The sequence below is a fragment of the Borostomias antarcticus genome (assembly GCF_949987555.1).
Source record: "Borostomias antarcticus genome assembly, chromosome: 24".
Classification (NCBI taxonomy): Eukaryota; Metazoa; Chordata; class Actinopteri; order Stomiiformes; family Stomiidae; genus Borostomias; species Borostomias antarcticus.
Window position 1 is genome coordinate 12,148,853 of NC_140257.1, and position 72,089 is coordinate 12,220,941.

General features: G+C 46.3%; 1 protein-coding gene across 1 annotated transcript; it reads right to left on the bottom strand.

Moving 5' to 3' along the window:
* Positions 1–28,459: 28,459 nt before the first annotated feature.
* Positions 28,460–49,706, bottom strand: LOC311325143 (V-type proton ATPase subunit d 1-like; the record flags this gene model as incomplete). The annotated part of the gene is made up of 8 exons (XM_084457804.1): positions 28,460–28,621; positions 37,065–37,136; positions 44,662–44,838; positions 45,168–45,245; positions 45,581–45,660; positions 46,322–46,500; positions 48,078–48,249; positions 49,577–49,706. 8 exons carry the CDS (start codon positions 49,704–49,706, stop codon positions 28,460–28,462), a joined length of 1,050 nt encoding a protein of 349 aa, XP_084313930.1.
* Positions 49,707–72,089: the final 22,383 nt, after the last annotated feature.

Consider the following 72,089-nt stretch of genomic DNA (forward strand, 5'->3'; position numbering starts at 1 on the left):
CAAGGACAGGGAGGCCCGTCTGCACCTCTACACACCGACCGTCACCTACCTCAAAGTAAGGGACAATCGTTAATAACTACAGGACCGTGAGGGGTCTTTAGTCACCACACGGGTAGTGACACGCACAGTTGCACTCGTGATCAGCGACACGTCGCGCAACACATGTGCGGTCGGGGGGTCGCCGGTGGAATTTGTCCTCTGTGATTTCCCAGGCTGTCCTCCTCTAGCCTGGGGCAGGGGCAGCGTTGTCAGAGGCGCCCAGGGACCAAGTCCAAGTGCTCAGTCCAAGTCCTAGTCAGGGACCGGACCGGAGAGCATCTGTTCTTCTGCATTTTTTTCTTATTGGGTTCTTTGGGAGGACTCTTGTGAACACAGGGGAGAATGTGCAAATTCTGCACAGAAAGGCCCAGAAGACCTTCTTGCTGTGGGGTGACAGTACTAAGTACTGCGCCACTGTGTCACACCGGAGCGATTTTGGGGTTCGGTGTCTTTCTCAAGGACACTTCAGCACACTCCCGGGAGCTGGGATCGAACCGGGGATTGAGCCGGCCGGGGACCTTGCGACCCGCTCAACCCTCCCTTGCTCCTAAGGCTATGGAAAGGCCGTGCACCAGCCTACCCACAAGGCCGTGCAGCGGCCTACCCACAAGGCCGTGCACCGGCCGTCACTCACAGCAGGAAGGTGCATTGCACTGAGCCACAGCTAGGGCACGTACACTAAGACAGTAAATTGGTGGTCTCACCGTGGGCAATTTTATACTGTGGACATTTACCAACAAACAAACAATAAAGAAGCACAATCAAATGTCCCTGCAGCTGTGGTGTCTTGGTTGTCCTCTTGCAGGCCGGGGGCTGGGGCATGGTGGGGAAGCAGGGTCTGAAGGCCTCCTGTTCCCTGAGCTCGCTGTGGAGCCCTCCCCTGCGGGGGGATCTCTCCCTGGAGACCACCAAGCACAGCCAGACCCTGCAGCTGGCCTCCAGCTACGGCAAACACAACCTCAGCCTCGCCGCAGCCCTCAACACCCTGGACGAGGTAGGTCCTGGGGGTGGCCAGACCATCCATATGATAGTAGAATATCTTCTTCACCGAGGTAATGTGTGGCATTTCCAGAATCTGAGAAAGAGGCTGGTGATGGTGAAGATAGTCTTATCGGAGCCCAAGAGCCAATCTATGGAGCTGGAGTTGGAAGGTGGAGTGGAGGAGCTGAGGAAGGATAAGAAGATGTATCAGAAGAGAGCAATACTTCTTCTGAGGTACACTTTTCTAGGTTAAGACATTTGGTCAGTGATATAAGCAGAAATGATAAAATGAGGATGAGGACGAGGAGGAGGATGATGATGATGATGATGTCTATCACAGACAGCCGTTCCAGAACTTTCTCCAGAGCCTGCTCCTCCAGGAAACCTTCACCGTGGATCTCCAAAAGGGCCTCTACATCCTGGAGTCCAAAGCAGGCCTCCCTGGCAACAGAGAGATCGTCCACACCCTCACCCTGGGATACCGGCCACCCAGCCATTCTGTGAGCCAGCGTTGCTACAGCCATAGCTACTCCCATTTGTCTCCGTTTCCTTCGAGGAATCGCCCTCACCTCAGCCGTTGCCTGTTCGTGTTGTGTGTGTTGTAGGTTTGCTCCTCTCTGATCCACCCTTTCACCTCGGACACCGTTCCCCCAGACTCCGAGGTCTGCGTCACGCTCTCCAGCAACCAGGTAGGACGCTACTCACAGCAGATAATGAACCAGCTGATACGCGTGGAGAAGTGACTGAGAGGTATCCCCTGGTATTTCCCTCTTCGATGCCGTCCTCTCCTCACAGACGCAGAGGGAGGTTCTGGGGAGGGTTCGGGTGGGAACGAAGGACAGACTGACGTTCCTGGGACAGGTTCAGGTGAACCCCGCGGACTCACCTCAGCGGGTCGGCGGGGGAGTTAAAGTCAGAGCCAACCTCACCCAACATCTCCAGGTAAACCCAACATCTCCAGGTAAACCCAACATCTCCAGGTAACCCATCATCTACAGGTAAACCCAACATCTCCAGGTAAACCCCGGCTCTTCAAGGGAAACCCGCCAGTTTCCGCCAGTGGAAAAAGGAGATTAGATAACGTCGCTTTCTATGCATTTTCAGCTGCAACTCCCTTCATCTGCCATATTGGAAGGAGATGTGTCCTGGAATGAAGACAAGAGTGTGTTTGATTACCTAGCTAGCGGCAGAGTGGGACTAGACCGTCAGTCCTGCCAAGTAAGATTATTCTGTTTGAACCACAAGGTGCATCTAGAACACATTGTTTACCTACGATTCAGGGTGAATAAGAGTTTGTTTTTGTCTCTCCCTCAGTTCTCTGTGCGTCTAAATGGCACGTCGGAGAGGGTGGGTCTGTATTCTTATCTCAGTCACCCTTACAAATCCAAGATCCCCAAATCTTTAGAGGTGGGTTGCCGCTGTTCTTGGCCACTTGCTGCTGCACACAGTTGCTTATGCTCATATTTCGCATGCTGATGAAATAATGAAAGCGATTGTTTTATCCAGCCCGTTTCAGTGACGGGCAGTGCTTGATCGTGACTGACCGGATGTTATCTCCAGGCTCAGGCCTCTGCAGCCCTTTCTCAGGTGGACGGCAGGGCCAGCGGCAATCTGCTCGTGAGGGCTGATGGGAAGGAACGCGCCTCGCTGGAGGCGCGGCTGTCCCGCTCCCTCCGGAGTGGAACCACAACCCTGGGAGCGCACGTGAGCCTGACCCAGAGTCTGCTGCCTACTGCCACTGACCTGCATCTAAACATGGCCGCCAACGTGTCCTCACATAGGTGAGTGTATCATCCGCACCCATTGAGCGCCATGCCCAAGTCTGTCTTAAAGACTCTTTGTAAATAATTTCAATTCCTCTATGCCTTCTTGGCCCCTGCTCTCCCTCCAGCCTCTCTGTACAGGGGACCTACAGGCAGGCCGGGGAGGCCCTGTTGGCCCAGGTGAGAGGCTCCCTGGAGCACACCCCTAGTCTCCAGGTGGCTGTGTCCGGGGACCTGAGGCACGCCCTGCCCAGCCTCACCGCTCTGCCCCCTGCCCTGGGGCTGGACGGGGCCCTGGCTCACTCATCCACGCTCACTGAAGGTACCCGTCCATTAGAAAGTACCTCCACTGACATTGAAGTCGTTGATACTCAGCTGAACGTCACCCTACCCTATAATTGCGATTAATATTTGACATTTTACATATATTTTCGGTGGTGTCCCACACCCCACCTTTATGTATAAAAAAGAAACAGAACAAAATCGGAGAAATCTATGCTGCCTGTCTGCTATCTGTCCATTGCTATCTGGAATACATTGGATTCGTCAGAGAGCATAAAGGCCCATGATTCTTCCATACTCAATGCATTATTAATTGCCTTATGCGATTAGTTAATTGCAGAGGTCAATTGCAATTATGATGAATGCACTACTACAGTAGTTGTGCAACCCTACCTACACACACACCCACACACACACACAGGGACGTGCTGGGATGGAAAAAACGGCCCTGCAGTCTGAGCCAGCCCTTTGAGTATATATAACAATGTTTTCATTTTCTTGACGGTGGGGGGGGGGGGGGGGGGGGTGCTGAGTGATTTGTTGGGGGTAGGGGGTGCTGAGCGAATTGTCGATGGGGGGGGTGCTGAGCGATTTGTCGAGGGGGGGGGGTTGGTGAGGGATTTGTTGACCGGGGGGTGCTGAGCGATTTGTTGCTGAGCGATTTGTTGACAGGGGGTGGGGGGGGGGGGTGGGGGCGGTAGTGGGTGCTGAGGGATTTGTCGACGGGGGGGTGCTGAGGGGTTATCCTAGCGGCCGTTCTGATTCTCCAGAACCTACAGATGGCCAGCAGATGGCCCTGCACACACACACACACTCTCTTCAGAATACAGGATGTACTATATGTGCGTGTGTGTGTATGTGTGTTGCAGGACAGTTGAGAGTGAGAGTGGGCGAGGATGTGTACAGCGTGGAGCTGTCTCACCAGGAGGACCCAGGAGACTCCTGGGAGGCTGAGGAGGGCATGCTGGGAAAAGAGCCCGACAGAGCCCGTGATTGGCTGTGTGCTTGGGCACGGGAGGAGTCACTGTGTTTGAATGTGAGCCGCAGGCTGAGGTATCACGGGAGGGGCGGGGTCGACGGCCAGCTCTCTCACTCCTCCACCTGGCTTCATGCTACAGGTGACCCCTCCATCTCTCTCTCTCTCTCACTCTCTCCATCTCTCCACTCACAAGGTCAGGAGGGTGTTGTCTCCTTTCCTCCTACAATTCTTTCCGACAATGCTTTAAATCTACTCGTCACTGAAAATGAGGGCAACCTCAGTGGCCTTCGAGTATAAATAAAGGCTATTGAATTTAATTGAATTGAATTGAAATATCCTTTTCACACTACCTACCTACTACTATCTTGTCAGATATTTTAAGAGAACTCAGAAAATGATAAAATCCCAAGCCTCCTAAGTAGGCCCTTCTAAATAACAGCTCATTCTTACAGTATCCCCTTGTTTATCTCAGGTATCCCAGGTAACAGCAGTGTCCAGGTGAGTTGGACACAGGAAGAGGGCAGACTGGCAGCTTTGGCCGAGCTACGGGCCGGGGCTCAGGCCATGAAGGCTGAGTTCGAGGGGGGCAGGAGAGGCCAGGCTACCCCACGGTGGGAGCTCTACACCAGGCTAGAGCACCAAATTGAGACCCTGGCTTCGAGAGGCCTGCCCAGCTCCGTGCAGGCCAAAGCACACTACCAGGTGAAGTGCCATTCTCCTAATCCTCTTCATCAGCTATATCCAGCCTCTTCTCCTAACAGTGGTTATACTGTACAACGATATACACATAATATACAGATACAGTAATTATATTGTACAATATAAACATTGTCTATATATGTTTGTCTTTTTTCCCCCAGATGGAGACAGAATATCTGAATGCAGGGCTGGCCATTCAAATGGAAGAACAGAGAAAGTTTGACTTTCTTGTGACAGGTGGCAAAAGTAACAACACTGCCCACCTGGTCCTGTCTGTAGAGCACCAGCTGAGGGAGCTCAGCGGTGTGGTACCCTCATCTTTACAGGTTAGAGCTTAACATTTCTAGAATTACTTTAAATGAGTAACAGTAGCCAGACACATTTGAGTTCCAGCTGTAGTGTAGCTCAGTGTGGGCGAATTCCTCCATGTTCGTTCCTCCGCTCCCCCCTTTTAAATAAACAAATATAGGGGGGGGGGGGTTGTTTTCACAGATGAACTGCACAGGAGACGCAGCAGCGGACCGTCTCTCAGCCCGGTGTTCTGGAAGCGTGACGGGCCGACCCGTGGAGGTACGAGCCTTTCGCTCCCGCAGACCACACAGCAGGCTCTGCTACGGTCTGGTGCTGGCCTTCTCGGACCTCGCCGCGCAGGCCAAAGGCTGCTACAGCTCCGCGGGCCAGGCCGAGCTCAGGGCTAGCCTGACCCACGACTCCGGCCGTCCGCTGCTCACCCTGGGCCTGCCCTCCAACTCTAGTCTCAGGCTTCTGCTCCGGCCCGGGCCTAAGAGGTGGGCCCTGGGGCTCGGGGTGTCTGTCGGCCCCTGGTGGGCGGACCTGAGCGGGGGACTGAGGCTGGAGGCGGCCGGGCTGTACGGCTGGCGTTGGCTGGCGGAGTACGGGGGTCCCGGCATCTCGCACAAGGCCGAGATCAGGGGCCGGGTGAGGGCGCAGCGCTGGTGTAACCTCTGGGCCGATGTCAGCGGGGCGTGGGACTCCGTCAGCTCCAGTCTGGCCGTGTCGGTCAGGTGCGGGGGGTTGGCCAGGGTGGCCTGGCTGCAGGTCAGGGATGAGGGTGGTGCCGGACCCAGCAGGACCTCTCTGACCGTACTGGGCAGGGCTAGCCAAGATGGGCTCAGGGGCTCTCTGGCTCTAGAACGCAACCGGGACTCCCTGCACTGCCTGCTGTCGCTGTTGCTGGCGGACCAAAAGGCCGAGCTTGGCTGGACCCTCCAGCACCGATGGGCCTCTCTCTCCCCCTCCATCCCGGAGAAAGTGGACCTGCACGGATCCGCCTGGCTCCACAACGCCTCGCTCTCGGGGAATGTCCGGATCTCCCTGGACGCCAGCTCGGCCCAGCTGGACGTTACCGCGGCCTGGGCGCCGCACGTCTCCCTCAGGGCCGCCGTCCGGCACAGCCTGGCTATACTGGAGGGTGCCGGGATACCTGCGGACGCGACCGTGAGCGTGTTAGTAGGGCTTGCTCAGGCCCAGGTGGAGTTGGAAAGTGCTGCCTGCGCTGTGTTGGCTATCGGGACATTCCGTAGAGGAGGAGGAGGAGGAGGAGGAGGAGGAGGAGGAGGAGGAGGAGGAGGAGGAGACAGGAGGAGCTGGAATCTGTCTGTCCATCAGCGTTGCATTTCACTTAAGGTTAGACAGGAAACATGTGGGCAAAGGTCAACTTTGAACATGTTTCCCAGGCAGTGGAAGGGAGACATCTAACCTGCAGATGACCCTCCGCTTTCCTAAACAAAACAGTCCACCATGATCACACTGTTCCCACGATGCAGCACAATCAAGCTCCTTCTCAATAACAACTGTCATTGTCTGTACTGTTTGATTCAACTGCTTCCCTCCAACCTTTCTCTAATTCTTTGAAGCAGCCACAGCTCTCACACTACTATCTGTGTCAAAACAGCAATTTCTTCAACGAAAGCGAAAAGAGGAATGTGTTATTGGTTTTTGCATAGTATTTGAAGCAGATCCGTTACCTCACCTCAGTTTGTGAGAGCACGTATCTCTTTTTGTCACGTATCTCTCCACAGACTATCCTTCCTCCTCAGTTCTCGCTGAACGGCTCGCTGGTCAGTTCCAGCTGCTACACGCATTTGGACGGCCACCTCCAGGCCGGGGGCGAGGAGAGGGGGGCACTGAGCCTAGCCGTGTCCTGCCAGCCCCAGCTCAGCCTCAGGGGCTCCGTCGTCCACTCCCTGACGGGGCTACAGGCCTTGGGAGTCCCCCATCGGGGTGCCCTGGTCCTGGCTCTCTCAGCTGGGGACCTCCCTGGGGTGGAGCTGGGCCTGGAACTGGGACAGTGCGACACCAGAGCCAACGCGGGGAAGAGTGGTGGCTCAGCGAGAGAGAGAGAGCGGTCTACCTGGTCTGTGAATGTGACCCACTACTGCCCTCCCTTGCAGGTAAGGCCGGAGCACTGCTATCGTTATTATAACTGCTGTAGCAATTTAGAACTAATCCCTTCCAGTAATCCTGGATCTGTTTATGAGCCCAGGGTTCTACTAGCTGGACCTCTCCATCTGCAACCACAAACTCGACACCTTTGAAAAGAGGAAGCAAAGCCGGCCACGCAAAAGCTGAGGCTCATTTTTTGACGGCGACAATCGAAAACATGCCAGGTGTAGAAAATGCAACGGTTGATTTTGATTTTGAAGAAGGCCTGAGGGCTGAAACGTCAAGCTAATAAACGGAAACGTACATGGAGCATGAGCGTGTGACATTTTTTCTTTTTTCCTACCCTCAAAACTAAAACATCCCACCGCCAGCCATGTGTGAATCCGTCAGCCATGTGTGTCCTGTCACACAGGCTGGACTGACTGACTCAAGTGTTGCCAGCAGGAGCTCCCAGTCTCTGATTGAAACCAGGGTGTGTGATTGACAGGTCTTTGTGGACACAGCTGGAGCCAATGCTCTATTTTGTACCATCTGAGGATGGGTGGGGGGGGGGGGGTTGAGTAGTGATTGTTAATCGAGTGACTTTTCTGTTTTTCTCATACTGTTTTTTGAAAGATGTGTTTTCATTCAGTGATTGTGGAATTGTGAAGTTGCACCAAAACAAAATAATTTTCTGTTTGAACTTTTTCCATGCTTATATGTGCATATTTGTGTGTTTGCACAGGACACCATCTTCCCTGTGTCTCTGGTCGTCCAGGGACTTGTGTCTGTGCTCCCCTGTCAGTTGGCCCTAACCTCTGCCCTGAGGGTGGACAACCGTGACCTTACCCTGGAGCTGGGCCAGTCCTGCAGGCCGCCACGCCTTTCTGCGACCCTCACGCACTCCTTTCCGGGGCTCCGGAGCCGAGGCCTGCCCCTGACAACCAGCATAGAGGCATCGGCCCCGGGGGGGCCCAGCCAGGCAGGGTCTCTTTTGGTTGAAGCTGGGACGTGTCACATTAGAGCCAGAGGAGACATGGGACCTGAAGGAAGGATGCAGTGGTTTTGGGCCGCTGAGTCAGAATGCCCGTTCTTACAGGTACCATCTGCCCATTAAAGAATCAGACCGTGCAGAAAAGGACAAGCCATTGAGCTGTAAATAAACCCCACTCCTACCCTCCTTTCTCCCCCCCCTTTCTCCCCCTCCTTTCTCCCCCAGGCTCTGGGCCTCCCCTCGCACGCCCGTCTGAATGGCTCAGTAGGGCAGGATGACCGAAACGTCTGGACAGCCGTGGTGGACGCCGGCCTGGGGGGGGAGAGCGGTTCCCTGAGGATGACCGCGGGGGCCGGGCCTGGGCTGAGGCTGGAGGTAGAGCTCAGTCACAACCTGGCTGTCCTCGGGGCCGCGCCAGGCCACTGCAGGCTACTGGTGACGGGCAGGGCAGGACCTCAGGGCTACGACACAGAGGCTCAGCTGCACCTGGGAGAGTGCGCAGCGAAAGCCTCTGGGATTGTGACGACAGGTCATCGTCGCCTGCAGGGGGCGCTGTTGTACCACAACAACTGTAGCACGCTACAGGTGCGACCACAGAAACATGGAATTGGTACAACACTGTCGCTCTGATTGTCATACTAGGCTTTGATTTGATAAGGTTCTCAATCAATGCCCGATGATTCATGTTACCCTAATAGGAATGGGGTAGTCCCGATAAGATGGAAGGTTCTGGATCCGTGGTCGTCAATGACATGCTCCTAGAAACCCAGGTCACCATGGTGATGGATGAGAGGGAATTACAGGCGTTATTTGCACTGAGGACATCTGAGGTAATGAAAAACATCACTGTTCTCACAGACCTAATGAGAGCATTTGCCATGTTTAAACAGATTAACATGGTGGTTGGTCACACTTTTGGGGTTTTGATATGCTATTTGCAGAAGAGGGCATTGAAGAAACACGATGAAAGGGGTCCATGGTGGTGTAGAGGTCTAAGCATCGGGTTTCGGTGCAACTGCGTGCCTGGGATCGGGGTTCGCGCCCTGGTCTCACCAGATCCGAATATGGCTGGATCCCACAGGGGGAGTGGCATATTGGGCCGCCACTCCCGAGGGTGGTTAGTTTAGTAGGGTGTGGGAGTCACGGTCACTAGCTTGAGAGAGGGCAGAGGCTAGTTCCTATCAACGCAGAGATGGGACCCTAAACTTAACCCCTCCCCTAAACGGCGTTGATGGGAACTAACCTTTACCCTTGAGAGAGTCACCATTGACCTCTCAGCTGACAACAAAACAAAAACAATACCCCCCTTTCCTTGTGTCAGGGAAGACTGGAGGTATCTGCCCAGCTCAACCATTTGAATGACTGAATAATAAAAAACAGTATACACATTTGTTTTGTTGTTGCCTGAAGACAACTGGTAAGGCAATGCAGCTTCATTTCTATAGAAAGTTTCATGCACGAGGGAAACTCAATGTGCTTCACATAAAAACATGTTGAAAGACATTTTCAGTCAAGTGTCACATTCAGACATTCAAACATTCAGATATCAGATGTGTCAAATTCAACCACCATGTTTATCCTTTAATAGAAACCTTCAGGTCCATTGTCCTTTCAACTGACAATAAAACAAAAACATCGCCCCTGTTTCTGTGTGTCAGAGACGACAGGAAGTATCCGCCCACCTCAACCATTCTGTGCCCCTGCTACTGCGGGTGGGATTCCCTGCTAACGCTGCCATGGCAATGCTCTCTGAAAGCCATGGCAACGGCTCCTACCACCAGTTCCTCCACGGCAGTATTGGAAGGCAACAGGTAGGGGTTGATGTTGAGCGTTTGTTATAACTCAGTTTTATGGGGTGGGGGGGGGGTCATAAAGGACTGATGATGAATGTAGTGTGAAGGGAAGGGAGCTGTTACCCTTGCAGCCATGTGAAGCAGCCTCTCCAAATCCCTCAGCTAGGTCAGCATGTGTTTGCTGACGATCCAGATTCAGATAGTAGACTTCTTAGGTTCTGGTACCTCAGTGTTGTTCTGTGGCGGCGTGTTTGCAGTTAACCGGGGAGATGACAGCAGAGAGAACTGCCAGGGCCGTCCGGATGAAGAGCTACCTCAATCACACCGTCGCCTCTCTGAGGAACCGGGGACTTCCCGAGAACAACCTGATCCAGGTTGGAGAGAGAGCCCGTTTAGACAGCGAGTTTGCGTTAACGGCACAGCTTCATCATCTGTCAGAGAAGCTGATGGTGTGGCTGCTTCCTCCCTGCTGTGTGTTCAGGTAGAGCTGGGCGTCGGGGAGGTGAGGAACCTGACCGTCCGGTCCCAGTTCGGAGCTCAGCAGGCGGGCCTGGCGGTGTGGATGAGGCTCCTGCCCATGACCACTGAGCTTGGGGGAAACCTGTGGCATAGCTGGCTCTGGCTACAGCACCGAGGACTCCCACTCACGATAGAGGTAACACTTTCGGCCCTGAAGTACTTCAGCCTGTTGCCACTGCAACTCCAGACAAGTTCATCATTTATTGGTCGAGATTTATGGAGCATAATAGTTTTTCTTTGGATTTGAGAAGATGTCTGTCTCTCCCTCCAGGCCCTGTGCTCCATACAGGGGCTCCTGTCTTTGATGTGGTCCAGGGCTCGGCTCTCTGTGGACGGACACACGCTGGTGGTCTCCAGCCTGAACATCAGCCTGACAGATGGCCATCTGGCCTCGCGGCTCTCTCTGACTCCTGCTGCTTCACTTCCAGCTGCCTACAGCCTAGACGCATACCTGACTGCACAGTTCACAGGTTTGCGTCATTATAGGGTGTCTATATGGCATTCCACCATGATTTATCTCTGGCTTGCATGCCCCCTATACTTCTGCATAGTGCCTTAACTCTTAGTTGTCCGCCATAGGGCCCCTGAAGAGTGTAACAGTGGACGTCCGCGGTGAGGGGCGTCGGGTGCGCCTGTCGGGGGACGTGAGGGGCTGGGGGGGTCCACGCGGAGGGTCTAGAGAGGCCAGGGTGACACTGCAGCACAACCTACAGGGACAGACCAGCCCTACTCTACAGGTGCGATGGCACTCACACACGCGTGCACAGGCAACGTTCAACGCGTTCGGTTTCAGGACCTCAATTGCCGTGTGTGTGTGTGTGTGTGTGTGTCGATACTGTAGGTGGAAGCCTGGGGCAGACTGACTGACTCTCAGCTGAGGTGCTCTATGGCTGTGAACCCTGAGCTCAGCTCCTCTCTGGCCCTCATCATCCAGGGCCATCGCCTGCCTGAGAGGTATGCACACACACACACACACACACACACACACACACGTACAGTACAAAACCAACAGCGCATGTCGCTTGTGTTGATATGTGCTTTCGTCCAGTAAGGAGCTGATGGTGAAGGTGGTCCAGAATCTCCCACAGCTGCTGCCCTATCTGCCTGCTCAAGTTAACGCCAGATCTCAGGTCAGCGGACGAAGAAGAGACTTGAGGGAAATACGCATGCCGTATCTCCCAGCTGAGGAAGATGGACGTTCTCTCTCTCGATCAAATCACTCTCTCTCTCTCTCTCTCCCTCCCTTTCTCTCCCTGTGTTCAGTTGAATCAGTCAAGTTCCAGTGTAGGGGGGCTGCTTGATCTGTCTTCAGGCAGGAAGAGGCTGTGGGCTCTGGTGCAACTGGCGGTCACTGAGGGGGGCTTCAGACAGGCTGTGGAGCTCAACCATTCCTACGCACAGGTAGGACTCCCCCTACCCCTTTACCCGGGGAGCATCCGTAAACATACAGAGCGTCTTGCCCTGTCCTGTACCGCGCGCCATCCAGCCTTCACGTCCTCAACGGCGACGCCATTTCCCCGTGTCTCCAGCTGAAGCCCCTCCCCAGGACCGTAGCGGTGAGGACGCAGTATAGAGGCGGGGGGTGGAGCCACCGGCTGCAGCACGGGATGGTGTGGGGGGGTCAGGAGGTGCGGGTGGCAGGCCTCTACTCCGCCCCCCCGCGGCCGGAGCTGGGAGACCACTCTCTGAAGGGTAGGCTACGACCGTGTGCGCGCACCGTGCCCGTGCCCCGGTTTCCAATTGATTTGAGGTTCGCAAAGCAAACGGAAAAATCGCTGGTAGAATCGAGAACGTTGATGTGCCGCCCTCTGTAATGCGACGTCTCTTTCTTTCTCCTTAGTCCAGATGGCCTCTGTTCCCCGGGGGAGCAGTTTGGACGTGACGCTTGTGCGTTCTCTTCAAGCCAGACTGGACAGTGTCCTGCTGGGCTGGAACAGACATGGACGTCAAGAGCAGGTCAGACTCACTCTTGGCAAACTACGATGTGGTATATCTCACGGTGAGAGAGATTGATGAGTGAGTTGTGAGATTGCGTAAGCCCGGTGTGTTCGTCCGCTGCGCAGTTCAGGGTTCTGAGTTCGTGGCGCGGTGCGGGGGAGAAGAGTGAAACCAGACTGGAGCTGGAACAGCCCTTCACCTCGGCGCTGTCTTTCCTCCGACTGCACGCGCTCTCAGACAGCTCTGAGAGAGAGCAGAGGAGCAGCCATCAGGTACACATATACAGTGTCCTTGTACGTTGACATGCTCTGGCTCACTCGCTCTTGCTCTCTCTCTCTCTCTCTCACACACACACACACACACACACACCGACACATTTTGATACATACACTCCTGTGTGTGTCCTGTGTACCCAGACTCATCTCTCCTGGGACAGTGGAGTGCCTGTGAACGTCTCCCTCACCCTGGACAGCCAGTGGCAGGACGACTCCAGCAGGGGGCAGGCCTGTGCTCTCTTCTCATCTGGACTGGTACACTACACTTAGGAATTGCCCATGGAAACTGTGCATATAAGCATTGTGCACTTATGAACTGTAATATCATCAGGTGCTCTCAATTCATTTTCTGTGTGTGTGTGTGTGTGTGTGTGTGTGTGTGTGTGTGTGTGTCTGTCCTGCAGGCCATTGTCCCCTCCACTGTGGATGTTGAGGGTTGCGTCTCAGTGACCCAGGAGGGTAACTCCTACTCCCAGAATGCCACGGTGAAATGGGGCAACAGGAGTGTCCGACAAGGCATGAAATATCAGGTACCGATCCGATTCCGAGTGTGTGTGTGTGTGTGTGTGTGTGTGTGTGTGTGCGTGTGTGTGGTTCCCTACACTCTCTAAATCTGACTTCTGTGTCTCTACAGAGGAGTCCTAGAGGAATGCATATGTTCCAGCTGGAGGCTGGGACTGAGAACGTGTCCCCTGCCCCTTGTCCCTCTCACTCCCTCCTGGCCCAGGTCCACACCAACCTCAGGGACAAGATAGAGCACCACCTACTGGTGGACCTGTGCCCCCCACACCCTGTAAGGCTTCCGCTGACATTTTACTGTACATTTACACCCTCGCACTCACAGTGTCAATTATTCAAGGCTGCAGCTGATCGTCGTTGTCATTGTCAGTCTCTAGCCTGGTCTGGGGACCACAGAGTGAACGTAGGTGCAGAGCTGTTGTACACCCAGACCCGCCTCTCTGTGATGGGACAGCCCTCCCACTGTAGTCTCACGCTGGGCCTAACCAACTCGTCAACTGCCCACACCACCAACATCACACTGTTCACTGAGGTAAGGAGGACTGCTATCGCCCTTCGTAGAGTTCCACTGAGGTCACATCTATTAATGTGTGTGTGTGTGTGTGTGTGTGTGTGTGTGTGTGTGTGTGTGTGTGTGTGTGTGTGTGCTGCAGTCCAGAGTGGGTAACTGGAGTGTTGAGGTGGGGGGCAGTGCCCTCTCCTCGCCCCAGGGCCCTGGGCTCCTGATCCAGGCCAGACTAGACCGCAGTGAGCAGGTGTGGCTGAAGGGGGCGCTAGAGGGATGGTGTCTACAGACCACAGCTGGATACAACACTGGTAATAAGTATAGTATATACAGTCAAGCCAGAAAATCTGCACATCCCTTTCACCTTCTTCACATTTAGACTTCAGACTTATTCTGCTATAGATTGAGTTAATTTGTCTCAAAACAAACAAATCTTTGCACAAAATGATAGAGCTTCCTAGGCGCACATGAAAAAAAAAGTCTCTAACTCGTACGTACGAGATACTAACTCGTCTGTACGGGATAGCTAACTCGTACGTACGACTGGAAACGTGTATACTCCTTATAATCAATGCAATTTCAATAATGAGTTGAGTTGATAGCCTGGCTTCGCCAGACCAATTTGCACATGCAAATTAGTGCGGAAACTCTTTTTCCACACCTTGTCCCATCTATCTACGAAATGGTTTGAAAATGAGCTGTCTTTTCTAAAGTTCTAAGACCAATTCTTCCTTCTCAACTCCATATTGGTTGTGTGGTCGGCTGGTCTAGCCAAATGTTCTGTAATCATTGATTCACTCAACTCACGGGTTCAAATCCAGGCTGGAAGGATTTTTATTTAGAACGGTGGTTAGTTATTCAACTTTAAATTGATAGATATCTACTTCATGTATTTGCTGTTTTCGCAAACAGTATTATCTTAGCTCTCTATGCATGTCTGGTCAGGGTTCATGCCGGCCTGATGTTCTGTTAGGTCTTGTGTTAGATGGAACCTTGGTGACCAGACGGGAGGCAGGATAGGAGTATTGCCCTCCTTAAACAAATTATTACAGTACAAGGGAATAATAAAAAGAGTGGTCGGGAACAGGAAGGGGTCAGTCGATGAGCTATCCGAGCAGGAGGGTCAGGGGAGCCATAGTATCAGTCCAATGACTGGAGAACTGGAGGGGTATGGGGTTGGTAATTGGTGTCAGCTGGGGAGGATCTGCCGAGCCTGCAATCAGGTTGATGGCTGTCAGCTGCAACGGGCGAGTTCGAGTCAGGCACGTGCAGAGGTGGAAGGCTGCACCGGTGACAGCGAGCGGGAACGCCCACTGGTACCAGTGGAGACCAGAGGGAATTCCGGAGATGTGGAGCACTGGAGAGGTATCCGGGGGCGGTGCACCGAGCCTGGAGCCATAACAGGACCCCCCCCTAGGGTTGGCCCGGTAGAAGTCCTGGATCAAGACAGGGCTCATGATGAGCTGGCGGGAGACCCAGGAGTGCTCCTCTGGCCCGTACCCCTCCCAGGCAACCAGATACTGGAACCCCTGACCACGGCGGCGAACCTTAAGCAACCGCCGCACCGTCCACTGGGGATGTCCGCCGATGACCTGAGGAGGAGGCAGAGCTGGGAGAGGAGGTGTTCCTGTGGAGAGGACGCTCTCCACACCCGATGACATCGTCGAAGATGGGCCTGGACCCACGGGACCGCCACCTCGGACTCCTGGAGGGGAAACAGAGAGGGCTGGTACCCCAGAGAACAACGGCAACATGGCAGCGGCGATGTGAGCGTTCATGGAGTATTCCACCCAGGGCAGGTCCTTACTCCAGCTAGCTGGAGTAGCTGGAGGAGAGGCTGATGGTGGCACCGAGCTCCGCGCAGAGGGCCTTCCAGATCGGTGAAGTAAACTGCGGACCCCAGTCACTCACGATGTCCACCGGCAGCCCGTGGAGCCGGTAAACGTGCTGCACAAGCAGCTCTGCCGTCTCCAGGGAGGAAGGGAGTTTGGGAAGCGGCACGAAGTGCACTGCCTTGGAGAACCGGTCTACAACGGTGAGGATGGTGGTGCGACCTCCAGAGGGTGACCCCTATCACCCGAGAGGCGGTGAGAATTGTGTCTGGGTTGACGGGGTCTTTCTCCTCCGCTGAGTGAAGCCGAGACAGTGCGTCAGCCTTGGTGTTTTTGGACCCCGGCCGGTACGTGATAGTGAAGTCGAACTGGCCGAGGTACAGGGCCCAGCGCGCCTGGCGGGAGTTCAGCCTCTTCGCCGCTCGGATGCATGTCAAGTTCCGGTGGTCCGACCACATCATGACAGGGTGCTCTGCGCCCTCCAGCCAATACCGCCACTCCTCGAACGCCTCCACAACGGCCAGCAGCTCCGGTTGCCGATGTCGTAGTTCTCCTCCGCTGGCGTGAACCAGCGGGAGAAGAAGGCACAGGGGTGGAGCTTCTGGTCCGTTGCTGACCGCTGTGACAGGACCCCCCAGATGCTGGTGTCAGAGGCATCCACCTCCACGACGAACGGCACAGAGGGATCAGGGTGGACCAGGATCGGCACAGAGCTGAAACGTCTCTTCAGGTCATCGAAGAAGGCACTGGCTTCCAGTGTCCACCTGAAGGGGCACCGTGTAGAGGTGAGGGCAGTGAGGGGTGCTGCTACCCTGCTGAAGTCCCTGATGAACCGCCGATAGAAATTGGCGAAGCCCAGGAAGCTCTGCAGCTGCTTCCTGGACTGAGGTTGGCCCCACTCGACACAAGGCCAGTTAAGTTCTTCCACACCAAACTCGCTCATCCATGTCTTTATGGACCTTGCTTTGTGCACTGATGCGCACATGATGCGTCATGTTGGAACAGGAAGGGATCATCGAAGCTCTGCAGCTGCTTCCTGGACTGAGGTTGGCCCCACTCGACACAAGGCCAGTTAAGTTCTTCCACACCAAACTCGCTCATCCATGTCTTTATGGACCTTGCTTTGTTGCTTTTGATGCGTCATGTTGGAACAGGAAGGGATCATCTTTCAGGAGCTGGGCTTGGCCCCTTAGTTCCAGTGAAAGGAACTCAATGCTTCAGCATACCAAGTGATTCTGGACAATTCCATGCTCCCAACTTTGTGGGAACAGTTTGGGGATGGCCCTTCCTGTTCCAACATGACTCAACCTACTGTGGTTTGCTGATAAGATTTTCTTCTCCACTCTCACGTTTCAAGGCCTCAAATAGCTGAAAAAATTTGCCTTTATAAACTTCAGTGTTTCTCGAGTAAAAAAGGCATAGCCTACTTGAAAGGCACACCATATAAGATGAATTATGTCCATAGTCAACTACGCTGTGTGACAACAAAGGTACATTTCATTCATTTTATTTCAAGAGACATACAGGACAGATGCTGAATAGATCATGGATTAAGACTATATCAAGAATAAAATATCAAATACACAGCATACAGTATATATAACATCAACAATTGGGACAGTGACAGACCAATCATACTGTAATCATGGGGCAGACAGTCACGCAAGTGGGGCACACACAAAACAGTAAGGAGCAATGGTTTCATTTAATATAGAATGAGTTCATTCTCAGTCACAACCCCAAATAATTCTGTTCTTTGAAAATCCCCTTCCTTGTGGGGCTTAAATATTGTGATGGAGCTTCACCCATCCTATTGTATTGAGACTATTTGATTTGATGACAATCACCTGGCCTTGTAGGACTAGTTGTGCTTGATGCCAACCACCTGCAACTCACACTCTGTCAGGGCCTCTGCAAGAGACAGAGCAAGAAGTGTTGAGTGTTGTTACTGGGAGTAGGACAGAACTTTCTGTGTACCGGTCATCTGTCTCTCTAAGGGACACCAACATGTAGATAGAAAAATATGTGAAGGCTTTAGTGGGATAATCAGAATCAATTCATAACATATCGCTGTGCTATAGCAGGCTATTCAGCAGAGAGGACATGGAGGACACAGTCATGGTGCAAGACCATCAGAACCCGAAATAGGCCCAGTCTAGGTCACACACAGCCTACATGCATTACGTACAAACGATTACAAAACGCCACAAGACAGGACAAGAATAGGAGTTACCAACACTGGGTAGGCGATCACAGTCTAGGTCTGGGAGGTTACGCAGGGGTAGTTGGTCCACTCGCAAAGGCGTTCTAATCAATCAGAGGCGAGTGCACCCAGCTGCTGCCCGCTGGATAAAGACAAATCCTACAGTTTGGCTGGGGTGGAAGAGAAGCACTCCTAGGCCCGAACTATCTAGCTACTTCCCTCGTTCCCCCTCTCTAGCTATCTTCGGTGCCGGCGGCCCTAACCGGCCACGAACACCAACCCTCCCCCCGAGGATACGAGTGCATGAACTTACAGAGTAGGAACAGAGCCGCTTCCCCCCTTCTGTTGCTCACACTCCCGGCTCTCTTTCATATAGTCCCTCCCAGAGTGGTGGCCAGAGCTGCGAGTCAATCAACACCAGGTGCTCTTCATTGCTAATCATTGTCCTAGTTGCATAATGGAAACGCCATCACAGTATTGTTGATGGAAAGGTAGAGAGTTTCTGCACTAATTTGAATGTTCAAATTGGTCTGGCGAAGCCAGGCTATCGACTCAACTCATTAGGTGGGCTAGCTTGTAGAAGCTAGCCCAACTTGTGATATTCCCACAATTTCTTTCTTTCTTTCTTTCTTTCTTATTCTCCTAAGTTTTTTGCCGCTTTATAACGTATTCATACTATTGTGCTAGAAACTTCATTCAAACATTAAAATGTTCATGATGTTAAACTCTTTAGCAGACTTAGGTCTTCATCAGGCAAGTTGCCTGATGAAGACCTAAGGGTCGAAACGTTGTGATATTCTCAATAAAGTGGACCGGGAGAAATCAGTGTGCGGATCTTTCCTCTTCTCACGTATGAACTCCAAGATCCAGCACCTGGCCTACTAAGGTTGGATGTGCGCATAGCTCTTTTGCCCCTAGAGCAAACTCCAAGCCATTGGGTCAAAGGAATGATCTGCTGACCTCAGAAACAGGATTGTTTTAAGGCATAGATCTGGAGAAGAATGGCCACCATCATTTGCAAATGGAAGAAGTTTGGAACAATCAAGAATCTTCCAAGACAGGTCTTGGCCAGGGAGGTGACTGACAGCTTGTGGAGATGGGAGCCCTGGCGAAGCCCAGGAAGCTCTGCAGCTGCTTCCTGGACTGAGGTTGGCCCCACTCGACACAAGGCCAGTTAAGTTCTTCCACACCAAACTCGCTCATCCATGTCTTTATGGACCTTGCTTTGTGCACTGATGCGCACATGATGCGTCATGTTGGAACAGGAAGGGATCATCTTTCAGGAGCTGGGCTTGGCCCCTTAGTTCCAGTGAAAGGAACTCAATGCTTCAGCATACCAAGTGATTCTGGACAATTCCATGCTCCCAACTTTGTGGGAACAGTTTGGGGATGGCCCTTCCTGTTCCAACATGACTCAACCTACTGTGGTTTGCTGATAAGATTTTCTTCTCCACTCTCACGTTTCAAGGCCTCAAATAGCTGAAAAACATTTGCCTTTATAAACTTGTGTTTCTCGAGTAAAGAAAAAGGCATAGCCTACTTGAAAGGCACACCATATAAGATGAATTATGTCCATAGTCAACTACGCTGTGTGACAACAAAGGTACATTTCATTCATTTTATTTCAAGAGACATACAGGACAGATGCTGAATAGATCATGGATTAAGAATATATCTATCAAGAATAAAATATCAAATACACAGCATACAGTATATATAACATCAACAATTGGGACAGTGACAGACCAATCATACTGTAATCATGGGGCAGACAGTCACGCAAGTGGGGCACACACAAAACAGTAAGGAGCAATGGTTTCATTTAATATAGAATGAGTTCATTCTCAGTCACAACCCCAAATAATTCTGTTCTTTGAAAATCCCCTTCCTTGTGGGGCTTAAATATTGTGATGGAGCTTCACCCATCCTATTGTATTGAGACTATTTGATTTGATGACAATCACCTGGCCTTGTAGGACTAGTTGTGCTTGATGCCAACCACCTGCAACTCACACTCTGTCAGGGCCTCTGCAAGAGACAGAGCAAGAAGTGTTGAGCGTTGTTACTGGGAGTAGGACAGAACTTTCTGTGTACCGGTCATCTGTCTCTCTAAGGGACACCAACATGTAGATAGAAAAATATGTGAAGGCTTTATTGGGATAATCAGAATCAATTCATAACATATCGCTGTGCTATAGCAGGCTATTCAGCAGAGAGGACATGGAGGACACAGTCATGGTGCAAGACCATCAGAACCCGAAATAGGCCCAGTCTAGGTCACACACAGCCTACATGCATTACGTACAAACGATTACAAAACGCCACAAGACAGGACAAGAATAGGAGTTACCAACACTGGGTAGGCGATCACGGTCTAGGTCTGGGAGGTTACGCAGGGGTAGTTGGTCCACTCGCAAAGGCGTTCTAATCAATCAGAGGCGAGTGCACCCAGCCGCTGCCCGCTGGATAAAGACAAATCCTACAGTTTGGCTGGGGTGGAAGAGAAGCACTCCTAGGCCCGAACTATCTAGCTACTTCCCTCGTTCCCCCTCTCTAGCTATCTTCGGTGCCGGCGGCCCTAACCGGCCACGAACACCAACCCTCCCCCCGAGGATACGAGTGCATGAACTTACAGAGTAGGAACAGAGCCGCGTTCCCCCAAACTCAGCTTCCCCCCTTCTGTTGCTCACACTCCCAGAGTGGTGGCCAGAGCTGCGAGTCAATCAACACCAGGTGCTCTTCATTGCTAATCATTGTCCTAGTTGCATAATGGAAACGCCATCACAGTATTGTTGATGGAAAGGTAGAGGGTTTCTGCACTAATTTGAATGTTCAAATTGGTCTGGCGAAGCCAGGCTATCGACTCAACTCATTAGGTGGGCTAGCTTGTAGAAGCTAGCCCAACTTGTTATATTCCCACAATTTCTTTCTTTCTTTCTTTCTTTCTTTCTTTCTTTCTTTCTTTCTTTCTTTCTTTCTTTCTTTCTTTCTTTCTTTCTTTCTTTCTTTCTTTCTTTCTTTCTTTCTTTCTTATTCTCCTAAGTTTTTTGCCGCTTTATAACGTATTCATACTATTGTGCTAGAAACTTCATTCAAACATTAAAATGTTCATGATGTTAAACTCTTTAGCAGACTTAGGTCTTCATCAGGCAAGTTGCCTGATGAAGACCTAAGGGTCGAAACGTTGTGATATTCTCAATAAAGTGGACCGGGAGAAATCAGTGTGCGGATCTTTCCTCTTCTCACGTATGAACTCCAAGATCCAGCACCTGGCCTACTAAGGTTGGATGTGCGCATAGCTCTTTTGCCCCTAGAGCAAACTCCAAGCCATTGGGTCAAAGGAATGATCTGCTGACCTCAAAAACAGGATTGTTTTAAGGCATAGATCTGGAGAAGAATGGCCACCATCATTTGTAAATGGAAGAAGTTTGGAACAATCAAGAATCTTCCAAGACAGGTCTTGGCCAGGGAGGTGACTGACAGCTTGTGGAGATGGGAGATCAACCATCCAGGCAGCATTCCACCAATCAGGCCTTAATGGTTGAGTGGCAAGACTGAAGCCACTCCTTAGTAAAAGTCCCATGACAGCCCGCTTGGAGTTTGCCAAAAGGCACCTAGAGGACTCTCAAACCATGAGAATCAAGATTTCCTGGTCTGATGAAACCAAAATTTAACTTTTTGACCTGAATACCATCCGTCTGGCGGAAACCAGGCAGCGCTCATCACCGGGCTAATACCATCCCTACAGTGAAGCATGGCAATAGCAGCATCATGATGTGGGGATGATTTTCAGCAGAGGGAACAGGACGACTAGTCCTGATAGAGGGAAAGATGAATGCAGCTAAGTACACCAAGATCCTTGAAGAGCACTCTGGACATCAGACTGGGGCGAAGGTTTACCTTCCAACATGATAACGACCCAAAGCTTACAGCCAAGAGAACAAATGAGTGGCTTTGGAGAAAGTGTATGAGTGTGCTCATCCAGAGTCCAGACCTGAATCAAATTGAACATCTGTGGCAAAAGCTGAAAATGACTGTCTACCGACTCCTTTCTGACGGAGCTTCAATGATATGCCAAGAGGAATGAGAAAAAACCTCCAGACTTGTGCCAAGTTCATAGGTTCTTTCCCATGACGCCTCGAAGCTGTAATCGCTGCCAAAGGTGCATCAACCAAGTATTAGGCTAAGGGGGTGTACAAATATGTAACGCCTAAATAACGTATTTTTGTCAGTAATATAAAATTACATACTTTCTAAAAATCTGTTTTCACTTTGTCATTATTGGCTATTGTGTGTAGATGTTTTGAGGCAAAAAATAAACTTAATCTATTGTAGACTAAGTCTGTAACGTAATAAAGCGTGGAGAAGGTGAAAGGAGTGTGCGGACTTTACAGCTTGACTATTCCCCATACATCCTCTATCTAAGTAAATTGACAGTGTGTGTCTGAGTATGTTTCTGCATGTGCGTGTAGTGCTAGGCCCAGACGAAGACCTCACAGCAGCTGTGTGCGTGGAAGGGCGACGAAGGTTAACCTTGGAAGTGCTGAGACGAGAGGGGGGCGGAGCTGAACCAGAAGCGCTCGCAACCTTCACTATGGGAACAGCCAATCGGAGCCTGGCGCTCAGAGCCAGGGGATGTGCAGCGAGCCTATTGGAGGTGGAAGTAAGTACACCCGATAGAATCAATGTTCTATCAGATAAACGTGTCAAGCTTGACTGATTGTTCCACTATGTCAACTCCACAGGCACGAGTATATGATTTGGGCTGCCAGATAAGAAATAAGCTGTTGGACAGAGTTCAGTCATTTCAACATCTCCTCACTGAATTCAGACGTCGGGTATAATCATTTCGGTTCTCCTGGACTCAGACTAATTTATATTAGACTAATTTAATATTTTCTGTACTTACTTGGAACTCTGCTCCCCCAGTCAAGAGCCATCGAGTTGCTGCAGGTGTTGATTGCCATGCCCCTGCGGCTTACCCAGAAAGCAGAGTCCCTGCTGGGCCAGACAGAGGGGGGAGTGTGGGCTGCCTGGAGGTCTAGCACTCTGCGCCTCTCCCTGACAGACCGCCTGCCCCGCCTCCTCGGCCTGCTGAGACACACCTCTCAACTGGGCCAGCAGGAGCTGAAGAGTAAGGATCCCCTGACTGTACTCTAACCTTATCCTATCCTCATTCCGACCTAACACCGGTACCTATGATCGCTATCCCATCGGCAGTCTCACGTTAATGTTAACGAATATTGGGATGTGTATGTACGTGTGCATGTGTGTGCATGGGGGGTTGGGGATAGCTTAAAATTCCCTGCTGCAATCTCTCTGTCCCTCTACCCCCCCCCCCCCAGGACCGCTGGCCACCCTGGCCGGAGCATACCACGACGTGACGGGTCAGAGGTTGGAGGCCGCGTGGCGGGAGGTTCTGTCGGCGTGGACAGCCGGACTGGTGGAGCTCCTGCCACCGCTCCTGGAGAGCCCTCAGCTCAGGCTGCTGTCCCGGGCCAGCCTCACCACCCTGGGCACCCTGCTGGACCTGGTGAGGGGCCACCGATTCACTCAGACGGACGGTACGCGGTGCCACATTCATGTGCGTCGTGTCTGTAAAACCTTCCTGTGTGTGTGTGTGTGTGTGTGTGTGTGTGTGTGCACGCTAGGTAAGCCAGCAGACAACCCATTGGGCTGAGGGGAGGCTAGCAGCATCTCTGTCTGGCCTGAGGAGACGCCTGGCCTCTGTCTACAGACTCTCCCCCAGGTAGATCCTCCACACACCTGGCTTCTCAATCAATCAATCAATCAATCAATCAAAGCTTTATTTATATAGCGCATTTCATACCCAGAGGCAACACAATGCGCTTTACAGAGAACAAGGGAGGTGTGGCAAACACTAATGTGTGTCTGTGTGTGTGTGCGTGCCTGGGCCCCGATAGAGGCAGGGGTTGGGGTAGGGTGGGGTGTAGGAAAAGGATACGGACCCGGGTTAGGGTGAGGGGAAGGGGATCTGAGCCCAGGACTGGTGTCTGTCAGTGTGTGTGTGAGCGTGAGTGTAGGTGTGCCTGGGTCCAGTTAGAGGCAGGGGTCGGGGGTAGGGTTGGGGGTGGGAAAAGGATACGGACCCGGGGTAGGGTCTCCTCTGACCGCCCCCAGCTATGGTTGTGATGAGTGAATAAATACCCTGGGATGGTTGTGTTCATTTCTTGCCCCCCCCCCCCCCCCCCCCCCGCCTCAGCGAATGCACCGTCTCGCTGGCCGTGGCCCTGCCCCTGCCGTACGGCCCCTGGTCCTGGTCCAGGGTGACGGAGGCAGGGGTCGTGGAGGTCCTCCTGGAGGGGTGGCTGCTCAGGCCCCTGCAGGCCCTCTCCTCCTACAAGCCCGGCGCAGAGCTTTACCGCCTCAAGAGGAAGATCATGGACAGCCCCTTCCGACGTGAGGACAAGTCTCCTGGGCCGCACTTACAGAGTCAACTTGGGGCCATTTTTCAGCAATCTCACTCTCTTTCTCCCCATCCCTCTTTCCTCACACACCTTTACCTCTCTCCCCTCATAAGATCAAGCTCTTCTGGTGGCAGATCAGTACGTTGTCACGTTTGACGGGCGTCTGTACGAGCTCCCGGCCGTGTGCCCTCCTCTCCTCCTGGCCCGAGACATCTCTGGGGATTCCTTCACAGTGCTGTTGAGCTCCGAGCGCGGCCCGCGGCGCTCCCTGCTGGTGGGAGTGAACAACGGGACCGTTGTGGTTCATCAGGACGGGCAGGTAAAAGATCCTCTCGTGGGTGTTCACTGCTGGCTGTATGTGGGTGGATGGATAAGTATATGGGGAGCCTCTAGCACTTATCCCTGCCGCAGCATTTCACCATCGTCATATTTCATGGGATTTCCCCAGGACGTTATTCGATTTCAGTGATGCACCACCACCCCAGGTGACGTATTTGTGCAACGTTACGTTCCGGACACGCCTGGAACACCTCCCTAGGGAGGCGCCCAGGAGGCATCCTCACTAGATACCTGAACCACCTCAACTGGCTCCTTTCGACGCAAAGGAGCAGCGGCTCTACTCCGAGTCTCTCCCGGATGACTGAACTTCTCACCCCGATCTCTCAGGGAGACCCCAGCCACCCTCCAGAGAAAACTCAATTCGGCCGCTTGTATCCATCATCTCGTTCTTTCGGTCATGGCCTCTATGACAAAATACTTTCTCACAAAAAAATTTTTAGTCTCAAATATTATAATTTTTTGCTATCAGTGTGAAAACTTTTTCTCTCAAATATGTTTTTTCTCTCATATCATTTATTTTCTCGCATGTAATAAAGACACAAATCTCACTCCATATTTAATCACCTCCAACTGGTACAAAATACCGCTCCTAGAGTTCTTACAAAAACCCGGAAATATGATATTTCCCCTATTCTCGCCTCATTGCACTGGTTACCCGTGGCGTTCAGAAGTGATTTAAAGACTTTATTTTTTGTTCTCAAATCATTGAGCAGGGTTGCACCATTCTATTTGTCTGACCTTCTCTTACCTTACACCCCTGCTTGTGACAGAAGGTAGTAGGGCTTTTGCCGTAAGGGCTCCTCAACTGTGGAATAACCTTCCTTTTGGGAATTAGACAAGCTACATCAGTGTCCTCTTTTAAAACGCTTTTTAAAACCCATTTTTATAAATCGGCTTTTACTTGAGTTGTTTTGTCACTGTCTTTTACCCTCACTTACCCGCACTGTATTTCTCTATTTTTTATGTCTGTGAAGCACTTTGTAAACCTGTTTTTTTAATAAGTGCTAGACAAATAAAGCTTATTTATAATAATAATAGCCTACATGTTTATGTGTTTGCTCTTTTAAGAATTTACCACTGTTTACCATTCCAGGTCAAGGTGAACTGCCCTGAAACACGCATGTCGTCCGGTGATGGGTTGATTGTCAAGAGAGACTCAAACCTTGTGGAGGTGTCCAATCAAGACGGGATGTCCGTGTCATGTGACCCATCGCTCGACTTGTGCAGTTTGACTCTGGACGGCTGGTTACACGGTGAGAAAAGAATGCAACTCTTATTTCAGTTCACTCCAACATCACGCTTAATAAATGCTAGCAGCCAATAACCTCCTCTTGTCTAGGTGTGTCTACTGGCCTCCTGGGAACCAATGATAACGAAGCAGGAAATGACTTCCCTCTCCTTGATGGGTCTCAGGCTGAGAACATGGCTGACTTTGTGCACAGTTGGCAGGTATGCAAAGGCATGTTTGGTAGGCCTAGCCCTAAAATCACATGTGGCCCCAGCCTGCCCCCCTATTTGTAATGGTCTAGAACCACCACTGCAGGTTTGTTTGTTCTCCAGGGTGCGGAGTCTGTTCATGCTCTTAATGTATCAAAAACAAAGGAATTAATTATTGATTTCAGGCAGAATAGTAGCAAACCAAAGGCCAACATAATACATGATGAGGAAGTCCAAATTGTCGACACATGTAAGTACCTTAGACCAGTGTTCGAACATTCTATGCAACTTCATTCAATGAAAGCCTTCTGACCTTCTCATTTAATTTTGTTTAATGGTTTGTCTGTGAAGATCAAAAACAGCCTTAATCAGGAGTCTGAAACCCGCGGTTCCGGAGCCACATGTGGTTCTTTAGCTCCTGTCCAGTGGCTCCCTGGCTCCAAGAAAAATTTACCGGATACTCGAGGCTTCCTTCCAAATGATGCACCAGACCTCCCCCTCCTTTAAGTGCTGACAAATAAAGCTTATTTATAGCCATATATAATAGCCTACATGTTTATGTGTTTGCTCTTTTAAGAATTTACTGCTGTTTACCATTCCAGGTCAAGGTGAACTGCCCTGAAACACGCATGTCGTCCGGTGATGACATGCGTACCACTGGGCCTGAAAAGAAAATCAAGGCGAAACACTGCCTTTTTACCATCATTATCATTACATTAACATCATCATTGCCACCATTATGAGGCTCAAATGTTTTGTGGCTCTAGTCAGGTTTTGATGATAGAAAAAGTTGCTGAACTCTTTTGATAGAAAAGGTTGCTGATCCCTGACCTATAGTAAATGCTATTGTAAAAGCCTGCTCCAAGATTATCAGAAGTTTGGCTCCCTTTAAGAGATATAGGTGGCCCCGAAGGCATAGATAATTAATCAAACAGATCATAATCTAGCCAGTGGTAACTGACCCAAGGGAATTATAGTAAAGTGGTAAGCGGTTTGTTCCCCCACCCAGTCCTTCATTCCTTCTGCTACTAAATACCGACAGCAGCCACTAAGTTGTTCTTGAAACTGTGAATCTACTGTACATTTACTGTGATTTCATATTTATACTATAGGCTTATGTTGTAGTTGTATTATGTTGACCTGATGTCTCTCATGTTTCTTGCCTATGAAAAGTTTTGTTGTGTTTTTATCTATGGATGGTATTTATGGGCTGCAAATGAATCATGTGTCTGAATCTGAATCCCTTTTATACACTTATTTGTAGTACCAAAAATACTATGATTGTGCCTACAGGTAAGGCCTGAATGTGTCAGAGAGCTGGAGATGTCAGAGGCTTGTTCTAAGACGGGCACAGAGGCTGTGAGCTGCGAGTTCCTCTTCTCTGCCCATGACTCTCCACTGGGCTTCTGCTTCAGAGTGGTGAGTACACCAACAGGGCTCACCAGGTGAAGATGGGACCAATGTTCCCCATTCACCTAATGGGATTTCTTCATATGGTACACTGTTAATTATATATGTTAATTGTTAGTTCATTTTCTCCTCTCCATGTTCCCCTGCAGGTGGACCCAGCCCAGTTCCTGCGGGTGTGTGTGAGGAGCCATTGTGGATCAGTTTCGGGCCCCTCCAGAGCTTCTTGTAGGCTAGCTGCTGCTTATGTTCACCTCTGCCAGAGAAACTATGTCCCACTGGAGCTCCCTGTCCAATGCATTAAGTTGTAGCCACTTCTCTGTGTCTTATTACATATTCAGCATTGTTATGACACGTGAAAATTTCGGTACCAGGACCAGCATGATACATGGTACACGGCTTAGCCCGATGGGCAACACGGGTGCCCCCACTTTCAGTACATTCTTATCATTCTTTCCACTTGAACTGGAGGACATCAGAGGAGGATATAGTTGGAATCAAATTCCAGGAAATGGAGAGAGCCAACCTGGACCTTCTGACCTTGATAGGGATTTGGTAACACACAGGCTTACAAGGATAGAAAAACTACTGAGAATTAGCTCTTACAATGTTTATAACAGTGTCTTGCACCAGTTATACACAAGTTGAACTGCATGTGTTTTTCATTTAGTCTCATAATGGTTCTTATCTTTCCTTATATCCTGCTATTCTTCATTGTTTTATACCTCCAGCAATGAACATGTACAGTAACATTTTGTGTAGAATTATTCAATTTTGTGTGTTGATATTCAGAACAATAATCTATGACTAGCTTTTGCTCATTTGATATGCCAATAATCTAGGACAAGCTTTTGCTCATTTGATATGCCAATCCAATATTTGGCGTTATTTAAATGGGATGGCAAAGATGTTTATCATGGGCTTTGGAGAAGGTGAAAGGTAAGATACACAAATAATTCACAGAGAATTACACAAAGAATTCATTTAACCTTTAATGAGTTTTAGAATCTAACATTTTTGTATAGCAATCTATCTCAGTTCTAATCAATCTATGTTCTGTATGTCTATAAATGATCAGACCATTGAAATGAATCCTACACATAAGATATGGTTGTCGTTATTATATTCCAAAGTACATGACCCTAGAAAATGGGTATGTAGTTGTCGATCTTGGACTTCTGTCGTTGTGTGACACACTCTGCAATCCAGATGATGTTGCGAACCTCTTGTTCCTTCAGTTTAATATAGGAGTAGAACACTCCGAAATGGAACTGCTTGAGGAAGGCCAGAGTGTTCAGCTTCACCTGGGAGAGAGGGGGAGGAGTCGCGGGAGAAAATAGAATTGCCCTTAATGTCATAAGATTCAATATGTTTTTGGATCACCCATGTGAGGGCCCAGAGGAGCTGGCAAGACATAGGGATTACAATTCCTTTCTGTCTGTCTGACAGTCTGTCGTCCGCATGGGTGTGTATTTAAGGTTTTTAGCCAATCACATTGCATTGGGCAGTGCAGTACGTTTTTAGCCAATCTAATCGTGTTGGGCGGGTGCAGCTTTGAAATTGTTAACATTTTTGGCCAGTCAAAATGGTCTTGGGCGGATTGCGTTGGGCAGATGCAGCCTGTTAAGAATCAGATTCAGACAACTTATTGATCCCAGAAGGGGATTATGAGACATTTGCAGCCCAAAATCCCATCCACAGATAAAAACAGCAAAACATTTCACAGACAAGAGATATGTCAAGAGACATCAGGTACAGTTCAGCAGCAATGATGTTTACTACAACATAAGCCAACCTATAAATATGAAATCACAGTACATGTACAGTAGATTCACAGTTTCAATAACAACTTAGTGGCTGCTGTCGGCATTTGATAGACTAATGGCAGAAGGAACTAGAAATGGTTCTCAGAGAGCACAGACCTCCGCCCATGAATGCATTTCGTGCATTGTGTGCATGCACATGCATGCAAGTAGGACATGTTTGATATTGCTGCAGGCCGAGACCTTTATATCAGTCCAAACCTTCCCATGTCGAGACATGGCTATTTCAATTGACAATGAATGGACAATGAGCAAAAGTTAAAAAAAAAAAAAAGAATGGAGGTGAATGGCTGGCCATGTTTGGGCGGCTCATGGACCCACCCCGTGATACAGATCCGCTCCAAAATTTTATGGGTTCCAAGTTGGCCCATGCTACACCCCTTTGACCTTGTTTAATGAAAATTGGTCTGGTAGATTTTGTGTGATCCTAGTCCAAAAAAATGAATGGTGGTGAATGGAGAAAACAAGAAATGGCTTGTGGACTCACCCCGTAATTCAGATCCGCTCCAAAACCGAATGGGTTCTAAATTGGCCCATGGTACATTTCATGAAAATCTGTCTAGTAGTTTTTTTGTAATTCTAGTCAAAAAAATGAATGGTTGATGGCTGGCCGTGTTTGGGCAGCTCGTGGACCTGCCCTGTGATTTGGATCCACTCAAAAATGTAATAGGTTCTAAGCCCATGTCATACACCCTTCCACAGAGTTTCATAAAAATCGGTCAGATAGGACGGAGGTAATGAAGGACTTGAAATACAAGAAGCACAGCAGATTGTTCTCCTCTGGGGAGCGATGTACCACTGCCCTAAAGGCATTATAGTTCATGTTTCTCCCAAAGGCAGCCTAAGTCCCTCTGTCAGACTCCAATAGTCTTGCAGCAGATTTTAACTATACCATTTAGTGAGGCCTTTACCATTCATTGTGAGGCCCTGGGGCTCTTCCTGTGTATGCATTGAATTAGAGATAATGGACTTGTACAGAAAAGTGTGTTTTTGTTGCCTGCCTTTGAGCCTCTTACTCTCTCTCGCTCTCTCTCTCTCTCTCTCTCTCTCTCCCCCCTGTTTTTAGTTAATGTAAGGTAGCCTAGTGTCGGCTACTGTAGGATTGGATTCCTAGTTTTTCCCTTAGCTTAAAAAATTGTAGGGTGTTACCAGCATTATAGTGTATTGCTTTTTAGTATAGTTTTATTAGCTTTCTAGGATTGTATCAGACTAGCGTGCACAGTGCCCATAGGAATTGTGTGGTATAGGGTATTGATTCATGGATTGACCGATCTATAGTACCTATATATCAAATATCCGTAACCCATAGCCTACAGCAAGTTCTGCAGGGATCACCTCAAACTAAAGACACACAACTAAACACCCAAACAACCAATTAAAAATTAATCTTACTGTAGGTAAGATAGCATTACGATTTATGCATAGTGCCGTGGAGCCGTCGTGGTCTATCAATCAATTGATCTATGTGTTTACTTAAATATTCGGCCTCCACACAAGGACCTGGCTTCACTCAAAGTTTGGTTTTGGCTGTGGGCATACGCACATGTGGAAGAGCAGGGCTGTCTCGGGGGGTGGGGGGTGGGAGGGGGGCTTCTCTGCAATGCTCTACTATCAGGCCTACCAAAGAAAGCAATCTCTAAGCTACAAATGATACAGAATGCTGCAGCACGAAGACTAGACGAAGGGCACACATCACACCAGCCTTAAAATCACTACACTGGTTACCAGTCAACTCTAGAATAGACTTTAAAATACTATTACTAGTCTATAAATCTCTCCACAATCACTCACCAGAATATATTTCAAACATGCTTGTTAAGTACATGCCCAACAGACCACTCAGATCCTCAGGTACTGAACTCTTAACAGTTCCAAAAGCCAGGACCAAGAAACACGGAGAGGCAGCTTTTAGTTTCTATGCCCCCAACCTCTGGAACACCCTACCGGAGTGCCTAAGAAGGGCCGAAACAACGGAGGTCTTCAAGCGAGACCTCAAGACGTACCTTTTCGACCTAGCCTACAATCACTAGCTAGGAACTTGAGACACAGAAAGGCAGCCTCAAACCTACCTGTGAATCCTCTATATACATTGGTCCAGTAGATGCCCCACTGTCGCCCGCAGACAATAGATACCCCCGTGTCAGTTGTGGATGTTGTAGTACTTAGTTAACACACACGTACACACAGACACACACCAGTCCACACCCAGCTTAGGCCTGGACCTGGGCCCAGTTCCCTTTCCCCTCACCCTACCCCGGGTCCGTATCCTTTTCCCACCCCCAACCCTACCCCCGACCCCTGCCTCTAACTGGACCCAGGCACACCTACACTCACGCTCACACACATACAGACATACACCAGTCCTGGGCTCAGATCCCCTCCCCCTCACCCTAACCCGGGTCCGTATCCTCTTCCTACCCCAACCCTACCCCAGACCCCTGCCTCTACCTGGACCCAGGCACACTCACACACACACTGACATACACCAGTCCTGGGCTCAGATCCCCTTCCCCTCACCCTAACCCGGGTCCGTATCCTTTTCCTACCCCCCACCCTACCCCAACCCCTGCCTCTATCGGGGCCCAGGCACGCACACACACACACACACACACACACATTAGTGTTTGCCACACCTCTCCCATGATGCTCTTAGCCTTTCTTGCTCTGAAAATGTAGTTTGACGTAATGTATTGCTCTATATATGGCTCCGTGTGCTACTAACCCTGTTCTGCCTCCCCTCTCCCTAGTGCCTCTCTCTCTCCCTCCTATCTTCCAACCAGGTCCAGTGGATGCCCCACTGTCACCAGCAGACCACCCTGAGACCGATAGATACCCCTGTGTCTGCTGCAGATGTCGAAGCAAATTAGTTAACACACACACACGCACACACAGACATACAACAGTCCACTTCCGGCCTTAGGCCTGGGTCCAGTACCCCCTTCCCCTCACCCTACCCCGGGTCCGTATCCTCTTCCTACCCCCACCCTACCCCTGACCCCTGCCTCTACCTGGACCCAGGCACACTCACACACACACTGACATACACCAGTCCTGGGCTCAGATCCCCTTCCCCTCACCCTAACCCGGGTCCGTATCCTTTTCCTACCCCCCACCCTACCCAAATCCCTGCCTCTATCTGGGCCCAGGCACATTTATGCACACACAGACATACACCAATGTTTGCCATGTCTCTCCTATGATGTTATTAGCCTCTCTTACTCTGAAAATTTAATTTAATGTTATTTATTGCTCTATAAATGTTCTTAGCCGGTAGACAAACATACTCCAGGAGCTTGCTCGATCGTCTCGTTGAGAGGGGTCAGGGAAGAATTTTTACAGCTCACTTATCTGGCCCCCGGGTGATTACTGTTTTTTTGCTTCCCTCTGGAATATGTAGGGGTGGGATGTCTGCCCACCTCCCTTGTTCTCTGTAAAGCGCATTGTGTTGCCTCTGGGTATGAAATGCGCTATATAAATAAAGCTTTGATTGATTGATTGATTGATTCTCTGGGGCGGGGGTGCTTGTGACTAAGGGAAAAAATCTCACTCCAAACAGTTGGTCAAACTTGGCAGGCCTGTGCAAGAGGGACATGTTTGGTATTGTTGCGTCCATTTCATCGATCATTTCTCAAAGTAATAACCCGTGTGTCTCTGTGACCTTCCCACGTCGGGATATGGCTGTTTTAATCCCGCGCAGCACTCTGGTGGTGAAGTGCATGGTCGGCCCATCCACCATACACCCGTCCACTGTCCACCCACACATAGACTAGTTGATAGGGTACAGTAACCTACAGTTAAGCCTATTGGACAGGATTAGAGAGATGGATGATCCCCCTAGGGGGAAATTTGGTGTTTCAGCAGTGGAAAAATTACAGCAAGGTTGGAAATGCAGATACAGAATGCGCATAGTCGCAGTAACCATAAGGACTATACTGTACTGTAAAATTTCATTGTAATAATTTCAGACAAAATATCTTTTTTTATGGAAAAGCACTACTTTTACTCTGCAGCCTTCGCAAAGCCCTATGGATGTATTATTATTATTTATTTTTTTGTTTTAATCCACATATAACATATTATATCTTTAAGAGGCCGACTTTGCAGCAGGAATATCAGTCTCGAACACTGAAGAGTAGCCTACAAATTAAAGAGCCTAACAATATGAAATGTTAATGTTGCTTTGGGGGAGATATAGTGGTGGTTGTCAGTAGGCAACTCAATGAAATTCATTTGCAGGTCTACAGACAGACTTTTGTATGTCAAAAGAAGGCTTGCCTACTATCTGAATTGTCGTTTTGTGACGTTAAATTGGTTATGTATCGGCTTGTAGCCCTAGTAAAGCCCTATTCGCACGGGACTACTAACGAAGCCAGACTCTGTGTAACTGCATTGGATTTAATGTGTGACTAGCCCTGATCCATATCTGCTATTTAAGTGCAATAAGTTGCTGTTTATGCCTCCGCCGGAGGCCTTATGGTTTTGGGTTGTCCGTACGTCCGTACGTACGATGTTTGTTAATGCAATATCTTGGGAACGCATTGACGGAATTTCTTCCCCTTTGGTACAAATGTTCACTGGCACTCAAGGATGAACTGCTTAGATCATGGGGGTCAAAGGTCAAGGGTAACTGTCACCTCACAAAAGGCGTTTTTGGCCTAGTGAACACGATATCTCAGGTATGGCTTGACAGAATGTGTTCATATTTGGCAAAAATGTCCAGTTGGACTGAATGATGAACTGATTAGATTTTGGTGGTCAAAGGTCAAAGTTCAAAGTCACTGTGACCTCACAAAATGTGTTTTTGGCCTGATGAACACAATATCTCAAGAAAGGCTTAACGGAATTTGTTCATATTTGGGTAAAATGTCCAGTTGGACTCAAGGATTAACTGATTACATTGTGGGGGTCAAAGGTCAAGGGTCACTGACCTCACAAAAGGTGTTTTTGGCCTGCTGAACACGATATCTCAAGAACGGCTTCACAGAATTTGTACATATTTGGCCAAAATGTCCAGTTGGACTTAATTAGATTAATTGGATTAGATTTTGGTATTCACATGTCAAAGGTCAACTGAATGTTAACTGCAACTTGCATTGTTTGGCGGAAGCATTTAGCCGCTACATGGTTTTTCTAGTTATATAAAAGGTGTGGAGCTACATGTAGCCACCTTGGAGAAAAGGCTTTCATCTTCAGTGAGTAACAAAATAATATTGTCTGTAGATGCGGTAGCCTAATGTAGACCGAGTGAAACCAGGCCAGGTCCAGCCTGGCTTATGTGCGTGGCTGGCTTGTTTCTGTTCAGGACTGGTAGGACGGAAGATAGTCATGCCACTGAAATAGCTGTGAATTGAAATTACATTAAATAATGTCTGATAAATTAAGATAGGTCTTGTCGCCTGGACACATCAGTTCCAATGCTTCCAATGCTAATCCAGCACAATAAGAGTGGGATAGCCAGTTAGCTCATGAGCTCACAACAACTAGCAGCAGCTTCCATAACATTAATAGAAGGGGTCAGTCGCTAAAGAAATTACACTGATGATAACATAAAGTCATCCCCTCCGGGTCTTGAACCCCGTTCTCCTGTGTGGGAGTCCAATGCTCTCATTGGAACAGGATCTGACCTATAAGGCAAGGGGTAATGTTTGGAGTGAAAGGATGAGGTTTGGGGGTATAGTCCCATAAAATCATCCCCAAAGGGGTCTTGAAACCCAATTGCTTTCACTGCTACTCTACTTGGAGTGGAGATTGGCAAATTGATTTTGGTATCCTTTTTCCAGTCCCTAGTGTGGGTTGGGTTTAGAATAAGGGTTGGGGTTGGGATAGGATCTGACCTATAAGGAAAGGAGTGTGGGTTGGGGTTAGAATAAGGGTTCCCTGACCTATAAGGCAAGGGGTAAAGGTCGGAGTGAAAGGTTGATCATGTGGAGGTTTGGGGTATAGTCCCATAAAATTATCCCCATCCCGAACCCCGAACTCCCGCGTGGGAGTCCATTGCTTTTACCGCTACTATACTTGTGCAGTGAATATTGGCAGGTTGATTTTGGTGTCCTTTTTTTTTTGGTGTGCTGGGACTATTACTCTTGTGGTGCCAACAGAGAAATGCAGGTCAACATTCAACAGAGGGAGGGAGTGATAATGGGACAAACGCTATTCTAGATGCGCTGGCTTACAGCCACGCACAAAAGGTCTAGGGCGCAAAGAATGGTCCCTGGCAGGGCGGTAGCCTATTCCGGGGTATAGCCCCGAATAATATACTGACCTGGACCAGGGTTAATGTGTGACATGCTCCGGCATTTTCGGTATAAGTGCCCTATATAAAAGCTATTGCTACCATTTGAAAGAGGAGATCTTTTGCTTTCCAACGGTGTAAAATATGTTTGGCAGCTCCCAATATTGGCTCACAGAAGTCAGCTGTCTTATCCCCTTGACTTGATGTGCCAAGCGTGCGAACACAGGTTGCCATGGTCCAATCTAAAGCGCGTATGGTAGTTTTTTTTCTTAATCTCAAATGGTGAAATGATAAATTATTAATACCATGTTTGCATATTATTTCCCTAAATAGATGTTTTTTGTAACAAAATTCAAATATATTGCATCATTTTTCTACCGTATTCGTCTGTCCTATGTTCAACAGCACTCTCCACCATCAAGACACCAAATAATAAATTTAATTTTGGGGTTAATTTAAAGTCGCACAGAAATGAAAAAAGCATTCTGTCCCATTTTGGTTCACATAATTGGTCATAGTGTTCACCCATTCAACGATGTATGCCCCAAAAAAATACAAAATTCTACTTTTGTTGTAATCTTATATGAATGTATATAATTTCTTACTTCCTGGAAAACGGTAGATCACATGCAATTACGACACCAGGTACCTTAGATTTTAGGCCAATAATCTGACGACATCCACCCTGTCAATCAAAACGTCAACTACTCTGCAGCCTCAAGTGTTGAATATCCCGCCCGCTCGATAACATTCCAATGAAATTCATCTAAACCTTCAGGCGGAAATACGTCAAAGTACGGAACCAGGATCTTCTCCAACTTCCCTTTCGGTGTATCTTTAAGGATTTTTCCTATTTCTTTGCTTTGAACTTGTCTACCCGGGGGTAATGCCGCGTTCCAGATAGGATTTTGAGCCCGTAAGTTACGACTTCAAGTCACGGCTCACGACTTCATAGCATTCCAGGCAAACTGAGTGCGTGGAATTCTGGATAAATGTAAACAAGCCAATATGGCAAAAGCTTGAGATTTGGCACACTGTCAGAGCTGGCAAGCTAAACATTGTATGCCTAATTTCGCTATGTTAATAAATCGTACGTTACATAATTTTATTTATTGACATCATCGACTTTTCGCAGTTTGCATGGTCAAGTTCAGGTTTACCTTAACGTTAGCTAGCTAGTGCTAGCTAGCACTAGCTATCTCTTGTCAACATATTTGGGCATCATTACATATCCTACACATAGTAGATTGTAGTGCATAATCGTTTGTATTATTTTGATTACAAAGTAAACAATTACTTTACGTTGCCCTAAAAGTTATCTTTGTCGTCGTACCCATGTGGGCTGCCATCTTGTTTAGAGGGCTGTGTGACGTCAGAGAGTGCAACTAGGAGTACATCGATCTGGTACGAGTTCACGGGTGGGAAGTTACGGGTTTGACTGCCATACCAGTGCATTTTGACATGTAGAAGGTTGGAAAAACACGGGTTATGGGTTGCCTGGAACACGCCATAATAGGAACCCAGGCATGTGACCCTGAGGTAAGGAGAACATGGGTGTCGGGAGGGGGGCATCTGGGTTGATGGGGTACATGACAATGTGGAGCGAGACACATCTGGCAATTATATTACTGGAACATTTCTTTCTACCCTGTAGCGTCTAAAGATTTATGATAGCAACAGAATGAGGCCTACCTCTTGCTGGAAGAATCTGTCCTCCAGGGTCTTACATCCTGGTTCTGCGTCCTCAAAGATTACTTTATAGTCCTGGAGGGCATATAATAGCTTAATTAATGTAGGCCTATATAAATATAATGTATATTATTAATTTAACAGATGAGCTAAGAAGCCATCCCCAAAAAACCTCACAAGGCTGAGATCTGGCAAAGAAAATAGTCCCTTTATTCAGGACTATTCAGGATTTATTAAGGCCAGCCGAACGCTCTGTTTTCAACATAAAAATCCATCTGCTTTCGCATTGAAGTAGTTTGTATTCTAGATCAGTGTATCTGCGATTGGGGTTGATTTTGTCAATGCCACAGAGACTTGAAGTTTAGCTTCCTGAAATGTCTAGCCAAGGAGATGTAGGATCCCCTCTGCGGATAGAGCTTCTATGCTCAGTCGGCGATTTGTTTTACCCACATACTGTAGGCCACAGGGACATGAGAGGACATAAATTACATTGGTAGAGTGACGTAATGAATTGTTTGGTCTTGAATTCTTTCTTGGTAGTGTGGCTGACTAACACATTGGCTTTCTTGTGGTTGTTGCAGGAAGTGCAGTGGTGCCAGGGGCAAAAAACATTCGGGCCATCTATTTTCTTTCCATACCAGTCAGAGGACCAAGAAAAATCGAAAAACTGGTATGCTGTACTACTTATATACCGCTATTAGTAAACAAATTAAGGAGATAATTACAAAATACTGGCACATTCTCTCTGCTGATGATGTTGGTCAAAGCCTGCTTTCCAACACTCCCCTCTTTATTCATTCCAGAGCCCGAAACATCTGTGACAGGCTGGTAAATGCTGATGCCTATACAGAACAAGGAAAGAAAATAGATGGCCCAAATGTTTTTTTCCCCTGGCACCACTGCACTTCCTGGAACAACCACAAGAAAGCCAATGTGTTAGTCAGCCACACTACCAAGAAAGAATTCAAGACAAAACTACTCATTACATGTCACTCTACCAATCTCATTTATGTCCTCTCATGTCTCTGTGGCCTACAGTATGTGGGCAAAATGAATCGCCAACTGAAAGTATGTATTAATGAACATAGAAGCTCTATCCATATAGGGTATCCTATGTACATAGACACTACTATAGACATTTCCAGGAAGCTAAATATCCAGTCTCTACACTCAGATTCTGTGTCATTGACAAAATCAACCCCAATCGCAGATACACTGATCTAGAATCCAAACTACTTCAATGCGAAAGCAGATGGATTTTTATGTTGAAAACAGAGCATCCTGCTGGCCTTAATGAAACTTTTAATCTGACATGTTTCCTTTAGCCATGGCTACAGTACCTGCATCTCCATGTTCCAGCCCACCCTCTATAGTGTTTACTTTTCATTTTATGTATTTATTTATTCTACTTATTTTTCAGCCCAATTTACCCAAAATTCCAGTTATGTGGCTTTCTCTCTATATCATGACACTGCTTGTGTACATTCTGAACCCATTTTCAGTTGTTGACAATATAGGTATATCCATGGTAGCCCTTCCGTATTGTTGTATCCCATTAACAAGCTCTCACTAATTGATAGGCTACTGACACTCTCTCCGCTGCCTGGTAATCCTTAGCTGATGAGCTGCATCTTGTATGAGATGTCTTTGTCCTCTATATATTGTTGAAAAACCTTCACTACAAGCAGTGGTACTGATGATAGTCAAGTGACTGAAACGTTTGCTCTCCTGTCCTGTAATTTTATTTTTTTCACCTTAGCTCTTCACTTTTGCACTGCATCATGGCATGAATGTTTTTTCTCTATATAAAGAGAAATAAAGGGACTATTTTCTTTGCCAGATCTCAGCCTCATGATGTTTTTTTGGATGGCTTGTTAGCTCCAAATATTTTTTGGTGTGCGGGTGTCCTTTGCCCCAATTGTGTAACTTTACCCCAGATACCGACACACCCCAACACAAACTTTTGCTCATATGCATGCCTGGAGTCATTTGCGCAGTATCATTCATCTGATTTTGCTATTTAACAGATTCACCTAAAAACTAGTGTGATAGTTATTTTAGACTTGTCTTGTCCAAAGATTTACCAAGATACGTTCAAAAGGTTGAGTCTGGTTTATTGAATGAAATCAAATACTTGCGCAAGGACTTCCTGACAAACGCAGCAAAGGTGGTTCAGTCAGAGAAGTGAGGTCAGTCACTTCTGGCTGTGGCTTATGTACAGTCCAAAACAAAGGTACAGTGTTTCCAGGATGTGATTGGCTACTGCATTGTACATGAATGGCAGGCGTGGCCAAAAGTAAAGACATGTGACATGAGAAAACAAAGAAAACAAAAGTCTGAATCAGGACGAGGAAAACCAAGGTGGGGCCCCTCCGACCTAAACAAAGAGATGAGGAAGAGCTATGCAGAGTGTGCTCACAATCACAAAAGGGGGGGAGAGTTGGTGTTTTACATTAGACTGAAACTGGGGTTTTGCAGGGGACTTGGGGGGAGGTGATAAATTACAAAGACAAAGGCTAAGGTGTTTGGATGTAAATTCCTGGACAATCCCTCATTTGTGCCTGAACAGGCACACAAAAATAAAATCCAAACACAGTGTAAACAGTCAGCTATGCTATACATGTGGAAAGGAAATAATCTCTCCACTAGGTGGAGAAAAAAAAAAAAAAAAAATCTCTTTTTTTTTTTTTTTTTTAATTATTTTCTCTCAACGTGCAAAATCACACACCAAAACCCCTGCTTCAGAAATTTGACAGGAAACAAGATAAAAAAAAAATGACATGATTATATACTATTTATAGTCTAAGAGTGGACAACCATTCACCAAAAAACAAACTTGATTTAACAAGGCAAAAAAAAGATAAAATGGTTACCAGTGTAAGAGGGGCAAAAAACCTCTTGGTCAATTTAGAGGAAAAACCCAAACTTATTTATCAACTCATGTTTCAATCATTGCAACTCTTGTAAACAAATATGATATGTTTCAGATTATTTCAAAGTTCATTCACTCTTGTGAGGAGGTGACCGGCAAGGTCAGTCTCCGATTGCTCATCAGAGGAGAGGAGAGTGTGGCGGTGACTGTCAAGGTCACTCTTGTTCACAGTGTATCCCAACAGTCATTTAGGTGGCACTTCTCTTTTGGGCAATAGAATGTCATTTGGGGAATGCAAGGCGTCTTCTCTTCTAGATCGCAACTTCGATGTCGCGTTGCTTGAAATCAGTTATGTTCAATGTTAGTGTGTGCAGGTGTGTGTGCGTGTGTGGTGCATCTTGTGAGGAGGTGACCAGCAAGGTCATTTTTCCTCCGATTCCTCGTCAGAGGAGAGGACAGTGTGATGGCCCATGGTTTTGGCCTCTGAGCCCTCTGGTTCAGCTGCATTCTGATCTCCTGGTGTTTGCGATCCCTTGGTGGACCGTCCTCTGCTGCTTGGACCCGTCGGCAATGGCTTGCATGGGTCCAACAAAGTCCTCTCAGATCGCTGTCTGCGTGATGAGTAGAAACTGGTACGGCCCGAGCCACCTCGGCGAGTTCCAGCTCCTTCGTCTGTGGTCGTGGACCAGGACCCAATCCCCAGGAGAGATGTGATGCAGGAACCCCTCCTTAGCCTCAGGAAATGGCGGTCTTCACTCTGTTGGAGACATCTGTTAACATCTTCCGCCACCCCTGTTTTTGAAACATGATCTGGCCCGTGGGCTAGTTTGAAAGCATAATGAAAACATGAACGAGGTAGTACAGGTTTGTCATTAGGCCCTAGATACAGGTTAGTTTGGTGGTGGAAATGTGCACTTAGTCCTTCATTTCTTTTCTCCGCAGGTGGAGCAAATGCTTGTAGGTCAGAAATGTAGGCTCTTGAACTGAACCCGGTCCATCCCTGTACTGCTCCACTTAGGGCCGGCCCGGGTCGTGCTGCCGGAGGGCTCACCTCGGCGCTCCCGCCTCCAGCACAGGCTGATGAAGTGCTCCGTCTGTGGATCCACAGATGAGAGAGACAAACAGAGACAAAACAGAAGAGCAAAAGAGAGTCCTCTGGTCTGGTCTCCCTGTTCCCTTCTTTGGTCAGGAACGGTTATTCAACAGTCTGTAGGAGATACTCAGAAACATGGTTAAGCGCAAGCTCCTGCTTTGGGGAAAAATGTTGTTATTCTGTCAGGAAAACTTAAACAGGGTGACTGTTCAAGTGTCATTTAGAGCCAGTCTGCAGTATCCTACAGTGACAAGTGACATCAGGGGCAGCGTTAGAATGACTTCAACACGCCCAGTCCCCAGTCATGATCAAGGCAATTGGGTTTGGCTCTAGCATTTCTCTCACGATTTTATGAAAATAAAATAACCATATTCTCGCCTCAACAAAACAACACCCCCTAAGGGTGAAAGCAAAAATTCCCTGAAGTCAGGATAAAAATAGAGATGGGTCAAAGAAAATGACACTAAAATGAACTGGCTTCATTTACAATTAACTAATCAAAATACTCCATCAAAGCTTCATTTGTATAGCTAAAATTTGTATATCTAAAACCTTCCCTCTTCTGCATTTGAGGACAGAGTATTTGGGCACTGCTCCTGTTTCATACTTATCTGTCGCTCACAGTGAGTTGGTGACATGGCGTTGGTCTGCATCTCACGAAACCCAGATCGCCCATCTGTAGGGAAACAGGCCAGTAACCTCCATCTCCACCTCCGGTCTGTGCCCGTCTCCTGGTTCGGCATTCGCCCATCACTCCCGGAACGACAGTTGTCTGTAAAAAAACCACTCAGAAAAAACACTCAGGCCCGATGAATGTGCCTTAAACTATAAACATGAGATATTTAACATACTCATTTAAAATATATATAAATTGGGTTATGAGATGCTGCATTCAGATTAAGATACTGGCAACCCTTATCTATTCCCCCCACTATTATGCACAACGCTTATGTCTTAAGCTACATATCAGAAAGAGAGACAAAACAAACAGTTAAAACAGACAAACAGCAGGTCCCAAGCAGTCCCCAGGAAGGCATGATCCAGGCTCCTCAAAGACCTGCCGCCCAGGGTCCATAGCACCTGAAAATTAAGACTCAAAACACAGACTGGGTTCAATAGCAGAGGAGAAGGCCTAATGCCAGCTCCTCAAAAAACACATTATCATTATATGAATGAAAATTCATACAGTAGAAATGCATAAAACGAACAGCTTATGGCCATTCATTGACTATTGAAACAAAACTCCTGAAATCAAACACCTATTCAACCCTGTCAGACTTTTGAGTTCGCTCTACATCTATTTTATCCTGTTTATTTACCTTAAAAATTAAAACTCTCTATCTTGGCTAGTTTAAAATCACCCTTATGGGTTGTTCAAGGGAAGTCCAGCAGGTGGCGCTCGACTTCAAAATCGGAGGCTCTTCCTTCCGGACCTGTTCGGACAAATACCTCGTAGAAAGAAGGGGCGTGGCTAATGGCGCAACAAGTCGAGGGGGGGAATCTAATTTTAAATCAGAGTTATTCTGCTGGGGAAATGGTGGAGAGACTGTTTGCTGAATCTCCTTATCTTTCCTTCCTGACCTAAAAAAAAACTCTCTCGTTCTACTCTCCCAAATCTTAAAAACAGACCAGTCTAGAGAATCAACAGGCTTCTCCCCCAACCCTCTAGCTGAGCCCGAATCTTAGAATTTAACACTAAAATGTCAGATGTGGATGTAAGAAATCGAAAATGCTTTAGCACATAACGAAAATCTGCCAACAAACGCTCGCAGAATAATGCTTGAGCGCAACAATCTCCTCAGGCTAGACACGTTTAGCAGTAGAAATTCCTTACATCCTCCAGCATATTTTAATAGCTTGTGTTACAGGGACACCTAGTGGTGATCCCAAAATGTTGCATGTATGACCCGGATGTGGTCTTTGGCCGTGCGCGGGGAAATTTAAAGAAACAAATCCCTAATAACTCACGACGCAGCCTAAAACCCCAAAACAGCAATGAAAGGAAACCTTATGGTTAACTCACGGCGGGAAAGCACACATTAAGACACATTAAATTCGCTTAGTACTCACCCAGTCAGCGAAGTGCTTTGTTCTCTTCTGGCTCAATGGCGGAACACCGCGATAGCGGAGTTTTCCTTATCTCCTAGGCAACCAGCTAGCTAGCCTACTGGGAATCTAGCAGAATTTTAACAGTCTAAAAAGGGTACAAAACAATACTTTACCTGGATCCATGGCGCGCATAACAAACAATAATCAAGAGCCGAGGCTCAAACAGTGAACACATAAGACGAACAACCCCCCGTGCACATGCAAGAGAGAACGTAGCAGACACACGGGAACGCAAACAAAGGACGACCAAACGACGACCAAAACCGACTAATATACGACTTAACACACAAACATGAAACAAAAGCCCACGTTTACAACAACACTCTCGGCTGCACTAGCAATTTGGTCCAGGCTAAACCATGATGTCTAGATCCTACCAAATATGTACAGCCCCTCTGGTCAAAATCTCTACCAGAAAACGCGGATTGCAAAACTCTCAATTCCGCCCTGTAGCTACATCTCCATTGAGCAAAACTCTCTCAACGTGCTCGCGGTTAAAACTCTCCGCGACCGGCCAAAAGGATAAAATCTATTGCTGTTCACATCTCCTTAGATAGTTACTTACTAAATACCCACGCTGGGGTTTTCCGTTTTCAAACAATCCAGACCAACAAGCTGAACCAAATCAAGGCAAATACAACTCAGAACCACAAGAGGGTTCGTTTAAACGTACCTGTGAGCTTTCAAGAATCCAGTGTAAGAACTGAGGAAATAATCTCACCTTGCGCTCTGGCGCAAGAGAGAAAATTGATTTTCCAACGCCCACTATGGACCCGACACGTCTGCCGATCAGTCCTTTCCACTGGAATCCCGAAGCAAACGCAGGCAGTGCTCCCATTCCCGTTCGCCAAACTGTGATAGTTATTTTAGACTTGTCTTGTCCAAAGATTTACCAAGATACGTTCAAAAGGTTGAGTCTGGTTTATTGAATGAAATCAAATACTTGCGCAAGGACTTCCTGACAAACGCAGCAAAGGTGGTTCAGTCAGAGAAGTGAGGTCAGTCACTTCTGGCTGTGGCTTATGTACAGTCCAAAACAAAGGTACAGTGTTTCCAGGATGTGATTGGCTACTGCATTGTACATGAATGGCAGGCGTGGCCAAAAGTAAAGACATGTGACATGAGAAAACAAAGAAAACAAAAGTCTGAATCAGGACGAGGAAAACCAAGGTGGGGCCCCTCCGACCTAAACAAAGAGATGAGGAAGAGCTATGCAGAGTGTGCTCACAATCACAAAAGGGGGGGAGAGTTGGTGTTTTACATTAGACTGAAACTGGGGTTTTGCAGGGGACTTGGGGGGAGGTGATAAATTACAAAGACAAAGGCTAAGGTGTTTGGATGTAAATTCCTGGACACTAGTCACCGTACATGGACACATCAGCTGATTTTATAGTGTTTTTATGATGTGTTCAAAAACCCCTGGTTCCCAATAATTAAACAAAAACATTCAAATCCCCTGAATAAAAAGCCTAAACCCCAGATGCTGTAGAGAAATTAGCCACAGACCACAGGCTACAGTCACTCACAGGGTAGCAGTTGGCCACAGCCTTGACCTGCTCATAGTCCTCGGCTCTGGCCAGCAGCCGGAGGCCCTCGGGGTGCAGCCTCCCACAGGAGGGGTACAGAGCGCTCCTCTCCACCACATTCAGCTCTGTCCCGAATGAGTTCACCGTGATGATGAAGGCCCGACGGTCAGCCTCAAACTACAGCACACACACACACACACATACACACACACACACACACACACACACACACACACACACACACACACACACACACACACAGGAGGCACAGTGTGATACACACACGTGGTAACACGAACACACTGCATAACACAGGTGTAGAACGCACACCAGTGAAGCCATTGTATAGTGTTGATCACACAGCCCACTGTTGCAATGCTTATAATATAATAGCTGGCTTTCAAATCCCAGAACTGTGAATAAAAAATTTAAAAAAAAGCATGTGTGATATGTGAATATGTGTGACTAATAGTGACAAGGGGAAGTATTATATTAGATTACAGTACCTCCAGGATAGGACACATAGTTTCCTCAGTGGCTCCCCCAAGCTCCTGGCACAATGAGTGGAATGACTCTAAATAAGCCTGGCCACAACAGAGAAAAGATTAGATCAAGCCTGATCTCATCCTGTCCAACTATTCAGTAGTCTCAGTAATAACAAGAGCCATAACGGCAATGGCAGGGATAATATCTAAACAATAATTGCTATCTTAACATGTGTTACATATGAGATAGAGTTCATGTTTTTAACATCCACCCCCATTTGACTTTATATCACCCCCCCCCCCCCCTTTGACACACACACACACACACACACACACGCACACACACACACACACATATTCATACGTGCACTCACAACACACACAATATTGTGATGCCAGCTACTGAATTGAAAATCTGTTATTTTTCAGCTCACCTTGTAGAGTTTGTTCCTCATGACCTCGGCTCCCATCTCATCCAGGTCGGACTCGGACACAGCATCCTGGAAAAAAGAAGCTGACAAAGCACACAGAGTCATGGGGTCGGCTGCATTCGCCTTATTCACCTCAGCTGCCATATTGGTCAGTCTGATGTAATTGCGGGTGCGGATGCGGAAGTGCCCGTTGACTTCAATGTTAAAAGTTCACTGTTAAAACACCACTTCAAGAACCAAAATAGTCAAAATAACAGGCTGAATACACTATGGGGGTTACAAACTCATCATTACCAGACTCTGATTGTTTTTCACTGCCGTTGTTTTCGCGTTTGGAAATACATGGGAGTGAATGCAACTATGGCTCATTCACCTCCATGTATTTCCAAACACGAAAACAACGGCAGTGAAAAACAAGTCTGGTAATGATGAGTTTGTAACCACGATAGTGTATTCAGCCTGTTATTTTGACTATTTTGGTTCTTGAAGGGGCGTTTTTACAGTGAACTTTTAACATTGAAGTCAACGGACACTTCCGCATCCGCACACCAGACTGACCAATATGGCTGCCAGGTGAATAAGGTGAATTGGGTACAATAGTGAGAAAGTTCTAGCAACCCACCACCGACACGCTTGTCTCAGCAAATCAAAACAAAACTGTCATGATTAGATCTGTAGTGGGCTTATTTATAGTCAGTGAGCCTGGCGCAGTGAGACTGGCACTGGGCCCAGTACAGAAGTTACCCAGAGGAGTGTCGACCAGGATGGCGGAGTAGAGCTCAGAGGGGTTGCGGGCGATGCCGACCGCTGCCATCTGGTCGAATTCCCCTAGCGGGTGACACCGTGGCAACAGCTCGGCTACGTCTCTTCTCCTCAGGGCGCCTGAGATCAGTAGCACCACGTTGTCAATCATGTAGCTGTAACTATGGCAAAAGAGACAGGAACAGGAGGGAATGAGGGCCTTTAAAACGCCTCCTTATCTTTCTCCGCCTTCAATAACTGCAATTCAACCTTGATATGATCAAACAAGCAAAAGGCAATAGTAAAGTGCTATGGAAAAACATAAATAAATTAACAGGAAATGAAAACCCCAAGTGTGGCAGCATACAGCTAAAATCAAATGGTGTCATACTAGAAAATAGCCTAGAAGTAGCATCACATTTTAATAATTATTTTATAAATTCAGTTATTGAACAGGGACAGAACTTCTCCAATCCCACTGCTCACCTACCCCGAGTCTCAGTGAATGACCAAACAGCTTTAACCCTGACACTCGTAAACGAGGCAAAGCTTAACAAAAACCTATCTACTCTGTCAAGCAGCAAAGCAAAGGATATATACGGTCTGGATACAGCACCACTAAAAAAGCAAAAATACCCCCTAACTTCACCAATAATTCACCAGGGACTGCGGGTGGAAATTAGCTGTTTAGCTATAACCTTGTACAGTGCATCTCTCCCTATTCTATAGGGTAAATGTCTACTTTACCTTGTCCCTGTCTTAAAAATAAATGAAAAATCAATCAAAATCAACCATTAAGCTGCCAGACTGGCTGATAAAGAAAAGAAAAGTGGAGGGAGGATATAGTAGAAGCTTTAAAAAAAAAAGAAGACCCATATATTTAAGCGGGCATTTCTGTAACTCGCCAGCTCTGCCTTCTTTGTTATTCATTGTGCCCTCTTTAATGCATAATTCTTTCCTGTTTTCTTTTTGTGTGTTGGGGGGGTGGGGGGGTAGGGTAATATTCTATGCTCTGCTTCTTTGCACCTATGTTTTTCATCTCTGTGTATCACTTTGTGACCATGTCTGTGAAAAGTGCTTTATAATTCATCTTTACTTACATAGGATTTTAAAGTCTTTGAAGTGGACAGTGGTCTCATATTATGCACTGACATGAAAATTGTATTCATGTGTAGCATCTTCGACATAGTCTACTGATTATTTTGTTACGGTAAGGTGATAGGCCATCTATATATATTTGGGTTACTGTGTTTTTTGGAGAGAAAGAAGAGAGAAAGAGAATTTAGAAATGAAAAGAGCAACATTTCAAGGGGAAGGAATGCATAAATTAATCAAATGTGACAGGAGGGAGGGAAGAGGGATGGAACATTACATTCGCATTATATTATTGTACACATTTTCATAGCTGGACATGGTTGAATTCAAACCCTGATTTACTGCCTCCATTTTTTAGAAGTACTCCCAAGTCCTAAATCAGAGAACATCAATCTGTTAGAGGGGGTTACCTTGGATTAAGGTTAGGGTTATATGTTTTCACAGCAAGCCTAACAGAAATACTCTGTGATTTTAGTTGACCATAGAGTAAAGGAATCAATGTATGAATTGCAATGCAACTAATGCATTAAAATAAACCTAATACTGCAACCATGATTTGTCATGTAGTATTATTATACAGAATATCATATCAGTCAGTATTATCTGGAGGAACTAATTTGTCCTAGTGCTGGTCAATTGTTATGCTGGGCATATGTAGGCCTACGTCATGTAGTCCAGGAAGGTGGAGAGTGGTGGGAGACAGTGTGAGCGCAGGTAATGGAACTCGGCCAGTAGGTTCTCTTTCAGTTTCTGGTCAACAAGGGACACAGTCAGGTCCTCGCTGGAGGAGGACAGGATGCTGCCGTAGTCCGTGCTTTGCAGGTGTAGTTTCATGTCTGCAAGAATGTGTCATTGGGAAAGGAATGAGTCATTTAAGGTGTTGAAAAGATCCACTTCAGTCTGGGCCACTGTTGTTATATAGTTCATATTGCATCCTGCATAGGAACATAAGTTACAAAGTGTAGTTAATGAGAAGTCATGCCTCAGCTACTGGTGATACTTCTGCCTTATCGGCCCTGTAGCCTATGCCCATGTCCAGTGCATGGGTTTGATTAAAATGAAATAAAAACAATGAGAATTCTCACCCTCCTAGAAGAAAAGTATTGTAATCCATCAAGTGAAGAAGTTATGTCAAAATCCATTTCTGGATACGTAACCCCTGACAAATAACTCCATAACTCATTACACCCACACCAACATCTGATGATGACTAAAGAATACACACACACACACACACACACACACACACACACACACACACACACACACAAGCACAGGGTATTCTACCATCATTAAAGGAGTAGTAAAGGGAAAATGCATGTTTAGCCCTGTTTTAAGGTTACTTATGTACAAAAATGTTGACAAAACTAGCACTTTTGATAAAGTCTGATAATTGCTCTACCACCGTTTAGGTCATACAATGGATGTGGGTGGGCACCTTGAAAAATCTTTCAAAAACATGTTAAATTCTCGATTTCAAAAGACAAGAAGCTCACCGAGAGGGTAATTGGTGTCCGTTGGTGTTCTGACATCAAATTCGCCGCAAAGTATGAATCCTGTGGGGTTTTATTGATCATTATGAAATCCATTGACTTGTATTGAAGCGACCATTGTAGATGTTTAGATAAATCCACAGAGGGGATTCAGGAAGCGGAACTACTTACGGTATTGTTATTGTTTACAGTATGTTGCTAGGCTACCTAGTTTACGGAAGTTTACACACGTATGTGCTGCGACTAAATAGTTCTATGCTTTTCCAGATGAACTAGAATCTTACTTTATGGCAAATTATATGTCAGAACGCCAACTAACACCTTGGTGAGTTTCTTGTCTTTGAAATTTAGAGTTTAACATGTTTTTTGAATGATTTTTCAAGGTGCCCACCCACATCCATTGTATGACCAAAACGGTGGTAGAGCAATTATCAGACTTTCTCAAAAGTGCTAGTTTTGTCAGCGTTTTGATCTGAACCATTGTATATGATCATAAGAAACCTTAAAACAGGGTTTTAAACGTAAAACATGCATTTTCCCTTTACTACTCCTTTAATATTAGTGTGCAAAGGTTATGTAAGCGTTACAGATGAACGGCTAATGCAGGGAATCAGTGACAGGCGAACAAAACTAACTATCCGTATCATACTGTACCATATTACAAACTTACCTTCCAGTGTGTCACATTGTGCCAGGTTATGGTAGTCAGAACGGGTCAGGATCCCAGCCTTCAGTCCTCGCACCAGCCCCTCCAGATAACCATGATCCACATTGAAACTAAGCTCTGGGCAAACTAACATCCTTACAAACGATGCTATGTCTGTCTTACACTCTCTGTGTCTTCACTTGAAGTTCAGCTCTGTCTTCCTCTTTAGCCAATATGAATTCTTGCCGTTCCGACTGACTTCCCCATATTCTTCGCTGACTGATTCACACGAGATCTCTCCTTCCTCTTTGACACAAGTCATGGTCTTCCGCTCTTCTATCTTGAGTCAAGCACAGGATCAGCCTCCATGGCTGGCGCCCCTGGATGTTATGAGGGGTTAGGTGCCTTGCTCAAGGGCACAACAGTAGGCATGTGAATTTAAGCATGTTTATGCATGAGTGTATGTATGTATGATCTATGTATTATGCATGTACGGTATGTGCATTGTGACGTAGTTGGCAAATGTATTGTGTGATGCAGTGGCCTGGAGCCCAAGTCAAATTTCCTGGCCAGACATAACGGTATATATTATCTTGTCAAGTGGTCTGACTGAACCAGTGACTTTTAATCTGATGATCTAATCACAACTCCATTGCTGAACCATGACTCTCAATCAGCATCTTTTCAGCATCTCCAGGCTTCGTCCCCTTGTTTCCAGGAAAAGGTCCTCCTGAGGTCCCGTGTTTCCAGGAAAAGGTCCTACTGAGGTCTACTGAGGTCCTACCTGTTTCTCTTGCATCTAGTTCCAACTGTCCCCCACACCCTTTGTTCTCTGCACTCTGATTCTCACTCTTGCCTGGGTCAATTCAATAAATTACTGCCATGTCAACAAATTGATAGGAATATATCTTGGTTTGCTCATCAACATCAAAAGCAAACATCAAAACAAACAGCACACACTACACATGCATGTAGAACAATCATATCATATGAATGAAGTGCAACAGTTCAGGGTCTAAGTGCACCTAAGGTGGTTTCCATGTCAGCTCAGATGCCAGATAGGTGAGATGCTCTGCATCTAATGCTCCTGTATCTCATTCTTGATGGGAGCAGATTAATTAGACGGTGAGCTGGATGACAGGGATTTGCTGTAATCTTTGTAACCTTCCTAACGATTCTGGTGGATTAGATAGAGGAATGCGTGGGGAGACTACTGCCGATGATTTTAGACGCTCTGCATATAACTCTCTCCAGCCAAGTCCTGTCCTGAGTGGTTGTGTTGCCGTACCAGACAAGGATGGAAAATGTGAGCACACACTCTATGGCTGATCTGTAAAAGTGAGTCATGGTTATTAGTATATCTTGTTAAGTCAACATTTTTCATAGGCTTGCTGCTAAATGTTCAGTATGTGTTATTATGTGTTATACCATGGCCTGGGTTAATACTCTTTTCTGATTGGCCAGCAGACATGCGTTAAAACCGTGTATACGCACACGTAGTTCGGCTGAAGTTTAATTACCGATCTAAATTAATGCGCCGGCTTTGACAGCAACCCAAATTCCCAAATGCCAAATTCAGCTAACAGAGGCGAACGTTCGTCGCAAACCTGTTTTCATCAAACGGTCACATTTGAACGGCTTTTAATGAACGTTACAAATAGTTCGCATAAACGCAACAATCCCCATGGGAGCACATCTCCAGTAAGCCTGGGTCCATTGTTAGTCCAGGCATTTTATGAGACAAAAGGACTCAATATGGAAAAAATTGCAACAGAAATTGTTTCAACTGTTTTAGTCTCATATGTTCTTTATAACATATCAAAAGTCCCCCAAAATCCCAGTGGTGGAAAGTAATGAAAAATGCTGATAAAGGTATGTGACAAATATCACAATTTCCAATTTTCACCTATGTAAAAAAAATTATTAATGCATCAATCAACCAGAAACTATATAGGATGCATCACAGTGCATATACAGAAATATATTTTTTAATGCTATTGGCATTTGGTGAAGAGAAAAGGGGTGAATCTCACACATACAACAGAAAATCTGACGTGTATTAATCAAATAGCTCAAACTCAAACTGCTTACCTTGAGTTAATCATAAGAAGATGTCTATGCCGAGGAGCAAAGGCAGAATGGGTGTACCTGACATGTTTCTTTATTATTTATCATTTAATGCTAGGTTCCCTATGTTGTGGGGATATGGAAGCAGACAGACTCCTCATTGTTTCTATATATGCAACTAAGATCTATTGTTAAAAAGATGAGATGTAGCGGCACCCTGGTAGGTAGCCACAGTGAGCTAGATGTCGATCTTATAACGATTACAGATGAGAGAGGACTGGTTTCTAACATATATTTGCGTCTTCTCCTCTCCATCCCCAATAATAATTTCCAGACACAGATGAAGTAGGAGCAAGACCTCAATATCTCCCTCTCCCCTGATGAATGGGACAATATCTGGAAATATTCACTAAATAAATCAAAAAGTGTAAGGCTTAGGGTTATCTAGTCCTGCATAGAGCTTACATTACTCCCTCCAGACTGAAAAAAATGGATCCATCTCTGCCTGGCCTCTGCTGGCATGGCTGTGGGAAGAATGGCACGCTGGTGCACTCTCTATGGAACTGCCCAACTGTAAAACCCCTTTGGGAGATGGTTGGGGTGGCACGTTCTCAGATATTAGACATAGAGATCACAATGGAACCAAGTATGTGGATGGCCTGCAAATGCAGTTGCCCATAAAATTATCTCTCTCGCATATGCATCCACAGTTCGGCTTATCTTGATAAACTGGAAGGTTAGGAAACACAACTGCTTTTGTTTAAATAACTGGCTGAGTGAATTTTTGAATGTTGTCAGTATGGAGGGAGCTACCTCATATTTATCTTATGCTGACAGAGGGGAGCAGGGAATATGGTCCAAGGTCAGGTCATTTTGTGAGGGTTTGGTTTTGGGACCCAGGCGCAACAGGAAAGGAGGAGGCAAGGAACGGTAAAGCCCGGAGGGGCGATTTAATAAGATCAAAAAGGGGGATGTGGTAGTCGTACAGCCGATGGTCAGGCAGGAGCGTGGTAGTCGTACAGGCGATGGTCAGGCAGGAGCGGGGTTGTCGTACAGGCGATGGTCAGGCAGGAGCGGGGTTGTCGTACAGGCGATGGTCAGGCAGGAGCGGGGTTGTCGTACAGGCGATGTTCAGGCAGGAGCGGGGTTGTCGTACAGGCGATGGTCAGGCAGGAGCGTTGTCGTACAGGCGATGTTCAGGCAGGAGCGGGGTTGTCGTACAGGCGATGGTCAGGCAGGAGCGGGGTCGTACAGGCGGTGGTCAGGCAGGAGCGGGGTAATCGTACAGACGTGGGTCAGGCAGGAACTGGAGAGATGAGGAGGGGAGGCAGGGTGAGTGAGAGTAATCACAAACGGGAACGGGAAAAAACACTACAAAATACGGGTAAGGAGATTGTAGGCTTAGGCTATACTTTACCACAAGAGTATTATGGTAAGATCTGGCGATGAGTGGAGTGTAGACCAGGTTTTTGTAGAGGTTGAAGGTGATTGCAGAACGAGGGACAGGTGTGGTGATGATAATTGGGAACCGGTGAGTAGAGCCGCGCCAGCGTCATCGTCGGAGACGAGCGCGCCGTTCTTGTCTTTGCGCACGGGCCGATGTGCTGGGCATGTCGGGATCCGATTCTTCGTCACCGGAGAGGGAGGAGACTGCCGAGTCCGCGGAGCTGGCCGGAGACGGGGAACGCCCGGCAGTGGGGGGAAACTCCGGAGAGCCAGAGCGTTGTATGCCCGGGCTGATGCGACGTGCGGTAGAGCGCGTAGAACGCCCCGAGCGCGCAGCGGGCCCAGAGGGGAGAGAGGGAGACGGTTGTGGAGGCGAGGGCATGCGAGCCGTAACACATTTCTTAATACACTCCCCAAGGAAGTTCTTTATGATTGAAACTTGTATTGTATGTATGTCCGTTTTGTATTAATGTATATGTGTACATATGTGTCTGTGCATATGTGTTGCATGTATACATGTATATAGGCCTTATATGTTGTGTACGCTTGTTTGTATACGTTGATTGTTATGTCTGATCTACACTCCCCTTTCCCCTCCCTAATCCTGCCTTTCTTGTTGTGGTTGTTTTGTTTTGTCTTGTCTTTGTGTTGCGTGTAAAATGTTGTCTGACTGTAATACATGTTGTAATTTTATGTGGTTAATGTTATGTCTTCAAAAAATAAAATAAAATATAAATGTAAAAAAAAAAAAGTATTGTCTGCTAATCAGTCCCACCTGTGTTCAATCCAGTGAATCTATGCTCAGTCCAGAGTCCCACAACGCATTGCCCTCACTCCCCTCACAGTACTGTATGTTGCCCTACTCAACTATTTACCCTGGATTCCTACAGTGTAAATGATGGGTAACATATGGCCAGCCGGTGATTAACAAATTTATATTATATTTATATTATAAATGTGCTACTGTATATAAATTAAATTTGACTTGATTCGTCTCAATTAACATTTATGCACCTTTTGTCCACAGTCAAACTGCTAGTGAGTTCAAAATCTCTCTATAATATATCTTGGATGACGTGGTTGTTCCTAGGCTCCCACACCTCTGGATTTATACTGAACACTCAATTTGTTTCCCTCTTAAGCCAACCCAAGAAAATGTTGGATCATAGAGCATTTGAAAAGCAACAGCAATAAAAGGAGGGAAAGAAAGGGCTAAAAAGATATTTATTGAGTAGCAAAAGTAGAAGGTTTTAACAACAAGTTATTTGATGAATTGAAGTCACACAGGGTCAACATGACCTAAAACCCGGCAGAAGTATCATGTAGTTATATAAAAGCAGCAGTAATACAGGAAATACACAAAATGATAACCACAATGCCACATTATGTCAATAAACAGGCCTCGTTATATATAGTAGTACATATTTTGTACATTTGAGTTATGTACAGTATGTGTGTGTTGTGTAAGATTGCTTTATGGTATGTTTGTGTGTGCTGCATGGTTTGGTGTATCCATCTGCCTGGTAGTCCACAAGTTTGTGTGTTTCTAACAATAAGTGTGTTTAGTACCCCAACAATAATATGTTTGAGTGTGTCTAGGTGTATGTCTGCGCAGGACCTCTTGACAGGTGTCATATGAGGTAAATGTATGGGTGAATCTTGGGGGGGAGTTGGTTCTACTTTGTGTGTATGCGTGTGTGTGTGTGTGTGTGCGCGAGCGAGCGAGTGTCTCTTACATTGTTGTATTGTGATGTGTTGTGTGAACACTGTATGCATGCCTGTGTGTGTATGTGCATTCGTGGAATGCATCCACGTAGGACTGTGCTGCGATGCAGCCATGTGTCTAGCCCCTTGGCTCCACTGCGGCCATCAGCATCAACCATCAACCATCAGATGCTAAGGAAATGAGTCCATTGTAATTAATGACAGCGGCTCCACGGCAGCCGTTGCGTCGCGTTCGACGCCAGCGTCCGACGTTAGATAATTGCCTAGGTTAATTTCTTTATTTTTAATGGTAGAATGTCCACGCTGACAGTTGATGCTGACGGCTGCAGTGGAGCCAAGCCACATCTGTAGGTGTGCTGCGATGCAGCAGTGTGTGTCTAGGTCTTCTACATGAGTGCGATACAGCCGTGTGTGTCTAGGTCTTCTACATAGGAGTGCGATACACCCGTGTGTGTCTAGGGCTTCTTGGAACAAAGGGAGCTGAGCCTCCAGCAGTGGCAGATGGTGTTGAAGAGGCGACAGCGGCAGGAAGCGCAGGGGTCGCAGCAGGGAGTATGAGGGGAGCAGGTCTCCTTGAGTCCTCCGCACCTGCGAGCAGGCGGCACGGGCTGCTGCTTCTTCAAACCACATGAGCCACAGGGAGACATTCACTGAATCATAAATACTGTAACATCACTCTGAGACAAGAACTACACCACTGGATCAAAACGGTGCCCGATGCATAATGTATCAGACATAATTTCATCTATATTATGCATGGTAAAGCTAGTTGGCCAAAAAACATGCAGAACTGATATGAAGTCAGGCTAAACTGGTTCCTCCTTTAGAAGCACAGTGTGTTCTCCTGGTCTCACACAACCTCTGCAGATTTCACATGCTTGGGATGGAAAGTAGGACAGTTTGTTAGAACACTATTTTCAGAAAAAGAGACGAAAAAACTTACTGCAACTTGATGGGCATGCATCTTTCTCCTGGCAAAAAGATGTCGGGGCCTCGATTGTCTCCGGCCTGCAGATGGAAATATCAGAGGATGCAAATTAAAAGACCTTTATCCTAGAAGCATGGGCGCAGATCCCGGGGGGACGGGGGGGACATGTCCCCCCCAATTTCTGAAAAACACAAATTCCCCCCCCCCCCCCCAATTCTAAATAGCCTAAATGATTGAAATTGAACAAATGTATTTTCCAACTCCACATTCCATCTCTATGCTCTCAGCTCCCTCCCTGCTCTGCTGCAATGCAACTGTAGGTGGGAAACTTTATATATATATATATATATATATATATATATATATATATATATACTGTATATATATATATATATATAAACTGATCTCTCTCCACTTTCTCTCAGCTAACGTAGTTGCTTAGCTTGCTCTAGGTTGCCTGCTAGTTAATGTTACATAATATAACTTAAATTGATCAGGTGTTTGTTAATATTAGCTATATTACTGTGAAGTTAGCTTAGCTAAAGTATATTGTTTCATTAACTGGTGTCCTGTATGTGTGTGAGTCAGGTATGGCAGAAAGCATGGCAAAGAAAAGGAAACAGCCACAGGACATCAGGATTTTATTTCTTGGGGCAAAACGCTATTGTGTAAGTAAGAAGACCGTGACCCCTGTAATATGTTAAGTAATATAACAAGTAATACGTTGGTTGACTAATACCAGCATTTCTGGCTCTGTAAAAACATGATCAGTTAGTTTAACCAAGCTCAGTTAGGGGCTCATATTCTGATAATCATCCATATCCACTGATGTATACAGCAGTCCCATATATTGTACTGGGAGAAAGATGATGAGGAGAATTGGGAATCTGTGAGATGAGAACGTGAGTGGCAAGAGATGAGAACGTGAGTGGACATAACATGCCTGAGACCCTGAACACTAGAAGTAGCATTAACTAACAGCGAAGCAGCAAAAAGGAGGGTGATGGCCTGGCTCCATGTACTATTGGCAGTGTAAGACAAATAAACAGTAAAGGTGAGCAAATGATTCTCTGTGTAATGCTTTTTGAATGACTTGGTGATGGTGATGAGCCTCTATGAAATCCTGAAATATGCTGGCAATCTCAAGTGCTCTGTGGGCACGATTTGCAATTTAAAAAAAAATCACAACTGATTGTGTCCCCCCAAAACTTGTCATCAGATCTGCACCCATGCCTAGAAGTAACCTAGATTTACACAGAATGCTTTGAAGATTAGTGGACATTCTGTAGCTATTATGACCTAAAATGAATTTTCGCTCTGATTATAAACATACTGAAGACTGAAGGTTAATGGGAAGCAAATATTCTTTCATCACTGCTGTGTATCTTGTTAGTGTTTTTATATCAAACATATTAACACTTTCTTGGCATATCCTTTTTATTAGGTACTAGGTATGCTAAAGTTATTAACTCTGGAGGTTTTCAGTGCTGTGTTTGTTGGTTCTTTTGTTAGCAGGATTATGTAAATACTACCAGACCGGTTTTCTTGGAACTCAGTGGAGGGGTGTAGCATGGGCCAATTTAGAACCCATTGAACTCACAGGGCAGGTACATCCATTAGATTACTAGGTATGCTAACGTTATTAACTCTGGAGGTTTTCAGTGCTGTGTTTGTTGGTTCTTTTGTTAGCAGGATTATGTAAGTACTGCCAGACCGATTTTCTTGGAACTCAGTGGAGGGGTGTAGCATTGAACTCACAGGGCAGGTACATCCATTAGATTACTAGGTATGCTAACGTTATTAACTCTGGAGGTTTTCAGTGCTGTGTTTGTTGGTTCTTTTGTTAGCAGGATTATGTAAGTACTACCAGACCGATTTTCTTGGAACTCAGTGGAGGGGTGTAGCATTGAACTCACAGGGCAGGTACATCCATTAGATTACTGCTGTCAGTACTAGGGATTTAACAATTCACTCAACTCACAATTTGATATGATTCAGGATACTGGGTTCACAATACAATTTTCTCATAATTTTTTATATGAAATGAGACTGCAGACAAATTATGACTGATTTTTTTTTTTATTCATTGTATACAAAAACTACAACACACACAGAAATCTGAGAGAGAGAAGGAGAGTAATACTGTCACTGTCAGAGGCACAAACCTAAATTAATAATACAATATTTAAGCTGACAATCAATATCAGAACAAATGACAGCGCAGTCGACACCTCTATAGACCGTCAGTGACCGCCCCTGTATGTTTGCGGGGGAGTTCCACCACATTAGCATCGCATTGCTAATTCCCATAGACTTTTTTAAAAATCCTTATATTTCAAGAATTGAGTCATGAACCCAGCTAATTATTCATCAGACGAATCGTGACCATTAGACATGGATATTGGAGCAAATTTTTTTGGGGGGGAAATGAAAAATGTTGTGGTACAAGTCTGTGTACATAATTAGCCTACTGTTAGTGAATAATACTACGCATCCCAAAAACCATTGCGAATGATATTCGTTTCTCGCTCAGTTTCAAACTTGCTTTAGTCTCTCTGGAGTAGGTAGATGATGGTGTCGTCCACGCTGATTTGGGCCTGGTACGCAAACTGCAGGGGGTCCAGGAAGTCGCTCACCATGGGCCTCAAGCGCTGCAGCACCAGCCTCTCGAATACCTTCACGACATGGGATGTCAGTGCCACTGGCCTGTAGTCTTTGAAGACGCTGGGATGTGCTTTTTTGGGCACTGGAATGTTGCAGGAGGTCTTCCACAGCAATGGCAGCCTCAGGGAGTGGTTGAATAAATAGTTGGAATATGCCTGATAGCTGTCCTAACCCTAACCCTAACCCTAACCCTAACCCTAACCCTAACCCTAACTCTAACCCTAACTCTAACCCTAACCCTGTCCTTGAGCAACCTGGGGCTGATTCTGTTAGGGCCAGAGGCGTTTTTTGATCCATAGCCCTTGGGATTTGGCCCCTCACATCACTCTCTGTGATGAGTGGTCTGGTGGGGGTAGGGGGAGGGGAGAAGGCAGGGGTGAGGATGATGAGCTGCCTGCTAGCCTCACAGGGGAGGAGGGGGGCCGGCGGGAGGCATTGGGCTGCCTTCTATCCTCACAGGGGTGGGAGCTGTGGCAAACCTGTTAAGAAGAACTGGTTAATCTTGTCACATTCTTGACCCCCCCCCCCCCTCACACACACACAGTTGGGCCTGTTAAGAAGAACTGGTTAATCTTGTCACATTCTTGACCCCCCCCCCCCTCACACACACACAGTTGGGCCTGTTAAGAAGAACTGGTTAATCTTGTCACATTCTTGACCCCCCCCCCCCTCACACACACACAGTTGGGCCTGAAGTACAAAGACCTGTGATTCTCTTCATCCCCTCCCACACTTCCTTGGTGCTGTTCAGCTCGACTTTGCTCTCCACCCTCTCTCTGTAGCTCTTCTTGTCCCTCCGCAGCTCCCTCTTCAGTTCCTTCTGGACGAGCCTGGCCTTGTCTGTTCTTAGCCATAAAGGCCCTCTTTTTTCTGTTAAGCAGGGCTTTAATGTCCTTACTAATTTATAGTTATTAATCCATGGTTTGTTCTTAGGGAAGCAGCGTACCTTTTTAAGGGGTATGATGCATTCCTTGCAGAACTGGATGTAGTGTGTTGTGCAGTAGAAGAGGCCGTCCACTGTGAACAGGCCCCAGTCCATGGACTCTATAGGTTCTTCACAGCTTCTCTCGTCCACACCTCCACAGTCCTAGTGGTAGCCGGCTGCTACCTAGCAACAGGCGTGTACCTGGAGACTAGGTGAATCAAGTTGTGGTCGGATCTGCCAATAGGGGGTTGGGGGGTGGAGCTGTATGCTTCGTTCACCTTTGCATACAGCAGGCCTACATAAAAAAATACTAAATTATATCAATTTAATAAAATAGTAAAACACTACAAAAGAGTAATTTATGCAGAACTACAAATTACTTGTTAGTTAATAATGAATACTAAAGAATAATCAGCCCTGCGTGAAGCAGAAAACAACAGAAACAGAAGTAGCCTTGTTTCTCTGTTGCTAAGACTTTAAAGTTGCACTGAAACGGATGTTTGAGATCATCTAACTTCCCTAGTTTGACGTATTTCCGACGCAAACAAGCTATGAGGGTGGGACATATGTTTAGAGGAATTTGATTGGAACATTGAAAAGTGGACGGGTTTTAAGAACTTTAGACAGATTCGATAGAAGGATAGCGTTGATTGACGGGTGGATGTCCTGAGATTATTGGCCTAAAATCTAAGGTAGGGCCTACCTGTTGTCGTCATTGCACGTGACCTACCGTTTTCCAGGTAGTAAGAAATTATATAATTTGTTATAAGATTACAACAAAAGTAGAATTTTGGCATACTTCGTTGAATAGGTGAACACTATGACCAATTATGTGAACCACAATGGGACAGAATGCTTTTTTCATTTCAGTGCGACTTCAAGTAAGATTTTTACCAGTGCAGTGTAGGAAACTTTTCCAGGCAAGACAAAGTCCATCAAATTATTCATTGGAAAAGCGAAGTTTAAGCAAGAGAGGAGGAGAAAGGGTTTAATCTCTCTTAACCAATCCTTAAACCATGTGAAGATACAAAGTGACAAGGCCATCTGGTACAACACCCATCTAATCCTCCATGCGATCTTCCTGTCGTATCTTCTTTCAACTGAGCTCTTATTGCTGAGCCCCCATTCAAATGGTTATTGATGGTGATCTCATACACATTTTGTATGAGACATGGATATTTATCGGAAATCTATTTATAGATACACATCAGAAATACTACAAAAAACTACAGAATCCCCGTATATCAATATAAGTAGACATAGCTCCTAGTATGCAACAGTGATGAAAAAAATACTTCTAATAATGACGGCAGCTAAAAAATGCATACTCACCAGTTGGAAATCCAAGGACTCACCTCCTATTAGACAGTGGTGGAGAGAACTACTATAATACTGCACACCAGCAAAAATAATGTACAATGTTAGGGGCCAGTCAGAAAAATTAGACAGATTATGGGGTGTAATGGAAATTCTGTATTATAAGATCTTAGTTGAATGCCTTAACATATTAGAAGGAATTTAACAGACTGCTTTGTTTTGGCCGATTAGAACTGACCTCTCATTCCTTCAATCAATCAATCAATCAAAGCTTTATTTGTATAGCGCATTTCATACCCAGAGGCAACACAATGCGCTTTACAGAGAACAAGGGAGGTGGGCATACGACCACCTCTACATATTCCAGAGGGAAGCAAAAAAACAGTAATCCCCCGGGGGCCAGATAAGTGAGCTGTAAAAATTCTTCCCTGACCCCTCTCAACAAGGCTATCGAGCAAGCTCCAGGAGTATGTTTGTCTACCGGCTAAGAACATTTATAGAGCAATAAATAACATTAAATTACATTTTCAGAGTAAGAGAGGCTAATAACATCATAGGAGAGACATGGCAAACACTGGTGTATGTCTGTGTGTGCGTGAATGTGCCTGGGCCCAGATAGAGGAAGGGGTCAGGGTAGGATCGGGGTAGGAAAAGGATACGGACCCGGGTTAGGGTGAGGGGAAGGGGATCTGAGCCCAGGACTGGTGTATGTCTGTGTGTGTGTGAGTGTGCCTGGGTCCAGGTAGAGGCAGGGGTCAGGGGTAGGGTGGGGGTAGGAAGAGGATACGGACCCGGGTTAGATGACCAGTCACTCTCCCTCTCTATGAATAATATTGCACTGGAGCAAGTCAAGGAGGTGCAACTTCTGGGTGTCACCCTGGATGATCAACTGTCCTGGACTAAACATGTTGATAACATTGTAAGTAAGATGGGTAGAGCTGTGTCAATAACAAAGAGGTGCACCTGTTTTTTGAATAAGCATTCTATTAAACAGGTCACACAGACATTTGTGTTATCCCATCTAGACTATTGCTCAGTTGTCTGGTCTAGTGTGAATAAAAGGGATATACACAAATTACAACTCGTGCAAAATAGAGCTGCACGAATGGTTCTGGGATGTCCTTTTAGAGCAAGTGTGCATGGCATGCATGTTAATTTTGGTTGGTTGAAAGTGGATGATAGATTTGTTTGTAATCTCCTCGTTTTCTTCAGAAAAATGTACACTGTCACTCAGCCTAAAAAATTATTTTCAAAAATTGTGCTTGTCCAAGATAGACATAGATACTCCACAAGACAGGCTAATATAAGGAATGTTGTTGTGCCTGCACCTAGAACCTGTGTCATGATGAGAATGGCTATGTACAGGGCTTCCTTAAAGTGGAATACGCTGCCAAGCTACATTTTTAATGCTAGGTCAAATGCGATTTTCAAAAAATCTATTAAAAGACTCTATATACCTATTGAATAACTATATTATAAACTACTGCCTTGTCCTATGTTGGTGTTTCTTGCTATTCCTTGTATCTAGGTGTCTTTAATTCATTTTAATCTAGTCTTTTTTTCTCTTTGTTATTTTCTTTCTATAGTTTGATATTGTGTTAGGTTTTTCGTGTTATTAGGGATGTATTACTTGTTTTGTTTTATGTCAATATTGTTTTTGTTATGTATTATGTTTTTCTATTAGGTTGTTTTGGGTTGTATTATCTGTGTTGTTTTATATCATGTTAATACTGGTTTTGTTATGTATTATGTTTTGTATTAGTCTGCTTTAGAATTCTGTTGTAGTTTGGGTTGATTACTAGTTTTGTTTATTGTAGTTATGGGTTGTATTATTTGTTATGTTCTGTACTACTTTTGTGTATGCTTTGTTTTGTATTACTTGTTTTGTGTTTCAATATTTGATGCATTTTGTCAATATGTTAATGTAAGCTTATTAGTTATGTAGTAGTTATGTATCATGACATGTTTTAATTATGCTGTTTTAATATATTTTAGGACCCCAGGAAGACTAGCACTCACAATTGTGATAGCTAATGGGGATCGAATAAAACAATAAACAATCACAAGATGACCAGGCTGACGAGGACAGAGCAGTGGGCGAGAAACAGTCTCCTCAACAGTCTCTCGCCTGAGATCGCAATCAAATCAAACATATGAGGCTTTTACAAAAATAAACAAATAAAGGCTCAGAGAAAGTGAGAATTTAGGCATTGAAATGAGCATAGATGTGTTGTGTCTGTTTCATTTCCTCCCTTACCGCAAACTCTCTGTCATGCAGATGTTTAGCTTTCTTTCGATGTCCCCAAATCGGTTCCACATGTGTCACTAGTGAAACATTGCCCTGATACATTCAGGCTTGTGGGAAGCCATTAACGAACCGTATTTCGAATTTAGCCCATCGTTGAAAGTTTTTAGAACTTGTGTACCTTTCTTTTCGTTGAACCAGTACCAGTTCAAAGGGAGAGGGCCAGGTCAGAGAGAGGCCCCCCTAATCACCAGACGAGTTAGTGCTGTGTTACTGTGCACTGTTGCCTGCTTTATCTCAGATTTATAGACAGGTTAAAGAGCCTGCTGATGGCTCATGGTGATTGCAATCTCCACAAAGGACTTCCAACGACACAGCTAGAGCCTGAGACTGTGGTTTAGAATGATTGTTGCTAACCACTAACACATGGTGAAGATGGCAGGACGAGTGACCTGGATCCATGTAAACTACTGCAAAGTGGCACCAGAACCTTCTGAGACACAAACACAACGACCAGATCACCACCAGCAATAGGAGAGGGACAAAGTGCCACCTGTTGACTGCCACGGTGATTTCACATTGCACATACACGCATCCTGAGGCTACCTAGATAAACAAAGGCTCTACAATGGACCAGCGAAGACATCTGACAACCACATGTTTTCTGTTCTACAATGCTGTTAATGAAGATGAACTGTAGAAGTATGATGATATTCATGATTAATTTATATTTGTTTATTCACAGGTTTTGTGTCCTGACAACTAAAAACAGGCTTATTTTGCTTAAACTTTATGATTTTTGTGTTATCAATAAATGATAAAAAGTGAGGAATTGTAATGGAAATTCTGTATTATTAGATCTTAGTTGAACGCCTTAAAGGGCAATGCTCGTTTTTGACAACCTGGACCTTATTTACGACATATTATAAGAAGTTTGACTCACCGAGATCACTTTGGTGTTGTTCGGAGGCCGGTAGAAGAAATTTAAAATCCAGCGCGAACCAGTATATCCATGTAATGACGGTGATCGGGGCACCGAGAATGCAGTTTCTCAAAATCCATTTTCGGCCGCTAAACGGTTGTTTTCATCAATCAGATTGAATGAATCGACAGGCCAGCGCGCAGACTGGCTATTCTCCGGCTCACATTCTCTGCGCTACGATCGTTGTTGGTGCCGAGAATATTGTCGTCGTCATTCGTCAGCAACAATCCGATCGTTGCGCAGAGAATGTGAGCCGGAGAATAGCCAGTCTGCGCGCTGGCCTGTGCGCATGCGTGCTGGGGCAAGTGGGGAAAGGCGTGTAAAGATCATATTACAGAGGCTAAAGACCCCGTATTTGAAAACAACAACAATGCCTCGCGTTGAGGAATCGCAACTGTCGATTCATTCAATCTGATTGATGAAAACAACCGTTTAGCGGCCGAAAATGGATTTTGAGAAACTGCATTCTCGGTGCCCCGATCACCGTCATTACATGGATATACTGGTTCGCGCTGGATTTTAAATTTCTTCTACCGGCCTCCGAACAACACCAAAGTGATCTCGGTGAGTCAAACTTCTTATAATATGTCGTAAATAAGGTCCAGGTTGTCAAAAACGAGCATTGCCCTTTTACATATTAGACCTTAGTTGAAGGAATTTAACACTGCGTTGTTTTGGCCAATTAGAGCTGGCCTCTCATTCCTTGCACTGACAGACTATTGTGCATCTACTATCCTATGTTAGAAATAAGCGCCCTTGATTGTTTTCGCTCACACGGTCCTCGCCACCAACCCTCTCCGTCAACAAAACAGGAATTCACCTTGGCTGGGGGGTGGGAAGTGAGGGCTGGGAAGTAACTCAGACACCACGGTTTCTCCCTTTGACTGTATAAATGTTGACTGTAACTGCAGCAGGTATGTGTATAACGTAGTGCATTTTCTGTATGAACATTCAAATGTTTCTGTATGTTATGTGGGACCACGGCCAAGTATGATTGCAATGATGACATACCTGTCACACTAGCTCAATGACTCTATCTTGGATCAGCTAAATCAATACTGTTCTTTTTATTGACCAGTTGAAAAATGCAGGGTAGACAATAATGCACTCTGTTATCCTATTATGAAAATCCAAGTAGGTTCTCTTTGTTAAATGAAAACAGCTTCAGTGCCATGTACTACAGTATATCAACATACTATGTAGTGTCAGGAGAAAGGCACCCAAAAGCCCCAAGCATTAAGAAAACATTGTCAAGATATTAATTTCAAACCTTTATTTATACTTCATTTCATTTCAAACCTTTATTTAAAGGGGAACGCCGCTGTCATAGCAAGTTTTGCTCAAATGTCGCTTTGTCCTCAATGAAACCGATCGGTACACACCAACATTTAACCGATCCGTGCAGTAGTAAGCTAGCTCCTTTTTCCTCTGTGAGCGCACCCCCTTTATAATGGAGGGCTATGGGCCTCTGCTAAAAACTATGATAAACATGCATTTTCAATTTTTAACATTGTTAATTTAAATGCATCAATTTGGCGCACTTTGAGAGCAAAATCAAGAAACCATAGCAATTTCATCAACGGACCACATTTGGTTATGAAAGGGGATGGCAAAGAAGTAGTCATACACAAATCATGGTAAACGAGACGGAACTTTAATTTAAAAAAAAATCAATATTAAATAACATCCAGTGTCATGCCCAGTCTTTTTTAATGAAAATACAGGTAACACACTGACAAACAACTCAATGTCCACATTTCCATCTACTGTACAAAAGACTATTTAATCCAACATACTGCGGGACATGAGCCCTTAAAAAATGTCAGTTCTCAAAAAGAAAAATCTGGGGGAAAAGGTGCCAGTGGAAGCTGAAATGACTGCAGCTGCTAAAAAGAGCCAACTGACTATCTAATAGAGATCCCTCAGAGATGGCAACCATGCAGTCTGAACGAGGCTTCCCCTCTGACACTAACAGCTGCCACACACCAGGGCAGAGGGCCTGGACATCTCACTGGTCTAATATATCTCCCACTCTCTCTCCCTCCTTCCTACTATCTAATGACCCTCTGACACTAACAGTGTGTGTGTGTGTGTGTGTGTGTGTGTGTGTGTGTGTGTGTGTGTGTGTGTGTGTGTGAGAGAGAGATAGCCCTCATCACTGAAGCCCTGCTTCCGGAATCCCAGTGTGGTTTCAGGAAAAGCCGCAGCACAGTGGACATGATCTTCTGCTCAAGACAGCTGCAGGAAAAATGTCGCGAACAAAAACAAGACCTGTTCGTGGCCTTTGTGGATCTCTCCAAGGCATTTGACACCGTACATCGTGACCTCCTGTGGAGAGTCCTCCTGCGGTATGGCTGCCCAGCAAAGTTCGTGAACATCCTGCAGCAGTTTCACGATGGGATGATGGCCAGGGTCACGACAGGTGGACTGGAATCTGCCCCCTTTGGAGTAGCAACTGGTGTGAGACAAGGGTGCACTCTTGCCCCGGTCCTCTTCAACATTTTTCTCCTATGTGTAACAACACTTCTGCACAAGGAAATGGAGGAGGGGAGTGGGTGCCCCTGGACGACAGGCTGGACGGGAGCCTCTTCAACATCAGGAGGCTCCAAGCAACAACTAAGCTCCAGTCTGAACACATACTGGAACTCCAGTATGCTGACGACTGTGCCCTTGTGGCGCACACACCAGAAGCCCTGCAGGCCACTATTGCAGTTGCTGTAAAAGCATATTGCAGAATGGGACTGTCTGTTAATATATCCAAGACAGAAGTCCTCTGTCAATGGTCATCAGAACCCCCACAGAGACCTCCAACTTTCACCGTGGCAGGCTCCCCACTCACCAACGTTCCACACTTCAAATACCTTGGAAGCATCCTCTCAGAAGACTGCAGCATCGACCAGGACAAACAAAACCGGATCAAACAGGCCTCATCCTCCTTTGGGCGACTGAGGAAGAGAGTCTTTAGCAACAATAACCTCCACCTCCACACCAAAGTCTCAGTCTACAAGGCAATCTGCACCACAACCCTCCTATATGGTTGTGAGACATGGACAATCTATGCTCGCCATCTCAAGATGCTGGAGACATTTCACATAAGGTGCCTCCAACGCATCTTACAGGTGACGTGGCAGGATCGTGTTCCACACACAGTGGTCCTTCAGCGAACCAGCTGCAGGAGCATAGAGTTCACCATCATGCTTCACCAACTCAGATGGCTCGGCCATGTCAACAGAATGCCACCCAGCCGCCTCCCGCGCAAAATCCTGTATGGCCAGCTCCACCTAGGCCGTCGCTCGGCAGGGGGCCAGAAGAAGAGGCTGAAAGACCAGCTCAAGACTCCCCTAAAAAAGTGTGAGATACAGCCTGCTGCCATGGAAGCTGCTGCCGCAGATCATTCCTCCTGGCGTGGACTCTCTCACAAAGGAGCAGAGCTGGCAGAGGAGAACAGAAGAAAACACCATCTGGCAAAAAGAGGGAGGAGAAAGGCGGCCAAGACTACACCTGCCCCATTGGGTCAGGCCTTCATTTGCCCCGTCTGTGGCAGACGGTGTGCATCACGCATTGGACTGTACAGTCACCAAAGAACCCACAAACCAGTAGCAGAAGTCATCATCGGTCACGATGGACTACCATAAGCAAGCAAGAGTGTGAGAGAGAGAGAGAGAGAGAGAGAGAGAGAGAGAGAGAGAGAGAGAGAGAGCGAGAGCGAGAGTGTGTCAGAGAGAATGATGAGTGAAGGAGCTACCTGCCCTGCTGCCTCTACCTGCCCTCCTGCCATCTGAGAGTCAGAGTCAGTCCCTCTCTCTCTCGGTCCCTCTCTGAGAGACTGCTGGCTGCTGGTTGAGGCTGCTGGCTGGAGAAGAAGCTCTCCTGCCTGAGAGTCAGAGTCAGTCCCCCTCTCTCTCTGTCCCTCTCCCTCCACTGGCTCTGCTGGCTGCTGGTTGAGGCTGCTGGCTGGAGAGGAGGCTCTCCTGCCTGGAGAAGCCACCTCTCTTGTTGTAAATAAACATTTCACTGTTAGTCAATCCACTTTATTTTTTTGACAAAAACTTATGAATAATAATTATTCATAGGCAATATATTTGGCTATTCACTTGGCATCTATTGCTATGTTATCCTAGCTAGCAAGCCAATGTTAACTCAGGCTCTGCTGCAGATTCTACATCTGCTTCTACTCTCACTTTCTTCTTGAATAATGCATATATTGGTCTGGTACTCATGACCTGAACATCATGAGTACAAACATATTAGCTAAGCTTAAGACAGTCCCGTTTTGACATTGGCCTGACTAACGTCACATGCAAACCTATCTAGCTAACGTTAGCTAGTGCTAGCCTAACTTTAGCTAGGTAACGTTGCTGGTAGCTAATTAAGAGTCTAGTTTGCTAGCCTGGAAAATTTGTGTTACATAGACTGGAAAATGAACTTTGCAGCATAGCCCAAATTATGTTTGGACAAGTAGACAACTACAGTGGATATTCAATATGGATTGTATTATTGTATATATTGTAAGTAGTTAACGTTAACTTACCTCAAACAACCGTCTCAACTCAGTGTGGAATTCCAGCGTGAATCAATGCAGCTGTGTGCAATTCACACTTCCAACAAGCGTGATTGGCACGCAACCTATTTCAATCAACGCGATTTGCTGGGGAGGTGGAGTAGCCCAGCAGAGTACCATGAGCACAGCGCAAAACAACAGCGAGTCGAGTTTTTTACATTTATTTATGAGAAGTCAAAACTTTTGATAACCTAAATTTTGCAGCTATGGCAGGATAAATTCATACATGGCGGGCCGCCATGGATGAATTAACGTATGGGAAACACTAAGAGTAGCTTTCCTTACGCAAAATGACACTGTCTGTAACTGATTCATAAACTAGAAATGGTGCTCAGAGAGCACAGACCTCCATCCCTGAATGCATGTCAATGGGTTCTAAATTGGCCCATGTTACACTCCTCCACCGAGTTTCATGAAAAGCAGTCTGGTAGTTTTTGTGTAATCCTAATCCAAAAAATGAATGGAGAATGGTGAATGGCCGGCCGTGTTTAGGCTGCCCATGGACCCGAACCGTGCTTTGGATCTGCTTGAAAATGTAATGGGTTCTAAGTTGGACCATGCTACACCCACTGAGTTTTGTGAAAATCGGTCCAGTAGTTTTTGTGTAATCCTGCTAACAAACACACACATGCCACCGAAAACATTACCTCTTGCCCTGCGCTGTCGCTGGGGTGGAGGTAAAAACAATGGGAACAGAATAATGATCATAGCTACAGTATGTGTAGGGTAGCAAAATTTCGAGAATATTCAAAGTTAATTTCCATGGGAATTCATGTGATTTAACCGGAATTTTTATAGGAATTAATGGGAATTAATGGGAATAAACTGGGAATTTTGGGGCTATTTATACCAATTATATTTACCTTGTCATATATCCAGAAATATAAACAATTTGTTTTGTCATAAGTAGACATGCAGGCACAAATTTCTAATACAAAATTTAAAAAAATACATTTTTGACTTAAAGGTATAATATGTAATATGTGGATTATTTCCCCCATCTAGTGTCTAAAGATAAGAACTGCAACAATACAACGTATTGGTTGCCAAAATGCCAGAGAATGCACTCTGATACTGTGATAAGATCTTGACTCCAAAAGGAACATACCGTTACACTAATCAGTAATCACAATCAAGTATTTCAGAGTGCCATGTAATAAGGTACGTTAGATGCTGTAGTGTGGAGATAACGTTAGGTCTGGCTTTGCAGATTCCAAGAAAGATAACGATAGCTAGTTAGCTAGCTTACCGGTCTAGTAGAAAAGGAGCCATGTCACCATGTGAATTTATCCCATGAAACTCCATAAACTCCGTCCAATGAGCAAAGGCTGGCCTGATATTTATTCGACTTTTGCTCCTTCGGTCACTGAACTTTTGAGATTCGTATCGCACGGTTGGCCAGGGCTCAGGCGGAGAAGCAGGACGATGAAACTCGGTCATTTTACCAAACGTTTAGCTGAAAAGAGTGAGCGGAAGTGGACGGAAAAGCTGCCGTTTTATAGTCGCACACACACTTGACGCTAACCAACATCTATAATGCTGCTAATTCATGGAAGTATAACGTTAGCTGGCTACTGCTAATCTCACAGTGGTGAAGCTAGAATAGTAGGCTACCTGGCAACCCAGCGCGCAGTACCAACGCTGTAATACTATTGGCTGGTATGATATCAACAGAGTGTCATTGTCGGGCGTCAAAATTTCATAATGTAATAATTTCAGACAAAATATCATTTTTTATGGAAAAGCAATACTTTTACTCTGCAGCCTTCGCAAAGCCCTATGGATGTATTAGTTTTGATTTAAAAAAATAAATTAATCCCAATATTACATATTATACCTTTAATCTATTTGTGAGTAGAACTTTAATGGATTCTACAGCCCTCAGGTGCAGGACGCTAGGAAATATCTGTGCATGTGATGGAAGAATGCACTGCACATGTGATGGGGAAATTCCCAGTGCAGAGTTGAAATTCAACTAAATTTGCATTAAATCAGGTTGTTTTAACCAAGATCATGCGGCAAGATCTAGATCTATCTTTTTCCCCAACTAGGCTACATTTAAGTTCCCAGTTATAGGGGTCAGCAGTGGTGCAGATACATCGTGTTCTGGTGCAGCTGCCAACCAGGGACCAGTGGTCTCGCCAGAGTATGGACAGATCCCAAATAAGGCCACCGCTTCCCGAAGGTGGTTAGTTTAATCTCATCTTGAGCATTCGTCGCACAAAAGCAACCCTGTCTGGTGTTGGAATTATGGTTGCGAGCTGAGAGAGTCAAGTAGTCTCTCCTCTTTGCATCACAGACCAGCTGTGTTGTGTGACAACTCCTCAACACTTAGTAGGGGGTAACTGGACACTAGGTCAGGGTCAGTTGGCTATCAAATGAAAACGGGATAAAATCCTGAAGAAAATCATAAAATAAAGTAAAAAGTTGTTGAAAAAAGCTGTTATAATAGTTGTACTATAATATATAGTTTCCTGAAATTTACCAGAAATATTCTGCGCCTTTGCAACCCTAGCGATGTGGCTAGTAGCCTACCAATATCAAAATGAAAACTAGCAGGCTATAGCTTTCTGGACAATTTAGAATGTCTAGTTAAATCCACTATATAAATCATTTAAAGGGGTAGTGTGCTATTTTGGTCTGTCTACCATTAACCTAAAACAGAGACCATAATTTCACTATATCAAAGACCCTTTAATGTAAACTTCAAGTTGCGAAGTTCTTTGGACTATATGTTTGAATGCTGCTCTGGAAATGCAAGTGTTCACATATAAACTAGCCAGTGGTTGCCAGCTAGTTGACCTAGCTAACTGTAGCTATCTAGCTATAAAATTAATGGATTACCATAAATGTTTTGTGCCTGACAGTCATCAATCAAGGTGTCTTTGAAAAGTGAGTGATAATGTTTATCATTGATAGGTTAACCCTCCAAAATGTGCATTTTTATCAAACCCAGAATTGCTTTTTGTGATTGGTAAGGTTAGCTTATTTATCTACAATAATGGGGAATTTCTAGCTCCTGACCCCAAGTCTAAATGGTCAGGCAGCTCTGTGGTGCCCCCCTCGAGTCAGAGCCACCAGAGGGCGCTGTGGGCACGAGACTGAAATGGCCATATCATGAAATGGCCTTATCTTGATGAGGGAAGGCCCCAGACACAGGATTTGAACTGGCAGAAACCTCTCGATGTAACAAATGCAATACCAAACATGTCCTGCTCGCACGCACAAACGAGCACACAGAGCCAAAACTTTGAGCAAAGCCAGCTCCCCGTGCACCGCATCACCCCTGCTGGCTCTGACTCGAGGGGGGCACCACAGAGCTGCCTGACCATTTAGACTTCGGGTCCGGAGCTAGAAATTCCCCCCATGCATTGTCAATGAGAGGGATTTCCCCCCCTGTAGCTCGGCCCCTGGAGTGGCTAGAGACCCAGGGTCTTCACTGAGGGGCTAAGGGAGAGAAAATGTTGTCCATTTTATATAGATAGAACGTGCAGAATAACCATGACAGGTCCACGGACACATTGGGGTGGCACGTAGCTGGAAAGAGAGCAGAGAGGCTGAAGAGACAATGATAAATAAGATGATACTGGTATGAGATGAGGATTCCTGTCCGCATTTGAGTGTACAGTTCACATTCAGGCCCCTTAAAGACATCAGAGTATCATAATGCAACATAA